A 60,948-nucleotide genomic window follows, 5' to 3' on the forward strand; every position below is an offset into this window, starting at 1 on the left:
CAAACAAAGCAACCCTTCAGCGCTGTCGGCCAAGACACACACATCCCGCATCCCGAGAGATAAGGAGAGTGACGGACTGGCCAAGGAATGTGCTTTCTAAAATGGGGCGTTTCAGCTGTGTTTGTCTCAGCCTGACATTTGTAGAGGATCCACAGAGAGAGACATCAAGCAGGAAAGAGTTTGGACAATCGGGACAGGAGGGGAGATCAATTAATCCCATTTGTCCATCAATGCCCGCTAAAGACACTGTCTGGAATCTACATTACCACGGGTCTCTCACAGGAACACCTGCCTGGACAGCTGCTGCTATCAGAGGGATTAGAGGAGGTAGTGGTGCACTTACAGGTGGGAGTGCTAATAAGGAAAAATAGTGGCAGTAGTAGGTAGCCTACTAATAGCAACAGTAGTGGTGGCAGTTAAAATAGCAGTATGGTAGTAGCAGTCTAAGCAGCCTAAGCTTAATTCAAAGGGAGACCGAGCATTTGCAGCTTTGGTCCCCAAACTATGGAACAGTTTACCATACAATGTCAGAATGGTTGCATCGGTGGATGTTTTTAAATCACATTTAAAAACTCACCTATATAGCATGGCTTTTTCATCTTTTTAACTTGTGTTTTATTGTGTTTTATTGCTTTATTTTATTGTATTTCATTGTGTGTTTTATTGTATGTTATTGTGTTGTTTTGTATTATTTTGTTTGTTTTTGTATTTGTTTGTTTTATTTGTGTTTGATTTTATTTATTTCTGTAAACTCTTGTTTTTGAAAAGTGCATTACCAATAAAGTTTATTATTATATTATTATTATAGTAGTAGTAGCAATAGCTGTAATAGTAGTGGTAGTAGTAACAGCAGCAGCAGCACTAGTAGTTGTAGTGGTAATACCAGTAGGGTAGTAGTAGTAGACTAACCCTAGTATTAGTAGCAGTAGCGGTAATAGTAATAAGAAATAATTGTTGCTCTAATGATAATAGTTGTAGTTAGTAGTAAGCAGCTAAGACACAACACTGAACAATTCTCCAACTTGCTGTTACACCCACAGACATCATTCCTATGACTTAAACTCTAAGTTAAATTGATGTCTTGACTGTGAAATCATACCCTTATAGGATTTTGAATTAAGTCTCTATCTTCTATCTTTCATAGTTATGGCTAAGAAACAATAATCATCTAATGGCGGAAATCCCAGATCCACATCACCACGAAAATGTCACCAAATGTTCCTTGGCCCAAGGCCTATCTTTCCACCAAATTTCATGGAAACCGTTCATACGTGAGACATCCTGCTGACAGACAAACAAACTAACTAACAAATACATGACCTCCCTGCAGTCCAGTGACTAATGTGCCAAATGTACTGGTCAGTCACCGCCTCACTAAAACACAGGTGGAGAATAAGAGACGGCGATAAAGAGAGTTAGGGAGAGGAATAATGTGAGGAAGAGATGCAGAGTGGCCATGGCGGGTTTGATAATCTCTTACCGCCCAGTGTCCATCTTTTGTTCCATCTTTCGAGAAATCTTTTGAGAGATGGATGTGTAGCTCTGAATAATCCCAGCAGGGCCTGTCACAGAGACAGATAAGACAATCCTCTGACACCTCTCCAAGGCTCCGTGTGTATGCGGGTGTGCGTGTCTTTGAGTGTGTATACTTTGGTGTGCGTGTGTTTGAGTGTGTATACTTTGGTGTGCGTGTGTGTGTTTGTGCATGTGTGCTAACATGGGTGTATACGATCGTGCGCTCTTGCGTAATAGCTGTCAAGTGTGTGCATTATTGTGTGCGTTCATGTGGGAGTGTGGGAGTGTGTGTGTGTGTGTGTGTGTGTGTGTATTTATCCCCCTCGGCAGTCTGTGACAGAATCCCTATCTGAATCTCCATGCCGGTCCATGCTGGTGAATAAGCTAATTAAAGTCAGTGGCCCCAGCAGCCCAGTGCATCAAAGACTACCAATTACCATCCACATAACAAAGACTGTACCAATGGAAAGGCAGATGGGATGTGTAGTTCAGCTCCATATCCTTTCAACCAGGGTTTGTTTGACTGGGGAGCCGTGCACTGATGAGCCAAACAGGGCTTTGATTAACTTGACTGGGCTTTAATAATGACAGACAAAGGGTTACAGCACAACTGGTTTCCCCTCATCTTTATGTTAAAGGGCTTTATTGATCGTGTCGGTGATGTTTTGATACAGTAGATCTCGCAATGCTGTCGAAGGCTTGTTTTCATACACAACTTGTAATTAAACAGGTATGCTAAAATATTGTTGTGAAAGACCAGGCTAGTGAGAGACAGTATACCTCAAGGTCTTCTCTCTCTTTCTCTCTCTCTCTCTCTTTCTCTCTCTCGCCTCTCGCTTGCTGCAGAGCTTTCACCAGGTCGCTATGGTAACTTAGGTTTCCTGCCAAGATTACTTCGAATGCACCAGATTTGTCATTCCTCCTTTCTCCATTTCCTCCTTTCCCTCTCCCGTCCTTCACTCTCCCTCCGTATCCTCTTCTCACCTCGATGTGAGTCACCTGACTGTCAAGGAGCAAGAAGCATATCAGTAATTCACTCGTAACTCCAGCTGACATCGGCTGAGTTCCGATAACCCTCAGGCTTCATCTTCCTCAACCCTCCACATATCTCACAAAGTGGGCTAGCTGTCTGCTGTCATGCTGAGCCAAAGAACTGAGTTGTGGAATTTACAGTTTTTTACTGTTACTTTTTAAAGATTAAGAATTTTTTTGATGATGAAAACACAAATGGGATGGAGGATTAGGTCACACAACCAGTTTCAGAATGTATAATTTATGAGCCCCACCTACAGCTTCTACCAATTTTCATGAGCATGCAATTTGTGGATCTGCATGATAACCACAGAGGAGCAGTTTTGGCTCAAGGAGGAAATCATTTTAGGAAACATTAGTGGTTTTCAGGCACATACTTAAACCGTATATTTCTGGTTTGTGTATTCTGAAATTTTGGCATCTTTCAGATGTTTTATTTACTCAATCAATGTCTTTCTCTTGGGGCATTTTCTGAAAACCTTTGTCCATTACTATTGTTTTGCTGGAAAAGAAGTCATTTTTGATGAGTGAGATCATTACCTTTCACTACTTGTTGGCTTTTTGTTGTGGTATGGAGAGACCACAAAATGGTCACTTAATCCCTGGTGTGATCAGATATGTTGTGAAAAATTTTAGATAATTATCAATATGCCCTTATTATCTTGTGTTGTGAATTAGTTGGTAGTCAGTTGGTTATCACCCACCTTCCTCCAAAATATAAATTGTATTTTACTCCATGTTTGTTGTTTGACGTTCAGACATAACCTCGGGGATATTCAGAAGTTCCTACAATTTTCATTTTTTTTATCAGTACATAATATGTCAGTAGAATTTAGATAAAAAATCTTTGAGAGGGCATTTTCTGCTGTGTTAACTTTAGTTCACCCTACAGGTTATAACTCCACATCCTAAAAAAAACAAAAAACAAAAAGAAACAAAACACCTCAACTCCACTGGGTAATATTTCGAAAAATAATTACCTTTATCATGAGAAGAGTTTGGTTTTACACACAGGGGTAAAACACACACAGAGACGTAAAAATGCACATACTTTCTCTCTCGCTCTCTCTCTGTCACACACACATACTGTATACACACACATACACACGGTACACATGAATTGTACATGTTCATGCTCTGCGGCGTTTAATTACCTGTGTTAATGGGTGTAATTGTGTCAGATGTTTGGGGATTAGAGCTCCAGTCAAAGTGTGATTATTGAGATGTTCCTCTGTGGTGGTTTTTCGGAGCGAAGGAGGACACACAGGATCCTCGAGGGTCTCCACTCCAACGGGGGAAATCAAACTCCCGGTGCCTACTCTCCCTTGAAACCAACAGATCGTAATGTCAGTGATTGTGCAGGGACACCGTACAATGATTTCCATTTACTACACCAATTCAGCTCATTGGAACTCACAAACAGAGCACAATACTGAGAAATGTGTTTGGCTCTGTCCAACTGTGTGTGGCCAGTCAATGTGCTTCTCTCGCTCTCCTCCTCTGTCTCTCTCTTTCGCTCGATTGTCTCTCTACTTTGTTGTTGTTGATTCACTCTGGAATTTGCATTGGGAATACTAAGGCCTCCAACCTCTGTGTTTCGTGAAACACATTTGCACAGCATAATGAAATTCGCTGAAAAATGCCCCGAGTGCAGTTGTATAAGGTCAAGATTGTACAATTTCTCACTTTCTGATTTAGCAAAGCAAAAGTTGAAGTTTGCACTGAAAACGCATTCAAAACCTTCCTCTGTAGGTTCCATTACTCCTCCGAGAGAAATCAGGTGTCTAGAAGAAAAAGAAAAAGACATTGTGCACCAAAAATCCCAAAATAAATTGCGGCTGAAATTACCGTGGCTTTGATTTGCACAGGATTAGTAATATCAAGGAACCTCTGCCTTCACCAAAATACGTCAAGTAATTTGTGCTGGAATTTTCACCTTACAAATTACAGACACGGCAGATTTGCATGGGAATAAAACCACTGAAGATCTCTGCAATTATTACAAATCACTTCACGTCCCCAGGTAAAATTAGTCCTGCGCGAATAGGGCTCAAGAAGGCATTTGACAGCAGTAAGTTTTCAGTGGCCTTTGTCTTGCTCTGACCTGACTGCCCAGTGCTGTCACTTAGTGACAAATACTGTACAGGACATTCAGAGGACAGACGCAGACCGAGGGACGCACTTAATAAAAGACACAGCAAGCACTGACCTGTACACACACTGAAAGTTTCCCTCGGAGCATCTGTTCTGGAACACGTCACATTCTGAGGTCAGTAGGAAGACAGACTTAACGAGCAGACACACACACACACACACACACACACACACACACACACACACACACACACACACACACACACACATAAACCACACACACACACAATAGCATCCTATTTAGATACATTCACTCCCAAAGCCCTAACCCTAACAGTAGCCCTCATAATAACCACTCCTTGCGTTTTTCTGTTCGAGTTGGGCCATTGCAACTCCACAAGGATGATCTCTCTCTCTCTCTCTCTCTCTCTCTCTCTCTCTCTCTCTCTCTCTCACACTCACACACACACACACACACACACACACACAGAGGGCATCAGACCAAAGTGTTGGGCTGTGCTGTCTCCTTTTAGCTGAGCTCTCATTACTCCTCCTATCGGCCCGTGTCTTGGCTTTGACTCTGGCCACTGTAGAACTATTGGCTGGAGAGACTCTTTGGTGTTGTTGAGCCATAGAGAGAGAGGAGAGACAGAAGACAAGAGATCTGCTGCCTCTAAAGGGACAGTCTGGACCTCTACCTCTGCCGGGATCTGATAAAGAGAAACCCATCTTGTGACAGAGACAGATAAATCAGGATGGTAGGACCGCAAGACATCCAACACGCATTCATTAGCCCGTGAGATGGGTGTGAGCATCAGCGATTCACACATGCACACTCGCAAGTGCACACAAGCACAAACACACACTATTTCCTACTGTATTTATTTCTGGAATTTTCTGCAGTCCCTCCCTCCTTGAGAAAAAAAAAAAAACCTGACCAGAAGGCCAGAAGAGCAGTAATGAGTTTCTCTGCTTTCTTTGTTTTTGGCCAACAGCTGAATCGTGATCAGAGTGAGCTTGCTACCAAGGCACAGAGCGGAGAGAAGGAACGGCTCCGCAGATGAGAAGTGTTTTTCTAACTGTATGCAGAGGGCAAGACTTCAAAGACAAACCCTCAGAACTCGGCTGCAACACTTGGTTAATTAGGTTAGACCTTTTTTTTTAATACAAAAACAAAACAATAATTCAATCAGGAATTTAATAAGTTTCAGAAAGGGATTGTGATCATCAAATTCACATTATCATAGTCATTATCTCCCATTTGTAATGGCTAAGCATTGTTGATATTGCTGATATTGATAGTGTAACAATCATATTGTTTTATATGCTCCCCCATGGTTTACTGTAATTGCATTTACTTTGTATGTGTGTGTGTGCGCGTGCACATTTGTGAGTGCATGCTGTCTGTCTGTCCTCCTGCTTTCCTGTCCATGTTTCCATGGGTACCTGGCTGTCTATCCTCTCCATCCAATGGGTCTGACTCTGCCTGTTTACAAATGTCTCTGTGTGTCTGTGTAGCAGCCTGGCAGACAATACTCGGTATCCGTTTCTGTGGAGAAAATTGCCGGGAGCAGAAGCTGTGAGATTCAGAGAGAGACCTTGTTCCACATCTCTGCAGTATGTAAATTGCAGCTCCTCAATCAATGTCCGACTGTGCCTTTTTCCATCTCTGAGCCCAACCACAGTGCAGAGGCCAGTGAGTTCTTTTTGCATGTAAACAGCAGGTTATTCCTGCGACTGGGCCCTCCATCAGCTCCATGATGGCTCAAGCTGCCATTCCAGCTCTCAATGATTATAATGGAGCTACTTAATTGAGTTAACCCCTGCTGGGAGCTAAGGGGCTCCTATTAAGAGTCCGATAGCTGTATGAAGGAGAAAGTAAATAATCTATAAAGAGCATTTCTTGAAGTAGTTGAAAAAGCCTGGTTAAACTTCTCTAGAGGTTCAACTACAAATCCACCTACCTAATGCTTTACTGATGGTGACAACTGTTAAGTGTTTGTGGCCGTTCATTAAGAGACTTGAAGCCTTTTTCCTGGAGACAACATGCTTGACTGACAATAAGCAGTCTAATGAAAAACGAATAATAATCAGTTGAAAATGAATAGCAATCTTATTTACATCATGTCGGGCTAGAGCATGATGGGAGTGTGCCACAGCTGAATATAAATCTGTCTTGAAAGAAAGCAGTGGGTAAGCTGGGGAGACACGGGAACATGGTCCCAATCCACACAGCGACCATGTCATCACTTGTGCTTTTACCAGTTTTCAACAAGGCTCATGGGAGGTAAAATGTAAATTAATTTAATACTGCTACACACCCGCCCCACCCCCACCCCCCAACCCACCGCTCCCCTGTCACTCATGCACATACACACAGAAATCTATGCTCCAGTTCCACAGAACAACATGATCCATGCAAGGGTTCGCTGATTGAGAACATTGCGCTCAATTACTGTTTGAGTGTTTACCATGACAACAGCCTAGTCCCTCCAGACTTTTCCAAGAGTTACCCAATCACAGAGGCAACAGCACCCATCTTAACCCAAATTCCCTTGTGGTGAGCTGAATGAAACGAGAGGCTGGGGAGGTATTGCACAAACACTACATTACAAAACGACTCATAGCGGTATTAAACCCCTTGTTCCATCGATCTACATCGCCACAATTATTAGATGGAAGCAAAGTTCTCCACTACCAGCAGCTCATATGTAAAATATTGAATGAGCAGTCTGTGCACAATGCAATCAACAGTAGGACCCATTACAGTTAACACTGACATCCAACACACACAGACCATACCCAAGGTGGCCAGAGAGGGAAGACTAAACATGAAACAGAGAAAAGAGGGAGACAGAAAGAGTGCAACAGGAGAGAAAGAGACGGAGAGAGGGAAAGAGAGAAAGATAGATGAAGGGAATGTGAAAAAGACAATAAAAAGCATGTTGAACATGGAGAGCAGCGAAGGCTTACGTCAAGAGGTCAAGCTAAATCAGTGGCGATGTTTAAAGTTAAATCAACCCTAGAGGATGGAGGGATGGAGGGCAGACAGACCGAGGAAAAAGAGAGAGAAAGAGAGGGGGAGAGAGAGAGAAGGAATGACAGAGTGAAAGTGAGAGAGACAGCGGAGCCAGCGGCAAAGTCAACACTGTCATTACAGTGGCGATTAGATCAGCAGGAGGGGTGAAACAGGGAGCAGAGACACTAAACACCTCAGAATACAGCTGAGAGGCTCTGACAGTGACACGACCTTCGTCACTTAACTAATGCTGCTGGGACACAGTACTGACAGGACCCTGCAAAACTAATACATAATCCCATTACCGTAATGATCTGCATGTCAAATGATTTCAATGGCAAAGCACAGAACCTTAATCTCTGGTCTGTGAGTTACTGTACAGCGCCACAGTTAAGAAGAGGCTATATTGAGTCACTGTTCCCTATTGCCTGTAGGTTGATGTTGTACGTGTGAGGAAAACGAACACAGTCAGACACCATTTGTTTAAAGGAGTTAATAGGAGAGGCTAAATGTCAACTCCAGCCTACACAGACCTGAAATGTAATATATTTTGAGATCAATGTAAAAGTCATCATTCTGGCTAAAATGCAATGTTTGCCCTGGTTTATGCAGGTCTTCCATATGAAAAGGGAATTCCACCCAGTACGTGCTGACACCGTTATGACAACACATCAAGTGCAAATACAAGTGTGAAAAAAAAAAAACGTGTTTGAAGGAGACTCTTGTATGCGCCATCACTTCTCTCATGGCTCCTGTCACACTCACAGAATCAAAACAACATGCTTCAGTCAAAGTGCACATTACACAGTTTGCTTTTCAGACGCAACAACAAAGCAGCACCACCACTTGAACAGTCAAGCATTGAATATTTTCTGTTTTCAACAATCACCTCAGTTGGTTGTTTTTTTTTTACAGCTACAATTGAAATATCCAACCTGAGAGACTCTCAGGGAATTGCAGCATCTAATTTCAGTGCTTATTTAGCCCAAAACAATGTGAAACAGACATAGAGCCAGTGTTAACAAACACACACACAGCGTTTAACCCCATAGAGTGATTCGCCGTAAGTGCACTGACCTCATGCTGAAATGGCCTGATGTGAAGAGGCTTTGGTGTGGCTGCAGTTCCCCACCCGTCGTTTGTGAAATCCTAACAGCAGTGAATGACGTGTAAGAGACAGAGGGCCTGAAAGTGACAGATGAGTTTGGCTCTCGCCCCAAAGTGCTTGCCTCATCCTTGATAGGGGGTTAGAGACAAACAGTCAATCATTCTTTGCGGTGGCTCCCCTATAGGCAGCCCTCAGCCAATGAGGGATGAAGGAGAGGCAGAGCTCCAGAATTCACCCTAAGCTTCATGTCCAGAGAGAAGAACACCGTATCAGACTGAGGCAGAAATTGTTCTTGGTGAGGACTAAATGGTTATTTCTGAACTGAAAAAAAGAGATGAAAAACCTGGAAAGATATTAAAGTCTGTGCTTTTTCACAGCGCTGAAACTCCCCCAGAACGGAGCAGTTTGTCATATTGCTCAAGCATCCATTGGTTGTACCTTTCTTTTTTTTTGATTATGTAATTTCTTTGCAGCTAAGGATGTTAGGGCTGTGTATACCAAACAATGTCACAATGATGTGAATAGGAGCACAATACAAGTCTACAACATGTTTATACACTATTGGATAAGGACGTTAAGATTGTCAGCAATTTTATGAGTAATTTTACTCTCAGGCTGCTGATGACTGTAGTTGTAGTGTGTGTGTGTGTGTGTGTGTGTGTGTGTGTGTGTGTGTGTGTGTGTGTGTGTGTATGTGTGTGTGTCAATACATGGTTGTGTGTGTGCATGCACAGGTATATCTGTGTGTGTATGTGTGTCTGTATCACACGCTGGGGCATGATAATTTCCTTAATCATGGAAGGAGTCTCAGAGGAAGAGATTGTAATATAGCCAATTACTCTGCCTTCCACCATTAGCCATGACAGATATTAGTTTGGGATACAGGAAAAGCAGCGAGGACATGCTCCTTTGTTGAAATACACAACTGCAACTAATAAAGGTATAATACATTATCCTACAAGTCCCTTTTTCAGAGCCGCATTTTCACTTTGATGATATATATTCGAGTAAAGCATTTCTCTCCGGCATGACATCACATTTGTATTTGACTCCCGCAGAAAAAAACAAAGCGGTGCACAAGGCTGCAGGTGCCGAGGGGGAACGCGCTCACACCACCGATGTCCCTATACAACTTTTCCAAATCGTCATCATAGACCCTGTTAATTGCACAGACGCTGTTAATTGCCAGACATTTTCTCAGCGTAGTTGCCGCTAAGCATCCTGAATAACATCTTGTTATTCTGCTGTGAGATTTAACAAGCTGTCTGCAGGCTTGCTAGTGACCAGCGAGATAGAGAGTCATTAGTGCTTCTCTCTCTTTCTCCTCAGCGCTTGAGGGAGAATGTCATTAGCATTTCTCCCTGTGTCTGATAGGGGAGTCAAAGGAGCATCTGCCTCTGTTCACATCCTCTTTCGCTCATCCCTGGAGGCCCTCAGTGGTACCGTACCATTGGTTGACCTGACTGTCATTCATTTGGCCAATCACAGACGTAGAGGTTTTATTTCAGCGGTAGGTCATACGCGTCAAAGAGGGCCCTTTGCTGGTAGGAGGCTGTAAGACTTGCGATATTTGCAAGGCTCACAGATGTACAGATCTAAAGGCTTTTGATCACCTCCGTGGCTACATAGCCAGCAGCTATGGGAGCCTTTTTACTGAGAACAGAGAGATAGATTCCAGCGTGACATGACTCAGTGGCTTGTTCCTGTGTGGGTGCAGGAACACAGATTGGCAGACATCTGGGCCCGTATGTATGAAACCGCTCAGAGTGGAGAATTTGTTTTTTAAGATTAAGAAAATTCTGAAAGTGACGCAAATTAAAAATATAACTAAGACCTATGCATGCATGCCTTTATGCCTAAAGAATACGCAGGACTCCTAAATTATTTAAGAGAGCTTGAGATGCCCCCAAACTTAGCTAGGAGATGGGAGATATCACCTCGAAAGAGCCGGAGAGTCTGCACATTTCAAGGAAGGAATTTTTAATTTACTTACGACGACGCTCATAAAGTAGTACCGTCTTGACTGTGAGAGTATTTTGTTTGACACTGACAGCGAGATGCAATAACATCAAGTATACTGCAGAATTTGGTCCACACTGGAGAGATGAAAGTTGTAATTACTCTGTGTTTCCTGGCGACTGGTAAAATGCAACGGAGGCGTGTTTCTACCAGCCTTCCCTGCAGAGGTGAAATGCCCCATTATCCCAATACATGATTGTGCTCCAGCAGCAGAGGCGACAGCATCCCAAGCCTCATCCTTTTTAAATGTTGTCTTTGTAGAAACAATGCTGAGGGTCATATAGCTCCCTGTACTTTGCTGATTAACTCTATCTTGTCCAGCTTCACTTTCTCCACAGACTCTCATGCAGCAAAGCAGTAACGTGGATTTGTTTAGGATTATTTTTCAGCTAGTGTTGTCACTTGTGATTGGGCAATGTTTGTCTGTCTATCTATCATCATTCAATCTATATGTCGCCTATTTGAGAAAACAACCTATAAAGTCATTAAAAGAAGTTGAGCAATGCTGTTAATTGCCTGTCTGGCACTGTTATCCTCCCATGATAAAAACTACTGATTCATTTTTAAGGTAGGGGGCACCTGACATCCTATTGGCTACTCACCAGCGGCTGGGGTCAATACATTAAATCGTCATTGTAGTACATAATTTTAGCTAATGTACGGCCTTCACAGGTAACTCCCTCTTTCATCTATATGCCAGAATCCTGCTTACTCTTCACTGAAAGTTGATCTGCGCAAAATTATACAAATGTCTTACCAGCAACTTTTAGGTGAGAATTTTTTTTAACTCTTTTTTTTTTTTTAAGTCTTAGTTTAAGATTCAGAGAGGATTTATATAAACAGGCCCAGTCTATCACACACAAGTAAAAGCAGCCTTCTAATATATTCCATCCTATTCATTATCAGACGCAGACTGAAGCAACATGTTTTGCTGGAATTCAACAATTTAAATACTCCAGCTCGCCAGTATTACTGCGAGGGTTTAGCCTTTTCTGCAACAACTTGCCCCCTCATAAACAAACAAAGCCCTGCATACATGGTGTGACATGCCAGGCCTACATAGCAGACATCCTCCCAGTTAACCAAAGTGAATGTTTTCTCTGGGTAAACAACACCCGTGTTGTAACACAATATACAGTACAAGGCACGAGCGGATGCACAGGTTGTAAAGTAAGACAAGGTAGACTCACTCACCTATATTGTGCTAGTGTGTGATGGAGGAGTAATATTCCCCAGTAGCTGTGCGGTGCTGGGACAGCAGAATAGAGCCTGGGGGGGGGGGGGGGGGAGGAAGCACCCTCACTACTTATCCAAGGAGAAAACCAGCACAAGCACATGCTCATATATGCATACGTGACAACACCCTGGGAGGAAGGAAGCACGGTCTGTGTGAGAGGGAGGTGGGTAAGAGTGGAAGAGATAAGAGGGTGGGACAGAGGGGAGAGAGGGCGGATAATGTGTGTGTGTGTATGCGTGTGTGTGTGTGTGTATGTATGCTTGTGTGTGTGTCTCTGGTCATCTCATTGTCTGTCTCTGTCTCTCTCTCTCTCTCTCTCTCTCTTTCTCTCTCTCTCTCTCCATGTGCCCAAATTGTCCCATCATTCCGCAAATACTCTCAGCAGCTTCCTATCCCAATGGCAGCCGCACACTATCACCTTTGCCAGTGAAAACCCTAACAGGCGTGGACTGACTCCTGTTTGTCAGCTGCGTGCTGTAGGTGCACAGTGAGAGCCCCCACCTGCAGCTCCGCGCCGGTGTGACCGACCCCGCCGCTCCGCCCTGCACTCTGGCTAATTGAAACAGATGGAGGGGTTGAGGAGGTTGAGGAGGAGCCCCTGGGGCAGCGGTGATGAAAGGAGAAAAGAGGCACGGAGCATGTACAGGGCATCAGGAGGAGGACGGGGAGAGGACCCACTTACTGTGGACACACTTTCGCAAACAGGTAAACAACCACTGTTTACCAAGAGCGGCTATTTGACTGACTCCGAACTAATGAGACACACAACACAAAGTAACGTTTCAGTAACACTTTATAATAAGGTTGTATTAACTAACATGAGTTAATGCATTAGTTAACAAATGGTCAACTAAGGCATGAATACATTTCTTCATGTTAACGAACAAATGCATTTGTAAATGCAGTAATTAAACTCTGTTCATAGCCTATTTATGACCGATCTGCCTCAGTTTTGGAACTTGCTCTTCTATTAATAAACCATTTAAACTCATGTTAGTTAATACAACCTTGATATAAAGTGTTACCAACGTTTCTTTTCAAAAGCTCCTCAAATTGTACCATCAGATCGACTATATTAATAAAATTTGACTTTATAATTTGTCTCAATTTTCCCCATGTCCCAAGTTTATTAAAGTCGCAGTAATATCAAAGTTAACATGGGAGTTAGCAGTTGCCTGGAGCCGTAATTAAAGATATATGAGCATGTGACCGCAAGAGTCGCAGGTTCCAATCCCCAAACCAGCTGGAGAAATCTGAGGAGGGGAAGTGAAGGAGCAGCACTCTTTCCTCCCTTAATATTCCCTGTACCTTTCTCATCTATTGTACTTCCACTTGATCTTGCTTCTGACTTAAAAAAAACAAAAAAAAAACAAACCTTGGTTCTCATTCAGTTCCTAGCACTATTTCTTTTAGGGCCACTTGATTTATTAGATACACTTGAATATTGCAGTTTCGTGGGGAATGGGTTTTTTTGTGTGCTTTGTTTTTTTTATTTTTATTATTACCTAGTGCTGTTTTATTATTATGCTACTTGCCTTATTGAAGTTACTTGAATATTCCAGACTTGTGGGAATGTTTTCATTTATTCTGCCGTCTTGGCATTGTTGTTTTGGCCCTTTCAGCCTCACATATTTGCTCCTGTCTTATTGGAGCTTATTCAACTGGTACACTTATTGCACGTTTCTGGATAAGAGTGTCTGCTAATTTCCTAAAATGTGCAGTAGATGTATATATAAATTAAAATGTAAATGTAACGTGTCTTGGAGCAACACACTCTGACTTTTAACTACTGCAGTGGAGCTGCTCTGTGGCAAAGAGGTGACTGTAGTCGTACTGACCAGGTGTCCCATGTGTAGCTGGGTGAATGTGAAGCAGAACAGTGCTAGGTCAACCCGCACTTAGTAATTATAAAGGTTTGAAAAAAAGACATGATAGTTAATGACCCTCCTGCAAAGAAACACTCACACTGCTCTACTCAGCCTTTGCTCTGTCCTACCTGAGGAGATGAACCCAAACACCAGGCAGAGAGACGACCGCAGAGTCCCACGAACAAGGCTACTTCTTCAGAAGGAAACACTTTCTTGAGGGAGACAAAAGTCCAGAATTTGAAGTCATGGAAAAGCAATGAATTCCAACCATCCAGAAGAAATCAGCTGCTCTAAACATCTAGACAAAAACTACATTCCATTATAATTTTCCAAGCAGACGCCTAGTAAACATTTGACTGCTGCTGTCAGGCCGCTGACTGAACTACTCTGTCTGTTCCTGTGTGTTGTGTGTGTGTAAGGAGGGTATGGCGGCCTCTCTTTATTGTCCATGGTAAGAGGATCCGGGCCAGTGAAACAATACCTGGTCATTCAAAAGGACATGGGCAGACTGAATTAAGTCACGCTGATCTGATCTGAGCCAGGCCAGGACAGAGCAGACAGACAGGAGGGGACTGAATACCTCCTGTGTGTAAAAAGGAAGGAGGCCCCCTTTCAGCAACCGGGGAGTTATTAGTCATCGATGTGTGTGTGTGTGTGTGCGTGTGTGTGTGTTTGTGTGTTTCATCATGGGAAGGTTCAAAGGTCCTCTTGGAGAGTAACAGGGGATGATAAGGCCGAGGGGGCCGGATGGAGATGAAAGTGGGAGTAGGAAGTGGGGGCAGATAGAGTGAAACGGATCAGTTTTTACCTGTGTGTGTAAACTCTCCCTCTCTGCGGAGGTAATCCACACCTGCATTAATAATTGAGGAATGCGCTGCATTTGTGTGTGTGTGTGTGTGTGTGTGTGTGTGTGTGTGTGTGCCTGAGAGAAATCCAGCCATTGTTTATCCATACTGTGCAGTAATTATCTGCACCTTGTTTTTTTCCCTCTTGAAAGTCAGCAAAAATCTGTTATTCTGTTTGGTAATTTACTGCATGTGTATTTAGTGGGAAAGAATTTACTTTTGATCAATTACCATTACTAAGCTCCGGCATGACATCTTTATCAGTTCAGCTATATTTCATGGTGTTCATTCCATTGCAAAAACCCATCAAATTAACAGTATTTTGTTTTCCTTTTTCTCATACTCTTTCTCTCTCTCACACACACACACACACTCACATGTCCTAATATTCCTCTCACTCTCCCACCTGAGAAGGGCAGTGCCTGTCACTCATGTCAATGAGATTTCTGGGTATTTAACAGTCCACGAGTCAATCCTCTTCAGCCTCAAACTGATCTCATCTCAAATTGAGCCAAAAAAGACAATTTACATATTCATGGTGAAACAGAACAACGCTGACAAAATCTGATGAGGGTCACCTTCGAGGAAAGCCGGAGCTGATGAGAGCTGATCAATGTCAAGTACTGTCCATATGGGTGGAAGAAGGAAAGGAAAAAATGGTTAATGGAGTGTCAATACACCGCCAGCATAGAAGCCTCTCTCTTTACACGCCTGCTGCTGTATTATCTGCTCCACCTCCAGAGGAATATTTTGGAAAATGTAGCACTAATCCAGGATAGATGTGTGGCTTCTCCAGTTCCCACTACTGTGTGCTGTTTCATTCACAGCCAACGCTCCGCTCACCTCAACACTCCCACCGGACCTGTCTGAATGACCGGCCAGAATGTCTGTATATGTTTTTATACTATCGCAAATTTATCCTTACGTTTAACAGTTTTCCTGTTAACAGATTTATTTTGTTTGACAGTTTTATTTTGTCGACAACAGACTCGATGTACATATCCATCTGTTTCACCAGGGACTAAGTGAGTCTTTGTTGTCAGCAAAAGAAGATGCTGCTTTTCCATCAAGAAACACATAGTGGCTGACTGATACCAGTGTGTGTGTGTGTGTGTGTGTGTGTGAAAGAGAGAAATACACAGTATATGTGTGTGTGTGTGTGTGTGTGTGTGTGTGTACTAAGCCACAGTGGTCTCTGGTGAGGACAGCTGTTGATCATTCTTGTTTGAAATTGTCTGACTGTTGAACATCATTATGTTTAAACAGACAAAAATAAAACACTATCTTTTTCCGTGTAGAAATGGGCTGCAAGGGTACGTTCCAATAGAGTTAAATGTGTGTTTACGCACATGCACACACACATGCACACGCACACACACACACACACACACACACACACATACACACACACACACACACATACACACATAGAGAGAGAGCCATAGTCTCAGGGATAAGGGATGATGAGTTGTTGATTAAACATTTATGGGAATGTAGTGCAGTGATGTATCAGGTTTGGTTTGGTCAGGATGATGATGGGGGTGTGAGGAAGAGAGGTTAAGGGGTTGGCTTGTGACTGGAAGGTTGCTGGTTCCAATCCCTGGAAAAGGCTGTGAAAGTGGAGAAAGCGAATGAGGATTGCTCTTCTCTTCCTAAACAACTACCATCAAAGTATCATTGAGCAACATACTTTTTTTTACTAGGAACCCCAAATGTTCCTGTGGAGCTGCTTAGTGGCCAACTGCTGAAGAAACCCTTTCCTGGATAAGTAATGGTTAAAAAAGTGAGAGAAAGCTAACATAGTTAAAGAGTGAGTGAATACAGCAGCCAAGATAAATTTAGAAGGTATATCTTGAATGTTATTGGCACGTTGATCCAGATTGCATTGCCGATGTTCATCAACTGGGTTACTGCTGAGTGGAAGCAGGTGACTTTGGCATGAGAGCGTGATGCCAAGTCAAGTCAAATTGAAACTATGACATTCAGTTGCTCCAGTTGCTCCAGCCGGAGTCAGTTCACAAGACTTGAGACGGGCAGCCCTTGAAAGATCTATGGGACAAAATGAGAAGCGGCTTCAGCGCTGAGAGACAGACAATGTAGACTAGAAAGACAGGGAATAGCTTTTATTGAACGTGACACAGAGAAATGGGATCTGGGTTTGCGGGCATTGGAGTGGTAATTGATTCAAGGATCTAGGTCCGTTGGGAGGCTAACCTCAGGAACATTGTTGAACGGGAGCTGATATGCAGTGTGATAGCTTAAATACCCATTTGACGGAGTGCAAGATCCAGCCATGTGAAGAGTCCGTCCTCAAAATGGGATGGCGGCTAATAGATTGCCTTGCTAATTCAGTGTCAGAACTGTAATGAGACACTTTGTATTGCTATACTTTACTTATTAATTAATTTGTGGTCCTTGCTTACGTCCTCGCCAAATGGATTCCATGTGATTAAGCCAGGCCGCCTCTGGAGATGGTGACAAGGAAGATGAGAGGTACTCCACTATATTTGAAGTCAGCAGAGAGACACTGAGGCTGATTACGCAATTGAGAAATATTGAATCTACAAATTAGACAGCAGTGAGCCTTAATAAACTGAATTATAAATATAGACCGAATGTTTCATGTGAGGCATTGGACGCATTTCTGCATCCTATGTTTCACCAATGCAAAATAAGTAACTGATGAATGAAGTCCCTTAACCTTTCATTTATATGTGCGTTATCTGCCGTTGCCCTTATCAGGTGAGTCCAATATCTAAGACAAGCTGCAGAGGAAGTCACCTCTACCAACCGCTGATCAAGATAAACTCTCAGATGGGAAAATAATCATTAAGTCAGCTCATGTGTTTTGCATTCATTACTGCTTGTGGCTCCAAAGTCATTAGAAGAGATCTGGTCACATAACTGTGCAAGGCACTGAAGCCGGTAATGAAGGGCCTAACAATCTTGTTTACATCTTTAACTCTGAAATAAATTCTGTTTGCATTTATTAGTGTTTGACACCGGTTTTCTCCATGTAATAAATGATAAATATAGCCTGATATGTGAATACATTAAAAAAAGGTTTTCCAGCAAAGTGATATAAATGTGCACCTGAATGTGCTTCACCGTGGCTCATTTATTGTAGAATGACAACTACAGGAAAATGTCTCAACCTGAGAGAATTTGTCATCCAGAGTACAGTAAGTCACAATTAACGCAACCCAAAAGGCGCTCTGTGTTGTTCTGTTTACTCAGTCACAAGAAGTTTGGGGGATGAGTATGGTGCGGCTTAGTGGGCCGGCTATGCCTGTTCCAATTACAATGGATGACAATGCAAAATTCAAATTGGAAAATGAAAGAAATTACCATTTACTTCGACAGCAGCATTTGCATGAATATGGAAATGTTGAAGCGAGGAACTGGTCTTTGTGCTTACACTTGTGGCAGATCATAATAAATTCAGACAGAGTTGTTTACAATCAAAGTAGAGAGGCTTCTGTCCCTGAGGACAAGCCCAGCCGAGGCACATCTCAAGGTGAAAGGAACAGCAGATGAGGGAGAAGCACTGATAAATCTCAACATCCATAAGCCTTTATCCCAATCATCTCATGTAACACCAACCTGATAGGAAATTGTGAGCTATACTGTTAGCATACATCATCTTATCTCATATCCCAACAAATGTAGCAGGCGAACACATAAGGGCATTATAGCAGCATACCAGTTCAATGAAACTTAAGTGACAGTAACATGTTAATGAAAAATTGTGTAATGCCAGCTTGACATGACAGCCAAACCTGTTAATGAAACCAATATAGTGTGCTTACTGAAATTATAGGATGTAAAAAACACCATATGAATTTACACTAAAGTAGCATATTGAATATACTGTATATCTATGGGAGGGATTTCTGGTGAGTTATTAACAATTTAACAGCTGTTACACTGAACCATAGTCCGGCTACAGTGCTGAGAAATATACACTGAGATATATACTTAGTGTACAAAATAGTAGGGACATCTCCCTGATATTGAGTAGTAGCCCTTTTTGCACAACCCACATCTCAAACTTCTCAAAGCTAAAAAATCCTTCTTTAACTCATTTAACTGCTTCTCTTTATCTACATCTCCTCCTCTGTGATTGGTATAGATTTAATAAGGGAAATCAATAAGGGATAATGGCTTTTACCTGGATTCATGTCATCAGTGTACTTCATGAAAAGACTAAGCGTCCCTAACATTTTGTACATTCTGCTAAAAAAGTCCCATATTACATATTCATTAAGACAAACCTGCAAAAAGGACAAGGCTTGTATTTTGCAAATGAACAAAATACAAGCCTTGACTCAATCCTCTGCACACTCTGTTAGTAGATAGTACTTTTTGCTGTTTTTTACACATGCAACCCCTGAGTAGATCCAGCGCATAGATAGATACCTTCTTTACCATCTGAATCTGCGACCTCAATGCCACCAGAGCACAGCTTGCAATGAAAATATAGGATACCATTCATCAAACACATTTTCAAATATATGTCAGCTGAAACTGTCCAGGCCCGTTCCTCGCTCTGCATGTCTCTCCGGCCCGTCTGTCTGCAGGAGGAGAGCTGGGGTGAGGCAGGAGTCAGCCTGTAAAAGAATAAATCACTTGTGGAAGCAGTTTTGCTCTGTGGCAGCAGATGACAGGTGGAGGGTGGTGGGAGGACGGCAGTGGGCCTGAGGGCCACTCAGACCGCTTTACTTTATAAGATTACTGGGCAGTTGTGGATGGAGGGTTGCAAGGGCAGGTCGCGGTTACCGCCAATAGTCCATCACAAGACAGCAGGGGCCATACAGGGACACAGCGACTGGATCTCAGGAGATGCTGCCGGTGCTGTTTATGTCTATCTATGAGTCTGTGTGTGTGTGTGTGTGTGTGTGTGTGTGTGTGTGAGGGGTGGGAGGTGGAGGTAACGTTTAATCTTTTTTTTCTTTTTCTCCATTTTTGCATGCTTCCATCGATGACGTGGAGCTGAAGATAACATCGGCGCAGTGTTTAGTACAATGAGAGCTACAGTGCACGAGTCTACAACAGTGCATGTTCCCCAGCAGGTCCTCAAACATTTATGAGTTCTTCAGCTCATGTTGCTCCAAAGAGGCCTGTTAGATTTCATTGCATAATTCTGTGCTGTGTTCCAGCCTCTATTGTGCCAATGAAGCTCTGTTTATTTGCCAGGATATTTTCCATCACTGCTCCCTTAGCTCACAAGCCAGAATAACAATGACTTTTCATCATCGACAAGACTGCCTGATCCCTACTCAATGTGTATGTACAATGTACTGTACATTGTTGAAAATCCACAGCTGCCTTTAATAGCAAACAACTATACTCCACCTGTCTAGAAGTATAGATGCTATACTCTAGTATCTACAGTGCAATCTCTGATATTATCTCTGTTAAAGCTACACTGACAATATGTCTAATAGCTGTTACTTGTCAGATTGAATTCCAATGTGCCTGTAATGTCTGCAATGAAAACCACAGGGTAAGAAATGCACCTTTATTTACAATTTACAATTTTCTCCCTTTCAGCACTGTATCATCTCTGTGGAACCACTTCAAAGCTGTTGTGATGTGAGCTGCTCAAAACACACTCGCACTACGACCAGATAATAACAGGCACGCTCATTTAGAGACTGTTCTGCTGTCAGGGCAGAGCTAAATGAAAGTGTTAGGAGCTGTCCACGGTGCTGAATTATCCCCTGATTTATCCTTCCCTTCCTCTCTCTCTCTCTCTCTCTCTCTCTCTTTCTCCCCTCTCCCTCTATCTATCTATCTATCTATCTATCTATCTATCTATCCCTCCCATCATAGTCCACTGCAGACTATAGCCCTCTATATAAGCCTTTCTCATGCAATTCAACCTACTATAAAGGGTGAGAGAACATGGGGTGAGATTTTTGTCACCAAGTGTGAGATCTAGGGAGAGAGAGGCAGAGGTGTAGAAGCTGAACCGGGGCACCTTCATGAAAATGTGACTGAAAATATCAGAAAACTGTAATGCATACAACACAAACTGCACATACATATCAAGCCTCAATGGCCCTATTACTTATAATGTATTGCAGAGCATAGCCCGCTCATAGAGATTAAGTATACAGAACGCTTGTCTGTAGAACCGATGGGTAAAATAAAACAAGACTGAATAGAAGCTCCCTTACACAGACCTAGTTAAGTACAGTAGAGTCAAGTAAATCGGAGAAACTTTGATCCAATGGTGCCATCTAGTGATAAAACAGCTCATCTGCAATTTTGGAACTGATTTACCCTACATGACTTTTAGTCCACAAACACTGCAGCATTATTCTTCACAGTTTAACTCACAGGTTTAGCATCGTTAATGTAGTGTGAAGCACCAAACAGAGAGAGGAAGACGAGAGAGAAGCGTGTTTCATTATAGTGCGTCAGGGTTTGTTTACTACAGGCTCACATCCCAGTTAGAACCTGCTGCGCCACTTGTAAAAGCCAAATAGACTAGCAGTGTGTGTAGGAAACTCTGGACACCATATCTTCTTTTTGTCACAACCAGAGGAAGAGGTGGAGGGCGGGAGATGGAGAGATGGGGAGTTTTCCTGCAGGTATGAGGCTCGTTTACCTCGCTCCTTATTTCTGACCTGAGGGAGGAGAGCGGATGGTGGGATTCATTTTCTACCACCAGGTCTGCAGGGTTGTTTTGTACTACACCTCCACCCGCCTGGAGCAATCGCATTATATGCGTGTATAAACACACACACACACACACACACACAAACACACACACATACACCCTTCCCATAGGCTGTGAGAGCAGATGTTGTTGTGTGGCAGAGAACTGCCCTCTCAGAAAAAAAAAAAAATCACACATCTCATACACACAGACACACACACACACTCCCTCTGGTGGGATATTAAATCAGACAAGTTCTTCTGGCAGGACAATCCATCATAGATACAGATGCCAAAATTTCGATCCCAAACAACTGCCGCATCCTCATCCTGAGCAACAGTCAACACCATAACAGAGCATGGCAACACATGCACTCAACAGACATATAGACACAGACACATTAATACACCCACACCCACTCACCCACCCACAGGCACACACACACACAAACACACACACACACACACACACACACACAGGCAGGGGTGAGGACCTTTTGTAGGAAAATGCCTTTGCAGCTTCTAGCTACTTGTTCTGTTCTGTATTTGTCACTGACAACAGTTTTCATTTACTCGCAGTAAAAGGTCAGAGCTGTCATATTTGCCTGAATCACAGTTCAAGCAGGCGCTGCAGGGCACAGAGGCTGTCATTTATCTACAGTGGCTCTCCATATTCCTCTGCATCAGACATGTTGGCCTATTAGACGGACTGTCTGGCAAAAGCCCTCACAAATCATTAGCGATGGCAAAACCTAAATGGGCATAATCCAAGTATTCAATCTTAATGATGACTGCCCTTAGGTATTCCATTACAAGCTATTGGACCGATCATTGATTTGCGGCACTAAGATTTTGCAACACGCGAACACTTAAAGAACACAGCACTGCACAGTTTTTGCTGTTAACTAGGGATGGGATGATGTGACAATCCGTATCATGGAGCAGAAAAATGAATTGCGATATTAGCTCCATTTTATTCTGCTGTAGTAATCACAAATGAGACGGCTTGCCCATCACAATTTCACAAGCTCTCCATCCAAATTATATTATTTGCAGTTTGTAATGACATTTTTAAATTGTTGTTAACATTCTAGCAAACCAATACCATTGCTGGAAAGATTTGTGGCTCAGAAATAAACATAATTCTGCACAGTCAGACTTTGTTGTCATTGAACTTTTATTTATTACATCGTATCGTGGTTGTATCGAATCGTGAACCCCATATAGCGTATCAAATCGTATCATGAGATGAGCACATCGTCCCACCCCTATGTTAACTGGACTTCAGTCAGAGAAAACACACAATGAGCCCTGTGGTCACTGAGCAGTGAGACGGTGCAGCAATAAATGAAATCTATAATGTGATTTTGAACAGTAAACACTGTTAATGACTTTGAAGAGTGCCTTAATGGAAGAGCGTAGCTGGCCCCCCTGCAGGGTGGCGGCACCATCCTGTACCATGCTGTGCCCACAGAGAGGCGCATCCTGGGCGCTGCCTCTCAGAGTTGGATGAAAGGAGCTCCTGCAGTGAAGCGGCTCTTCAAAAGCTTTCAGTGTCCAGGTTCTTTTCTTCTACTTTCCTGCATGAAAACAGCCACCCTTCATCTTTCAAAGAACTATATTTTTTTTTCATTTTCAGTTCTCTTAGTATTACAGGCATTACTTCAAGTGGTGAGATGCCCCTAAAGCCATGCATTTCAATGGTCACTCCATTGCCTGTACACACACGCACAATGACTTGAGTATACGCACACACATGCACAAACACAACACATTCATTTTTACACACACTATTGCTGACCACAGTAAACCACACATGGCTGTGTGAGTGTGATATTCCCTCAGCATGATGACATGCAAGTCAGAACAGAGAAAGGGGAGAGTAAGAGAAAACTGTTAGTAAAATGATACGTCATGAAACATCTACCTTTTCGTTTCCTTTTTCTCTATTCTCTCTCTCTTCCTCTCTCTCTCTCTCTCTCTCTCTCTCTCACACACACACACACACACACACACACACACACACACACACAGTAGTCTGCTGAATGTAGGTCAGTGCTGCAGAGATCTGAAAGCGAATGGTAAATCAAAACTATCTATCAGCCAATGCCAAAGCAACGCTTCCCTGAGGCTGAACAATGGTGCTGGACGGCAGGCAGGCCAACTGACAACCACACACACACACACACACACACACACACACACACACACACACACACACACACACACACACACACACACACACGCACACACACACACACACAATAGGTACAGTGGATCTTGTGCATAATTCATCAGGACCAAACAATGCAGCAGGCGCTATCTGAATTCCACAATAGTCGGCCACAACTCAGTAAAACTGTTTCAGGTTTCAACATTACTGGAATCACCTGAGCGAAGTGTGTTGCTGATTAAAAATAACAGCAGCGGTGCTCTGATTTCTGTGTGATGTGCTTGAAGTTGCTCATTCTCTCTCTCTCTCTCACTCACTCACACACACACACAAACACAAACACACACACATACACACACACACACACACACACACACAAAGCCAGCTCATTTAAATGCGGGTGGTGCCCTCCTTTCCTGTCCTTTCCTTTCCACCCCATCGAAGCGTGGCACTGAGAATAAATAAATAAATAGGCCCAGCACTGGACTAGTCTTTACTTTACAAAATCAGCTGTGACGTCCATTTCTGCTTGAACCGGTGGATCCTCCAGCACTGCACCAGTGATCTATTTCTCCTCCTGTTAACATAATTGACCGGGTGTCAGGTCAAATCACTGGCAGAGACCGTGCAAGGACGCCACAGAGGACAGCAGCTCAGCCACAGGCACACAGACCAGCAGCTTCAGCTGTGGCATAAAGAGGCAGACAAAGAGCAGCATTGAGGCATGTTTTGGGCTGTTTTTGCACCGTGCACCAGGACTTTCTGGATGGCCTCTCTAATGCCACATGGGAGAGGCCTCGGTCTCCCGACGGGACACTGTCTCATAAATATCATACTGACAGAAACTGAGGTGTTAGAGGATGGAGTCCTTATTGTAAATCTGGTCTAAAGTTTTCTCTGTCCAACTGGGCAGCTGTAACTTGAGTTTTGAGTCTCTGCCTTCACTGTTACTCAATAACAGACTTTGTATGTCACTTTGTTAAGCCTGATTTATAAATCACTTAATAAACTCTCTTTTTCTAGCATACCAAAACAAGTGCACGTTATAGGAGAATTGCTTGCTAAAATATAAATTGCTATTATTAACAGTTTTACTGCAAGATGCTTGACTCTCGGTTTAAGCTACAAAATGCAGTGCAACAGCGGTACTACATTGTCCAGCGGTCCGTGGCGTCATCCATAGGCGACAGCTTCCATGAGCGGGCACGTGACTTTCTGTTTTGCTTCCTCCTCTTCAGTCAAGTAGCCTACGCCTGCTCACTCCGTGTCCTAGCTCAAATGAAAGGCAACGCAAAATGGATCATACCCTCCTCGCCTTTGTAAACCTTTTCCTTTTTTGCAGCTGCTTAGCTTCTCCGCCGAATTTCGTCCTCCTCTTCGCGGACGACTTGGGTTTCGGCGACTTGGGGTGTTATGGGCACCCCAGTTCACTCACTCCCAACCTGGACCGCCTGGCGTCCGGAGGACTCCGCTTCACAGACTTCTACTGCACCAGTCCTGTCTGCAGCCCGTCCAGGTAACGTTACACTCGGCAGTTACACTGTCTGGCTGAAAATTACTATTTATAACCGTGTGAGAAGAATCCTGTAATAAATGGGTAACACTTTTCTTTACAACGGCCTTATTCCAGTGTTTGTGCATCAACAGATTGTTACACTGTTGCAAGTACATTATGTATTAGGAAGTAATACTATTGTGCACTATTATTGTGCACTTACAATACCTTTCCATAGGTTAACACACAGGTTAATTCGCTGGAACGACCATTAAAGTGTTGACAATAAATCTTGGAGGAATACTGTACAATGTCCCTGTTAGGCCTATAGTGATACCATTGGAGATAAAAAAAAATACCATAAAGTACGATAAGGTTATTATAAACTCACAGTTGACTACCACAGACACACACTAAGCCCTATAGGGATATTCTAGTGATCTGTGTGTGTTTGTGTGTGTGTGTGTGTGTGTGTGTGTGCTGGAGAAACAGAGAGAGCGAGAAAGTGATAGAGAGAGAAGTAGAGAGCAAAATTTTAATTCTCTACTTTGCACATTTTGCATGCTGTTTTTTGTCCTTAATTAGCAGACCCCCATGGTGGAATTCAAAGAATACTTGTTCAGTAATTTTTGAGTTCATGCAGATTATTGATTTTTCAGCCAAATCCTCCAAACTCTGTTCAGTTTCTCTCAACCATAAAATGAAAACCTAACCCTCTATACACACATGGTATACACACACATGGTGAGGAACGTCTTGCTATCTGTCCCTGTGAACATGACCACTGTTTACTTCACTTAATGAACTGCCGTGTTGTGTTGTTATGGTGGCCTTCCAGGGCGTCTTTGCTGACCGGGCGCTACCAGACCCGCTCGGGGATCTACCCAGGAGTGTTGTACCCCGGCTCTATAGGGGGGCTTCCCCTCAATGAGACCACCATCGCCGAGGTGTTGAAGCCGATGGGCTATGCCACTGCTGCTATGGGGAAGTGGCACCTAGGATTTGGGGCTAATGGGATGTACCTGCCAACCAATCAGGGGTTTGACCAATACCTAGGGATCCCCTACTCCCACGACATGGTCAGTGTAATTTCGTTTTCCACCTACTATGCTGACAATTGAAAAAAAAATAAACAATGATGATACTTGTTAAAGGATGACTGAGCTGAAGACCTTGGTTGAAAATAATGATACTTTTAGTGGATTTTATTCTTTTTAAATTATGATGGCCTTCAGGTAATGTCTTTTTGCAATATGGATAGTGTTTTGAATGCATCAGTTGGTTCTAATTTAGTTTTTGACTTTTGTGTGAAATTATCACCCACATAATAGTTACTCTGAAGTTAATATTTGAATCTGTCTGTCCCTTCCTCCCTCGCAGGGCCCCTGTCGGAACCTGACCTGTTTCCCTCCAGATGTGAAGTGTTTTGGGCTCTGCGACGTTGGCGGTGTAACCGTCCCCCTAATGCACAATGACGTCATCAAGCAGCAACCAGTCAACTTCCTGGATCTGGAGAGGGCTTACAGCGACTTTGCGACCAATTTCATCACCGTGTCAGCCAAGAAAAAACAACCCTTCTTCCTCTACTATCCCTCCCATGTAAGCAACAGAAACAGGCTGAGATGGCACACACTTAGGACATAGGACCTCTTTCTTAATATTGAGTTGCACCCACTTTTTCTGTCTAATCAGTGCGGGATCATAACTCTCTGCTGGTCAGTCTATTTCTTGGAAAGAGCAGACAGTCAAATATTTTGTAGATGGCGGTGTATTTGGCCAATCGTTCAATCCCTCTGTCAACTGATGTTTTAAAGGGGCATTATGTAGCCTATTTGTGGACTTTTATGGAACTTTTATCGATCTATCGGCAACCCAGGCATTCAGCAACATCAACAAGTCTCTGGCACAGCTTACAGCAGCCTGTAATTGACAGAAATATAAATGTCACATTTTCACAGTAGAACAAGTTAGCTAGCTAATGAGAGCAAAGATCCAACAGAAATGTGTAGTGAAGAGGTAATATATCACAATGCAAAATAATACTGCTTTGTCATTTGCGTTTTTGGCTTGAAAACTAAATGTGTTGCAACACTCGTTCCCTCGTAGCACCGTCCTCCATCTTGAGCAGCTGAAAGTGCGAAGGTAGGGCGGTTTGTTTCTAAAACTGAGAGTACAGGCTGGAAAGAGAATATTTGAAAGTGAGAAATCGCAGCACCTGGCGAAGCGAGTCATTGGAATTTATCAAGAACCTTATCAAACCCCTTCAGATATATGGTAATTTTGTGCTATGGGACAGTAAAAATACATACTTAAAGCACATTTAAATCCCTCCAGCACACCCACTACCCCCAGTATGCGGGTCCCGGGGCGGCTGGGCGGTCTCTGAGGGGGCCTTATGGAGACGCTCTGTTGGAGTTCGACACCACTGTGGGAAACCTGCTGGCCACCCTGGAGCAGACAGGAGTGATCAACAACACACTTGTTTTCTTCACCTCTGATAATGGGTCGGTTTTTATATATGATTGAATTTATAGACTGTGCCTTCTTTTCTAGTCAGTTTCATCATTTCATTGATTGGTGTCATGTACAGGTGTATCTGTACATGGCAACTATAGATTGAGATGAGTCAATATTAGTGCGTGAGTGTGTGGTTTTTACAGAAAAGACATATATTCATGTTTACATAATTAACATCTTAATTCTTAAATGTGTTGACATTTTAATCTGCCTCCACATTAGTTGTGATACAGCATCTGTTTTTATCTTCTATTCAAAGGTCAAGCTGTATTTTGTGCTTTGCCCTCTAGTAATATGGGATTTATGGCCCATATTAGTAGAGGGCAATAAATATAATTGCTATATGGCATTTATTGCCCTTTTATCAAATGGCTTGTTATTCCTCCATGCCTAGACCTGAGCTGATGCGTATGTCCCGTGGAGGTAATTCTGGGCCTCTGAAGTGTGGGAAGGGCACCACCTATGAGGGGGGCATGAGAGAGCCGGCCATCGCCTTCTGGCCTGGGACCATTAGGCCAGGTCAGGACAGGACCACCTCATTCATCTACAACGTGCTTAGACTGGATATATCAGTTGACGCTCCCAAACCTAAAATAATGTGTTGTTGTTGCAGTAAATCTGGGCTTTCAACACAGACCACAGTTGGTGTGCATTCAGTGTTTTAAGAAAGACGATCTGAGAGTAGTTTGCCTCTTAACTTTTTACTTCGAATTGTGATGTGACCCCCATCAGAGAACCTAAATCTGAATTCCTTCTTTGTAGCATGATATGAGCCCAGAACTCAGTTAACTACAGTACACCTTATTAGAAACCAAGTTATTTGTTTGTCACTATCAAAAAACAGGTCGTAGTGCATCAATTTATCAACTGGCCATCACTCTTCTGTAATAGGCCCTTTTCACATTGTCATGGTAACAGCTAAACCGATGCATTACAACTTCCTGTGGCAAGTTTCTTTTTGCGACTTACTGACAAACCAATCCAACAAAAACAACAAAATTGTAATGGTTGCTAGCACTAGATACATCATTTAACAAATTAAAAATTTTGGGCAGGTTGTGGAGCAATTTAGTGAAGGCCATAGCTGGCAGCAGGAAGTTGTAATGCACCAGTTTCTCAACGCAGAAGCATTGAGAAACAGAATGTGAAAAGGGCCTATTGTTGCTGCATGCATCTCTTTAGGTGTGACCCATGAGCTGGCCAGCACTCTAGATATCCTGCCCACCATGGCAAGGCTGGCAGGAGCCAAACTGCCCCAGGTGCAGCTGGATGGGGTGGATATGACAGAGATCCTGGTCAACCATGGACAGGTAGAGGCATCATACCTCACACTCAATAAAGATTACAGTTGCATTTATTTATTTTCATGTTCATTTCTTGTTTTGTAGGGTAAGAGGAAGGCGATGATGTTCTACCCCACAGATCCCAGTGAAATGTACGGCCTGTTTGCTCTCAGGCTAGAGAAGTACAAGGCCCACTTCTACACCCGCGGTACGCACACACACTGTTTGTTGAAATGTCAAATGTCAGTCACGCAGCCGTAGAAGTCAAGTGGTTTTGACTCCTCCTTTTTCATATTTGTGCACCAGGTGCTACCCACAGCGGGACTACCCCGGACAAAGACTGTGATATATTCTCAGTCCTCAAGCCGCACGACCCCCCGCTTATTTTCGACCTGGAGGCCGATCCCTCTGAGAAATACCCTCTCTCGCTGGTGATCCGGCCCGACCTCCAGGACCTGCTGGACAGGATCCTGAAAGTGAAGGACCAGTTTGAAGCCTCCATGGTGTTCGGAGAGAGCCAGATAGGAAAAGGGTCGGACCGTGACCTGGAGCCTTGCTGCACCCCTCAGTGCAGCCCCAAGCCCAGCTGCTGCCAGTGCTGATGAGGCAGATTCTCACAACTGCTGGTGGTAATGATGTGGGAAAGGCAAGAGGCACCGCACTGATTTTGCGCAAAGATTACAGAATGAAAGGACAAAATGTGGTGACAAATATTGTTGCTGTTTTTGAAAGTGTTTGATGATGCATGGCTATGTCTTAGATCAAATTGTGTGTGGGCAGTTGTGCATTAATTGATATTCATACTGAAAATTAATCTATGTTGCAAATTAACTGTTTCCTCAGTGAGGAGGATATGTGATTTGAAATGTCTTTTTCTAAATGTTAATATTGAGAACAAATGTTGTTATAAGTGTTTTTAGAACCCATTTCAACACACAAACAATAAAGAGCAGATCTAAACAATAAAGACAGAAATACAGTTTTTGGACATCAAGCATATATTTTATTCATAAGACCAAACCCATGACAAGGCAGAGTGATTTTTTTGTCATTTTTTCTTAGTTTTTCCTTTGAATTTTACAAGTCCTTGTTTTTAAAGATACAAGATAGGATATGTTTGTTCTGTCACATACTGATTTGTTCTAGGTATACAGTGAAGAATCTTGTTTATGTAATAAAGTCAAAAGTTTGGTTTAACTGTTAATGTATGTCTCAGCGGCTATACAGGACTAGATCATCCTCAGAGGTTGGCTTGTGTAGCTATGTGGAAAGAAGGGTTTTAACTAGGCTGTAACAAGATAGAAAAACATAATCAGAAGCAAATAGATACAGATCAGAGATGGGTCACACTGTTGGAGCTCGAAGGCGATAACTATAATTGGCAAGATGCAAGAATAGTTTCCGTATGGCAGCCGACTCAGTCACTATTCAGCTCTAACAGCAGATTGGTCAGTACTCTGGTGGGTGTGTCACACACTAATGATGTCACATCTCACAAATGTGCCCTAAATGTGCTGCTGAAGCCTGTCTGTGGAGTGTTATGGAGTTGGCAAGAACTCAAAATGCCACCTGTGTGACAGATGCTGAGATAACAGCTTGTGTGGAAATGTAAGACACTCAAATAAAATTATTGCAGATCACAAAAATTTACACATTTTTTTCTTTTCTTTCAGGGGTTTTGTCGGGTTGTGATCTTTTTTTAAAATTGTCTTTTTAATTAATGTACATATTCATTTCAATAACATACTCAACATAAAGGACACAGCACTATCTTTTAGATTCGCTATTGTATATACATGATCTAACTGACAGCGATACACATGTAGATAACACCCTACCTCCCTCCCGCCAGATCAACTGTTAATTAACCTTCACCATTGAAATCCTGCAGAATCTGAGGTGTTCGTTCTGGGACTGGTGATTGAAAGCGGCAGAGCAAGATGTGAAACTGGGTCTTAAAAGAACGACGGGGTGGTGGTGGGGAGGGAAGCCCAAGCCTGCCATTTCAGGCATCAACTGGCTGTATTGACTGCATCGTTATTCAATCTACCCCTCCCCCCATGTTAGCTGTTATACTATAGGCAATAGTATGCTAAAACAACCCCGGAAGAGGTTATTGTATAATGTAAGCAAATGACCAGGCCGAAAGCAATAAATTCATGTGGGAACATGTAGCCATCCCTCCTATCCTGTTGAGGCATCATCCTTGAAAAATAAGATCAAAGTCTAACCAAGCCTTTTACACAACTACAAAACCACCTCCCCTTTATGGGTTTGATTCCTTTTTGATACCAAAGTATTATTAGTAGGACACTATCATTGTACAGTAGGCACACTGCCCTAAGACATTACTGACACATGGCTGCTGCTTTTTGTCATGTTAATCCAGTCATCCCTTTTTCCCTCATTGAAATTGCCAAGTCAAAAGAAAATGGAGACTAGGACGTCAGTGAAAACTAGAGGAGTCGAACAGTCAGAGATGTGATAATATGGCTTTTCAGAGGACCTTTGCTTTCTTTGACCTGAAAGTCACACTGATCATAGCAAAGCATACAGTGATCTATGATTTGCAATCCTTAACAGTTGATTGATTTCTCATCAAAGCTCCCTGTGGTGAAGCTCAGCAGCCACTGCGACTTTGAGGACCTGACAAAAGGGAAACGGTGCAGTCATATGGTCCAGAGGTGCTGACAGGTCCACAGCTCAGCATGAGGAGCCATACTTGGACGGGCTGAATAGAATATCTCTGGGGCTGATGAGATTCAAAAACTTTTCCACTTCCACTCTCAACCAATGCAAAACTTTGTCTTATTGTCGTTGATGTGAGATGACGGACCGTACCAGTGGTGACCATTATTTTTACATTCCACCACGACTTTTCTAAAATCTCCCATACCTTCAGCTACTCCTGTCGCAGACATTTATACCCACATTAAAACTGAGAACAAGATCTCCTCCATCATCCTCGTCTCTTGTTATTAGCTGTGAGTGTTTCTTACATAGTTTGTATGAGGCGCCTGTATGTCTCTACTTTCTATACATGTATTTACAACACACTACGTCTCGTACGCGACACGGGTCAGACCAAGGACAGTTCACTGTATCTCTCTACTTTGCTCCAATGTCACTATCAGTAGAAATCAAATTAGCAGTTTGTCAATATTGAACAAATACATATTTACAGTTCCCTAACCGCCAACTTATCAATTCTACACCATTCCCTTATAGATTGTTGAGCTGCTTGCCATTCACTTGGATGTGTGTATTTCTTGGTGTGTCTGTGTGCATTAACCCTACTAGCCATGCATTGAAAAGTGAAACAGCAGTAGTAGGTATATTGTTGTTTCTGTTTCAAAAGAGGAACCCTTAAATTAACAGGAGTTCAGCCTCTTAGTTTTATATCATAGAAAAAGATAAAAGAAACAGGCAATCAATCCATCGAGATGATGGAAATAAACAAACATAAATAGATGAATGAAATCAGTCAAATGCCTAGCATACTGTTGAAATGAAATGAAGATCCCAGTTTTAGAGGGATACACAAGGGTTTTGTACAATGGAGAGAAGACCCCCACCGCCAGCGCCCTCTGGTGGCAAAGTTGATGAACATACACAAGCTGTGGAGGAGGGTGAAGAGAGAGAAGGTGGTTGTCATGGCAACACTTCTTACTCCAGGTAGATGTCCTCGGTGGGGCAGGCGTACTCCAGATGCTCCTGGTAGTACTCCTGGAAGGCTCGTCTGCAGACAGACAGACACACAAGGTTATGACCAAACAACTCCTATTACAATAGAGACAGCAAAAAAAAAAACAAATAAGACACAAGAAAACAGCCGTCCACATCTAATCTTCTGGTAATGACAGATTTAGCAGAGTCATGCTCTGTCTCTCAGGGGAAGTCTGGGCAGTGCAAACGGACAGAGCGTATAGTAAACATAAAGCTAGTTCAAATGCAGAACCACAGCCACTGAATGGTTTTTCTTTGTTGAATCTAATGAGGATAATTGCTTTTCAAAGCTTCTGTCTTTGTCATGTGGATTATGTCTATTCCGCAGACAGAAGGGCATGAGCAGCTGATGAATGGAACTGTTGTGCCCATCTCAAGCTCCGCTCCCCCTCGCTCCGTCCAGAGACAGTGAACTATCAGCATCTTTAATTATTCAAACCCAATATGCCTGATTCAGACAAAGATTAACAAGACTGAGTCTGCAATCATTATTTAACCTCTGAGACACACACGCGCACGCACGCACGCACGCACGCACGCACGCACGCACGCACACACACAGACACAAATGAGATTCAGGAACAAAACACTGTCTCAGCAGGAACCTGGTTCAATACTTTATAACACCATCCTGTCTGTTTTCTCACTGCTCTCTTCTCCAGCTATACAGCACTTGAAAGTGCTTGGTAGAGAAGATGCACTTAGGTCAGGTCTTTCAGATCAGCAGACTAGGATAGGAAGTCATAGAGATTTTGAGACTACAGCTAATTAGCTGGTGTTGTTTCTGATATGTTTTTTTTTAATTATTGCTGTAACGCATAGCATTATACAGTTTGTTGACAGTGTAAGTTAGGTATGTAAAAGTTGACTTGGCTACCAGTATGACAGACTAACAAAAACACAAAATAGGTGTTTAAACGTGCTTCATCAACGATCTAAAATTATTGCTCTGCCTCTCTGTGTATATCTATACAGGGTAATTTATATACTGTACTGTTGACTCACCCAACACACTCTGCTACACGCCGCATTGACTCCTGGGATACAAACACATGGCAGGCAAATCTGTTCAGCATGGGGTGCTTAGTGATGAAGCCAAAGTAGCTGCAGAGAGAAGAAAACAATATGATGCAACCCGTCGGATGCTACACACTCCACACAGGAGAGCAGCAACAAGGAAAACCTGTGTGTTTGTTTACCAGTTGTTCCTCGGATGGCATCCACAGAACGAGATGTTCTTCATCTGGAAGAAGTGACTACACCTGTCAAACTAGAGATGCAGAGACAGAAAAGGAGAGAGAGAGAGATGAAGAGTTGTAATGGAGTCTGCCTTCACATTCTGAAGCTGACTGTATTCATGGCCAGATCCGCCTTCTTTATGTTAAACCCCATTCCTTACATCTAATTATCCTTTTCATCCACCCTGCAAGCATAGGACTGTTTGACAAAGGAGTCCACTGCTGTATTCATGCCTTCCCTGTTGTGTTGTGCTATATGGTCTTATTGTGCTGACTGTACACTTTTGAACAATGCCTGTATGATGCAAATTTTCTGAAAGGCAGCAAGGAGGGAGTTTACATCCAGAAAGCTGTCTTGTATACATGGTAGGACAATGAAAAAGAAGATACCCACACACTATATAATGCTTCAATTTTTCAACCAGCTGAAATAAACCATAAGCAGAGCATTAATCCAATATGTGGGTATTCTAAAGGGATAATTGACTGATTGATCCATTGATTGATTCATTCATTCATGCATTCATTTGCCCTCACCTCGTCGAGAGTGTCATATTCATCCTCCAGGCTCATGATCAGTTTAACTCCTTGCAAGCTAATCTCCAACTCACACAGAGAAGGGGGTCGCACATGCACCGTCCGTTTCCTCGATATCGCAATCTAACAGACAGAAAAAATATTTATGATAATGATGATGCATCGGTGCGATGCATCTGTGTGTACGTGTGTGTGTTTGTGTGTGTGACTATGTGTGTGATTTGATCTTTTCCACTTAGCTTACCTTCTGCATGGCAGCACAGAGAATGCCGTTGCCTTGGTGATAAGGTACCTCTACAGAACCCAAGAACTGAACGCTGAAAGTCTCGATCCATGCTGGGTTCCTCTTCACTCCTACAGGATGTAGTATACACACACACACACACACACACACACACACCCAAACAACGTGAAATTCTTCCTTCATTTATAATGAGACAAACTACTTCAAAGTTGCAAGAGAAAAGCCAGAAAAGTGTCTCTCAACTCACCCATCAACTCCTTCGACTGGCCTATGACCTCGTGGGCGTAGAAGGCAGGGAAAATGCCCCTCTCCCCTGTCCGCATGTTGTAGCCTCTGTACCAGTAGTCATCCTCCTCCTCCTCCACGTACAACGGATCATCCACATCCAGCTCCAGCTCATCTGCATGTCTGGGAATGAACCTGCAGAGGGCAGCAGAGAGAGAGAGAGAGAGGGAGAGAGAGAGAGAGAAAAATCGATGAAAACCATCTCCGTTACAGTTGATATCGCGTCCTTACATGATATCCTAACAGCTGACCCAGTGCAGTGATTTGTGCACTGGGTCAAACTGGACGAGTACTCTTGGTGGCTGGGTAACGTAAGAACCCTGCAGACAGTCATCCAGAGAAAGATGGTGGGATGGGGGGAGGGAGAGAGCGGAGACAGGGGACTATAAATGATGTCATGGGGGATATGGTTACTGAAAGAGGGCTGCGGTAGAGAGAATACACTCTCATACATGACACACACACACACACACACACACACACACACACACACACACACACACAATGCGACAGACACAGGTGGTGGCTGATGTGATTATTACTGGCCACCCTGCAGCAGCTCTAGGAGCACAGCTGTAGCTAGGACACCTGCCCTCCTCCCTAACATCATTAGTGATTCACCATGGCTGCATGACCCTTACAGCACACTGAAAACCATGATCGCTTAAAGGAGTATTGTTGTGTTTATCTACACATAGACTATTCCAAAAAAATCACCAAATCATTACTACAAAAGTGTTGATCTATTACTTTTTGCAGTTGTTATATTTTATTACTCTGTCTTTTTCTGGCTTTTTTATGGGAGCCACTACACAGCTCTTTTGCTGTATTATAATAATAATAATGCAGTACATTATTGATAACGACAACACGTAGGGTGTCTTACCTGTAGACTGCCCGATGTGTCTGGTCCCTTTCCTCTCCGTTGATGGTACAGGAGAAAAGTCCAAAGGACTCTGTGCCTGCACAGGTAAGAGACATGGACTGTGAGGTGAGTGACACCAACAAGACTGTTTCAGTGCCCTTAAAAGTTCCTTTTTCAAATCAAATCAAAAGTTAAACATCCCACATAATAAGTCACTGAATGAATTTCCAGATGTTGCTTTGTTTCTTTATCTTTCCTTAACCTCTTATTTGTTAGGGAATATTTCTCGAGTAAACTTTCCCTGAGACAGCCTAAATGAAAGCTAATTGGATTTGTCAAAAGAGAAATGGCAATGAAAGCCTTTGTAATAAGCCTTTCATTATGCAAATCAGCATTAGTTAGGGATGTGAATCTCTAAGCGAGAGCACTGATTGATGATAGATGTCCTGGGAAGCAGAGCCCTCCCATAGGTCTTGTGTGGGCTCCCTGCCATATTTAGCTCACGTGTTCATGCATCATGCTGACAGTGCTGAGCTAAATCCTAATATATTCATCCTAAGGACCCTGAATTGATAACATTAGGGATGATGCTGCCTTCTGGCTCATGACCTATAGAGCCATCCCACATTATGCAAGCTGATGTAAGCTCTTTTTTTCTTTTCCAGCAAGGTGCAGTTTCTAAGTGGTCCTTGCGTCTGACTTACTGGAGGAACGGGAGGTGCTGTTGACGAACACATTGAGGAACTTCTTGGAAAAGGGCAAGTCAGCCTCGGGGGAGGAGTCCTCAGAGGAGCTCAGCAGTTCTGGTCTCACCTCCTCATCACCACGGCTGTAGCCCACCTCTCCCGTCCCCAAAGGCTCCTCGTCACATAGCGTGGACAGCTCGCTGTCGTCACTCAGAACGGAGGTGCACCTGAGAGGACAATTGTCCAGACATGTCAGTTACACATCTGAACTTGAGGTTAGGGGAGACTGTTTGACTTACTAAGTGAAAGTGGATTTCTAATTAACAAAGATTTACAGCTATTTAAAAAGGTTGCTTTTGGTTATCTTATACAGGTAGGAATGATAGTGCAAATAACAATATACCATTATTTCTGCTCACTTTAAAGACAAATACAAAGAACTATTTTCTGTTTGGGATCATAATACTATTATCCTACAATGTGGCCATGACATTATTTCTGTTACTATCCTGTATTTATGTTTTATACACTTATTACAGTAGTTATACTGTCCGTCCATCCTTGCCAGGGCATACCTTCTGAGGCTGACCAGCTCCAGTGTGGTATTCTCATCCACCACCAGCGTGTACTTCATGGAGTCGTAGGCCAGTCCTTCATCATCATTCTGCTGCCTCAGAGCCAGGTCTTTTTCACACAGTGGGAGGTCCTGGTCAGACAAGGGAAGGTTATGCACGCTCTCATCAATGGGCGGTGAGCTGTCCAGATACAGGTCACTACCCCTGTAGGACGACTGCTTCCTCAAGTTGTCCAGGAATGGAGAAGAGTCCTCCTCTTCCTCCTCTTCGTCATTGTCCGTGGAGTAAGTGAGGCTGAAGCAGCGGTTGGTCTGGGCGGTGGGGATGTCCAGTGTCAGGCTGTGTTTGACCTCGGTGATGCGCTCAAGAGAGGCTGAGGAGCGACTCGCTGGCCTGGGCTCTGTCTCTCGTCCTTCGTCCTTGTCGCTGACCACGCTCTCGCTAAGGCTGGGCGAGTCCAGCTCCTTCCTCCTCTCCAGCATCATCAAGTCATTATTGGGCTCTGTGGCATCCTCCTCTTCATCTTCCTCCTGTCTTCTGGTGTTTTTGGATGGTTTGTTTGTGAAGTTCTTCTCAGAGTCTTTAGCAGTATAGGAGTAGTTGAAATCTGTGGTTCCCCTTCCATTGTTTACACAGCGCTCCACAATCACTGGGGCTATGTTGTCACCAGTGGGATTGCTCAAATACAGACAGGGACCAAACCTGTCGTTGCTTTTCACAACTTCTTCTTTTGGAGGCTCCGCTCTCTTCCCCCTCTCCCCTGCCTCCATCCCATCCCTTCTTAAGCCGTTACCTTCCTTATCTTCTTCCTCTGATCCCTCCATCCCTGATTTCATCCCTTGATCCTCATCATTGAAACCATCTGCCTCAATGTCTGAGGATGGCGAGATGGTATCAGACACAGAGAGCTTCCTCTTAAAGCACTCCTCAGGACAGCTGATTGGGTAAGAGCCCTCTGAGATCATCTTGTTGACTAGGTTGCTAAGCAACCAGGGTGAGTCTGAGTTCTCGCTCAGCTCGTCTTCACTCTCTGACTCTGAGTCTCCCTCACTGGTTCCATCATAGTCGTCGGAACTGGGCATTAGCCTGGGTCCCACTGGCAGGTAGAAGGAGCGTTTGAAGCTCTCCAGGCTGTGGTCTGGTTCTATCTGCAGTACCATCTGTCTGGACAGGCTGTCCTCACAGCGTTGGGCTGGAGGCAGAGTCTCATCTGGGTCAGCCTGGTGCTCATAGGACAGCTCATCATCCACACTCTGTAGCCCCATCAGAGCCTGACCATCATCATAGGGCTCTGGGGGCAGGATGGGTGAGTCAACAGGGGATGGGGTAGCTAGGGTGGGGGAAGGTAAAGGCGATGGAGATGGCAGAGGAGACCGTTCTAGGAGCAGAGAAGCTTTCAGTCCCACGATGCCACTGTCCTGCTCTAACTCTGTGTCTGGGTCCAGTTCCTGGTCTGATGTAGGCGAGCTGGCCTCCTCAATGGAGTTGGTGAGGTGAGAAGAGCGTCCACTGCTACTGTCGTCACTGGTCAGGTCTAGCTCTGTCTCTGAGATGGAGGAGATCATGTTGGAGACCAGAGGACCTTCGCAAGCAAACGCTGCCTCCAGTTCCCCCTCAATGTCAGAGTCGGACCCTGGAGAGCTCAGGTCCTGGTCCTGGTCTGAAGTCACATAACCCCGCTTGGTGTTCATATCCGCTATCCCCGGGTCTGAGGATGGAGAGGTGGAGTCATTTGCCGCTGCCTCAATGGCTGCGGCTGCCGTGGTGTCTGAACTGTTGGAGTGGTCGAGAGCATCGGAGCGACTGGAGGACATGTAGCTAGAGAAGGAGGCGGGCTCAGAGGGCTCAATGGAGGGGAACTCCACGTATGATGAGCCATGATTCTCCTTACACACCATATCATAGGTCTCCTTACACATGAACTCCACCTCAAAGTCCTTGTCCAGCTCCTCGTCAGACAAGGGTGTGTCGGCGCCGTCGTTGGCCCCGATGGGCGCAGTGGACGACAAGCAGTGACTGGTTCCATCTGGGTCTAGGTCATTCTCCGGATCCATTCCCGACTCACTGGTGACTGTGTAGGTGTCGTTGGCACGCCGGTTTGAGTGTTTGTGGTTGTGGTCGCTGTTGAGGTCATGGTCCACCTCTGTGTCCGAACACTGGGAGTGCTCGTCTACAGAAGGTACTCTGGACGGTTGAATGGGAGGATCGGTTTTGGGCTCAGTGACATCACCAGAGCATGGGTGGGACTTATGTTGACCAAATGAACCTGCGAGAAACAAAGGTGTGGAGAAACAGGGAGGGGATGAAAGAATGAGAAAAGGGGATGAGTAAGTAGAGGATGCAGCAAATGCATGAGGAGAAAGGAGACAAGTCGTGAGGGAAAGACAGTGTTGAGGGAGCCAGACCAGGTAGGGTAATGAGAAAGGATACAAAGTAATGAGAGAGTAATGAATAATGAGAGAGGGTGTAGGAAGGGAGAGAAGAGATTAAGTAAATAAAAAATAAGTTTATAGTTCTTAGTCAGTGGAGAAAGGATGGAGGATGAACAAGAAACATATTGTAGATATAGAGAGCTCAGCAAACTATCCTGCATTAGAAATACACTAATTTTGCTGAACTTTTATATCATTAAACTAGTCTAATCCACATCACATCACTGCATTTCACATCACGACACTACACGACACTCATGTTAATGGGATGAACTCTGAACTTGGAGGGTCGGCCATTTTGTTACCGTATTCGGGCCTCTCCCGCCTGTTGCCCTCCATGTCGCAGAGGAGGGGCCTGTGAGGGGACTGGGTGCGCCCGCCCTCCCCTGCCTGTTTTGGGGCAGTACCTTTGCTCTGGGACCCTGGAGCCTGGGAGACTGGAGGGGCTGGGCATTGGCCTGTCACATGGCTGCCATCCTCCAGACACGAGTGGGTTGGAGACAGACGGCCTGGAAGCAGAGCAGAAACGTATTTTATAATTCACCATGCGTAATAACTCATAGTAGCTGAGCTTCTTTCTAAAAAAAAAAAAGCAGCAGTAAACATATTGTTCCCCATAAACTTTACAGTCCCCTTCTGGGTCAAGCAGTAAATAAATTAAAACGCCTTATGGGGAAACTGTTTTTCAATAAACTTAAAATGCTGAAAAATCCAATATTATGTACTTTGATGGCCTTGGAGGTAAATTTGTAGAGCTGATATGTGCACCAAATTTCATGTCATTCAAACCTGCAGTGTGGGAGATATAACTGGTTATTTTGACCTGTGGGATTGCAGTGTCCCACTTGAGCCAAGCAGTGTCATTTTCTCTGAATTTTCATCAAAATTGGATTAATATTACTAGTGACACATGGATCAATAATATAAATACTGTAGTGCCTTCCCTTGGGTAAGATATTGCACATGACATATGGATGAAAAACAAATAATGTTGTAGCGCCCCACTTGGGCTAATCAGTGTAACTTTGAAAATACTGGAACGCAGCGATGTGATGAACCATATCCTCACGTTTCGTCAAAAACTGATCAGTTGTGTCTGAGGTATCGTGTGACAGATGGACAAATTAATGAATGAACAAACAAACAAACCAACAACCAACAGAACAGAAACCGAACTACAGTCCCCACCCAATTTCACTATGGGCAACAATAACTAATCCTGTCCTCACCTTGCGAGGCAGGGTTGCGCAAGGAGTCCTGCCAGCTTCCTTTCTTTGGGGATAGACTGCTGTTGTTGTTCAGTGAGTCCTGGTGAGAAGAGAGAGGGAGGCATTTAACAAGCTTGTATGGGACAATTACAGAGTGCAGGGATTGCCTATTTATCTGTGTTTACTGAGTGTTTACAGGATGTTACAGGCTACTTACTTGTGACACAGCAGTAGTGAGGTTCAGTGTAGTGGGTCTGCTCTTTAGAGTACCAAGGGTAGGGGAGAGAGGAGGCGAGGCCGAGGGGGAGGGAGGCGCATCAGGATCGACCTCCTCTTCATCTTCCTCCTCCTCCTCATCCTCCTCGTCCTCATCGTCAATCATCTCAAACTCCTGGAAGTCATCCTGGAAGGAGCAGACTGGGTGGTGCATCTCATTCTTCTCCAGAATGAGAGAGTCCTGAAGGAGAGAGAGAGGGAGAGAGGGAGAGAGCGAGAGAGTTAGGAATGGTGGATGCAGGATGTGTGAATCAATACAGGGCAGAGATGAAAAAAAAGGATGTTCTCTGCTTTTATACTCTGTCAGCAGATTTCAAAGCATGGCCACACTACTGAAGCATCTTTGGCTCTGACAGCAGAGGAGAAGCTACTGGTAGTGAGCCAACTCAAAGGTAAAAACACCCGTCGTATACCTCTGTTTTCATTTAAAAGCTTAGCTGTGAACAGGCCTTTCTAAGAGAAGAACAGAACTGGAGAACTAGGAGAGCTCAGATGGACAGCATGCAACACATGTTCTTTGATTACACAGCGGGGAATCTAAAACATAGAACACACACACACACACACACACACACACACACACACACACACACACACACATCAAAGTACTGCAGTAGGCTATGGCTCAGGTGAATTACCCACTCTGCAACAGAGTGCATATAAACAGTCAGAGTAGATTCTGCTGATCTCTTACTTTCTGCAGCCTCCGGTTGTTTATGTGTGTGTGTGTGTGTGTGTGTGTAGTGTACAGATGACAGTAAAGCTAAGTGTAGCCTTCAGCAGTGTTTTGAATACCTCAGTGTGTGAGGATAAAGGTGAAAGTAGGAAACAGTAAAGGTACTTAATACCAACTAACCCAGCAAGAAACCCTGCAGAGGGTAGAAAAATGGAGCAGCCCTGAAAGTGGACTGGTCAGAAGAGAAAGAAGAAGGAGCGAGAAGGAGTGTGTGTATGAAAGACAAATGAAAGAAAAAGGTAGGAGGGGTGGTGAAATGAAAGTGGATCAATAAAACCTCTCGGGTTTCAGCTGGTTTACAGGAAAGTGGTGCACTAAATGATTTTGTCTTATAGACCACATGCATCAGTGTGAGTGCGTGCACAGAAACGGGCATTTATGCATCTGTGTAGGTGTGTGTGTGAATATGTGTGAAGCCTTTATGCCTGTCAGACAGATACAAGATATATTGATGGAGTGGTTGTCTTGAGGCCTAAAAGAGCTTTGTATTCTGCAACAGTATACTTCTCAACACAAGCACTACCAGCTAAACATCAGTAATTACAAGAAATCAGAAATAAATTTGCCTACTGAACTGATTACTGACTACTATAAGGCACAGTCACTCATATAACTGTGACGACAAGTTGTATTAACTGCAATTTATGATTAACTGTAATTCCAGTACCAGGTGTTGGCTAAAGAGTGGTCGAATGGTAAAATAACAGAAATCTCCCTGAGGTTCTCTCTTCTTTATTCATCTCTATGGAAGCTATAGTACAAGCAAACAGCAACAGTTACAGCACACCAATACCGCCTCATCCCCACTCTGAATTTGACAGTGAGAGCACAGGGATTGAATTCTCTGCTTTGCATTTTGAACAGCACAGCAGTTTCTCCGTTTCTCCAGCTCAGTCTTTTAATGGCGGCATCAAAGCTTGCCCTCTCGCCCTCTCACCCATCCACCTGACACAATACTGCTGATGCCTGGTAAAGCCTCTTAATGCCATAGCAACAAAAATCAACACTCAATCTATAGACATGTGCACATCAACCAGAATCCACGTGAACATGCAGCAGCACCTACTTCCCTGTGCTTTTACTGTTGATGTGTGATCAGGTATTTTGCCATTTATCATAATGAGTCGTGCGTTGGTGAGTGAAGAGATGCTTTGTAATCTATCATTATCTGTCACTAGATAAGCATTCTCAGTTCAAAATCTACTGCCGCAGCATTCTCAACGCTCTATTCTCAAACTGACCCATTATAATACATCATTTGGGACATGTGGGACCTATAATTCCTTGACAGTGTAAACATCGATGAGGTCGTGAAAAAGCCACATCTGTCTGAGAGAAGAATCTGCACTGTGATGAGACAGACAGGCAGGCAGGCATGGAGAAAAAGAGAGAGCGCCTATAAATAAGAGTGTTGTCGCCGGGTGAGAATCGATCCCCACGGTCTCCAGTTCCCAAGGACACCCCATCCAGCCCCGTGACTGTCCCTCCTCTTTCACCCGGCGGACTTACGCAAGCACTCTCTTCTGCTGACAGGGGAGGTGTTGTGAATGAGTTTAGCCCTCGCACACGCTCGCAAGGATAGGAGAGCATAACTGCGCTCCATGGAAATGAAATTAGTCTGAAGTCAAACTGGTATTCCTTGCATCATACGCAGACACACTCATACACATGCAGACATGTGTACTGGCACACACACACACACACACACACGCTCATGCATTATTCACGTTCTCTCAATAGCTCTCGTTACAAGTATTAACATATGCATCAGTTTCTGCTGTACAACACTAGCTCACTAGTTCAGTGACCCTGAACACTGACCAGTTTGTCAGGAGACACTGGGAGAGGTGAGCAGAGCAGCCTTTTGATCTCTAATTAGCGGACCGAAGGCTTGTTCAGCGTGGCTAATGCTACAGCTATTAACTCTGCTGCCTAAGATCAGAAGATAGTGAGACAGCAAGCTCGTCAATGATTGCACAGCACCGCCCTCAGCAGCGGGGAGAGAAGAAGCTTTGGTAGCACTGGGGCCGTCCGGCTGACGGAGGAAAGCACTGGACGGATGAGATGAGGATATAGTCCTCAAGTCAACACTGGCTGCAGGGCTTTGCATGGCTGAAGACTGCTGAGAGTGAAGAGGATGCAGGGAGGCTGGGAATTAAGTTTTACTTCAAGATCTAACAGGGAGCTGGTCAACAGAGAGCAGAGTCTAGCGCAGCTGTTACGAACATAAGGAGAGCTGCCCAGCATCCTCACAGAGACACTGAAACATACAGCTGTTGAATGAGCATGAATGTAATGCTGCCCTTACACTGTAGAAGTGAGCGTTACCTGTTCCCCTACGCTGTGGATTTAGACTGAGGTCACGTGGCAGTCAGTTGTTTGGCTGGCTGCTATGTTTTGGCGTGGCTCACTATCAACAGCTAGATTCCTGGATACACATGCTAGCTGGTGTCAGGCTCCATTTACTGCTGCAAAGCCTTTACTTGTAGTGCTTTTGTAGAACACTCAAGTTGAACTGTGATGATAATAATAACAGGACAAAGAGGGACAGGATTTGTCTATATTCTTTTACATCTGTTTTTTTGCATTTAGCTCCTACCCACATCGGCTTTCACTACCTGCATAAAGGAAAAGAAGCAATTATGTCCATATGCCCATATCATCACCATCATCACAAATGTGGCATTTGTTTTGTTTTTGTGAAGACATTGTAAAAATGTCTGTGTGCATGTACTGTATATGCGTGTGTGTGTGTGTGCATGCTAAGGTCTAAAGCCCATTCACCAAATGCAGCACATGAGATTTACGCTGGGATATATGAGAAATGTTGATTAGCTTAGTATTGATCGAGACCACCTAGTGAGAGATGGCCCGAGTAAATAGCCTCCATCTATCAATGACGTAATTTTGTTTCTGTAAATCTCCCCGTTTTAAACCCACAGTAGAGCCACAGCTGAGGCGCAGGCACCATCGCTCTGTCACATCCTGAATAATGCATGTGCGCATGGTGTTCAATCAGGGCTCAGGGGGAGCCAGAGATGGATATTAGGGAGAGACGGGAAGTGGAGAATCAGGGGCGATAAGGGGGAGGCAGAAGGCAGCAGGGTGTGTGTGTGTGTGTGTGTGTATGCCAGACTGTCAAAGGAAAAATACAGAAACAAAGAAGGGAGGGGCTCTTGCAGTCTTTTCTGTGCATGTTATGTTGATATGCTGGCTTAAAAAATATTAAAGGTCAAGGAAAAAAAACAAAAAACACATCACACGCTTGAAAACACATTGTCAAACTTAACCTCCAATGACATGACAGAGCGTATGAAAGGACAGCTGGAGCCAATATTGCCATAGCAGTTTGACATTTAGCCAGCAATTAGATCTCCTCAGAGATGGAAGAAACAGACATTGATAACAACTCCATGTGAACGATCTCTAATTGCCTGTCTTTGGCTCTGGGAAATAAACTGATTAAAATTCTAACAAATGACATAATAAACCAGTTTAAGGCTCTGTGTGTGTATGTGGTGGTGGTGGTTACTGTGTGCACACACGTTGTTGTGTGTGTGTGTGTGTGTGTGTGTGTGTATTTGTTAGTGCGCTGTTCATATGAATCTTTGTGGGCATGTCACAAGGGTTAAGTACTGATCTAAAAGGGTTATGCAGATTAAGACCCGAACCCCATAACGAATGGGAATTAATCAGAGCTGGGGATTGGGGCCGGAGGATAATCTCACTGTTTAGATTGGCTGTTCTTCCTAAACTTCAAAGACATGCTGTCCGATGTGACCGAATCGTACTGACATAAAAACCCAAAGCCACTCTCATCATCTCTGTGTTATCGCGCAGAAAGAGACTGCAGCGCACGGCGTGAGGGAGGGATAACTGCTGATGATGAGCTGACAAAGTGTCACCCACCCTACTGACACATGCATGATCAAATGAATACACACATGCACACTCAGACAAACACACACACACATACAGAGGGCACCCTTGGCCTGTGCCCATGCTCTATAATCCAGTGTGTTTGTGTGTGTGTGTCCCTCCAATGTCAACAGGATTACTACCTCTGGGCAGTGATGTAACCTAACAAGGACCGACACTGTCTCTGCTCTGTGCTTCCTTGTCTGTGAAGTGAGCAGTCAGGGATTCTGTGGGTGTATGTGTGTGGATGTGTGTGTGTGTGTGTGTGTGTGGTGGTGGTGGAGGGAGGGGGGTCTGAAGTTTTAGAAAAGGTTCCATTCTCACATGCTACACAAACCAGCTTTGTTAGAAGAGCTTTGCTAGCGTCCATTGTATAAATATAGCTTGGGTCCTTTCTCTTTTGTTGGTGGATTAATGGTGGAGGAAGCAAAAAAAATAATATCAAGCACAGATTTATGTCATGAGCTTAACCCTCGGAACCAACCCTCTATCAACTAAATCCCCATTTCCTAGTCACCTCGGGCAGAGGAGTGAGAGTGAGAGAGAGAGAGAGAGAGAGAGAGAGAGAGAGAGAGTCAGGGAGGGGAAGCTGGAAGAGGGGGGATGGGGAGGAAAGAGGTGGCAGAGAACGAAGGAGGAGGGAATCTGAGCTCTGTCTCCGAGCAACATTCTGCATAGCAGGGAGGGAAGGGAAGACACAGAGAGGGAGGGAGGGAGGGAGAGAGGGAGGGAAAGACAGAGGGAGGGAAGCAGGTTGTCTCTGCATAGCAGCAAACTGCACTGGGTCACCCACCCTCTGCTGCAGCCGTGGCTCCAAGCCACAAGCATAAAACATTTACATCCCACAGGATCGAGAGAGAGAGAGAGAGAGAGAGAGAGAGAGAGAGAGAGAGAGAGAGAGGGGGAGAGAGAGAGAGAAGGGAGAGAGAGAGAGAGAGAAGGGAGAGAAAGAGAGAGAGAGAGAGAGAGAGAGAGAGAGAGAGAGAGAGAGAGAGATAATAGTTTTCAGAAATAGTGTAATTTAGGTTTAAGCTGGTGGGATGTGGGATAATACAGCTAATGACTCAAGTATTTGCATATAACACTTTAATAAGATGTTTAGGGGAAGTGCTGGAAAGGTTTTATATCACATGCTGCCAGGGAAATGAGGTATTTAGTGAGCCTGTTTCCACAGATATGTGTGATCCTGGGTAAAGGGGACGATCAGAAGGAGTGAGTGCTCCACCTGAGTGCTCCACTCTGCTTCAACAAAGCCACATTTCTCATTTTGTCCCTGCGTTCAAGTCCTGTTAATTATAATATGGACGTCTGGGGCTCTAAGCTGATGGTCATTAATGTAATGACTGCAATACTGGTAAGCTTGGTACAAATAAAAGCCAGAGGCTACAGAGATAGATAGCCATATGCAAATGGACGCTCTCATCTCTACGGGCTACAAAGGAGGTCAATCTGTATCTTTCTTTCTGTCTCTCTCTCTAGCTCACACTTTGCTTCTCATTTTCACTCTAGCTTGCTTCCATGTTTCTTTCTTCATTGTCTGCCATTTCTCTGCCTGTCTCACACACCTGCAAGTTACTATTAACCCACCGTGATGAGCTAGTCACCCATAGCAACTGGAGAGGAGCGACAACAGACAGACAAGCTGTGCGTCTGAATATAAATGTCAGCAATGTCAACCATTCAAATGAATGGTTAGAAGTTATACATACAGTATAAATTTGCAAACATTGAAGTGTGTGTGAGTGTGTGTGTGTGTATGTGTGTGTGTGTGTGTGTGTGTGTGTGTGTGTATGCATATGTTTGTGTGTTCACATAGAGTATACAAGACAAGACAGGGTGCAAGAAAAAGTAGGAAAAAAGAAATAACAAAACAGAAGACAGCCTCACCTTCTCATACGGATCAGAGTCATAGTTGAGTCCAATCCCACAGTCATCTGTGATTTCAGAGAGATCTTCATCATCAAACTCCTCCAGGCTGATATCGTGGGCTGGCCTGGAAATACACAAGAGACATTATATTCACTGCATAGTGTACACATGAACATCCACTGATATCTACGCCTGTTTCATCAATGGACCTTCCAGAGGGGAATTTCTTCTGATTTATGCTCACACAGTGAGCTGTGGCCCTGGGGAAGCCTGCTCTAACTTATGGCCTGTCACTGTCTAGCTGGGTCTTAGCCTCATGTACTAGACACAAGCAGCCACACAAACACCAACACCCTCTAGCTTCTGTTGCCTAAGAACGATTCCTAGTGAAGTGCTGACGTATACGTTCCCTTTGATTACCATATGACTTCAATAGTGCTGAATAATAGCAGCTAGACAGAAAATATATAATCAAGAAAAACATTTCTAACCCAATTTTAGCTTTCATACATAAGCTATTGGCATCATACACAAAGTTGGAAGTGAATTATTTATAGCAGTAGTAGCATCTTGCTCCAGAGTTTCTGAACTACAGCGGGGAAGTATATGACTCTGAAATGAGCCGTGGTGTTCCAAGTTTTCTTGATTAGGCTCTATCTCATCTTTGCCCCATTAGTTTCAGCAGGCTCTTGGCTCTACAGCAGTCGGTTTGCAATGTGCGGGACGCAGAAGGAAATGCTGCATTGCAGCTTTCTTACTGAGAAAAGGACACTCCACACATTACCTATGGATGTTTACAGTGGACCATGCCATACAGGGACATATCTACACAATGTCATTGGTCACATGGAGCAAATCAGGACATGCTGATGCAGCTAAAAGCAGTGATAAGTGGGTCCTGGAAAAAGTCATAGCAATCAGTGTGAAATTCTCAAACACTAAAAGCCCTCCTCCCACCCCCTGCCAAGCTACTGGTCTGCTTTAATGTACAATAAGGAGCTACTCACAGACAGACAATACTGGGAAAAGGAAACCTGATGATCATACAGGAGATATTAGGGGGAGAAAGGATGTAACTGATCCTACATTATGTGGTTTGAAGTGTATGTCATCTAGTACAACAAGCCTTGGGCCTATCACTCCAGTCGCAGTTAAAGCACAGAGAATAAAATCAATTAATGGAGAGAATCAATATTTAATTCCAACTGCATGTCCTTAAACTGTATAGTTTATATAATAGCATGAGTTTCCAAACACATGGACTCAAAACATCCAATGCGAACAGAGTAAAAATAACATATTAAATATAGCCATCTAATATAAACACTATTAAAAGTTATGATTGCTGCGCAGTACAAAACTTTTTGATAAAACTGTGTGCTCAAGGCGCCACTGATATTGAAACAAAGATACAACACACCCATTTTCCATTTGTGGAAAATTACAGTAGCAAACATATTGTTAGCTTGACCTTGGTGTTGATATGTATATCTAACTGGATAAAGTGGTGTTAAAGCTGCATCATAGAGGATTTCCAATAGCATGCAGACAGAGTTTATGGAAAAACATCAGAAATCTCTTATTATGGTTTGTCTCAACTGGGACACACTTCCTGATTTGACTAAAGCTGCTTTGAACCTATGGACCTATGGACCAACTTTTTTTTTTTTTTCCAGCCAGATTCAATGTTTTTTTTAAAGCACCGCACTTTTTTCCCTGCTACTGCTTGAAAAATAGGCTTGTATGAAAATATAATAGACTTATCCATGCATGAAATCAAATGATTACAAAAAAAGAAGTCAAATTCAAAACTCATATTCCTTACGCTATACACAACATTGATTTTTTTTTTTAAATATTCACCATAAATAATGTTGAGAGGAGACAGGTTTACCTTATTTCTTCAGTTTTATTAAGACTTTTTTTTTGTCAATTGAACCATATGTATTTTTAATGATTTTTTAAACAGTGACACAAGGTTTATGGCTGTAGAGATATTTATCTCTGTAGCAGGTCTTTGATCATGGTAATTAAAGAAGCGCTAAGTAAGTACTTTACTTACAGTGCTAAATCTAGATACACATATAAATTATTCAGTATTCCCAATAGATTTTTCCATACAAGGATACAACCAAAGTTTCCCTTCCCTGTATAACATCTTATCACATTATAATTCTATAATGTGTTTTATTAAGAGGTTTGGGGTGTGTTTGCTGAGTGTCACTATCACAAGAGAGGTGGGTGGATAGGAACGGAAAAGGCGTTGAGGGTCACCCCGTCTCAACTGATAGGAGTGAATTTTCGATAAGGGTCTGGCTGATACGGGGCTAACTACTGGTATATAAGACCCGCTCTGCTCCGAGCTGAGGTGTATCCATCCAGGAGTGCAGTGTGTACAGGAGGGATCATGAAGTGTCTTGTTGTTGTGCTCGTCTGTGCGGTGCTCGCTGAGGGACTCGTCAAGTAAGAAAAAACTCTTTCTATACCTCCCTGCTCTACTTCTGTTTTGCCTCAGATGCACTCTTTCTTTATGAGAGCAAAAATTGACCTCTGACTTTGCGAGGTCCCCTAACTGCTAAGGCCAATGGAAAGTAACAATTCTTTGTGTGTTTGTGTCCTCCACACCCAGGATCCCTCTGGTGAAGCACAAGTCTATGCGTGAGGCCCTGTTAGAGAAAGGAATCCACCTGTCTTACCAGGATCCAGCTCTCAAGTACCAGCCTGATGAGTTCGCCGGCTCCGCCAACATGTACATCAATAACTACGCTGATGTAAGAAATCCACTACACCACATAACTTTCATATGCACACAGATTTTTGATCTAGGCAATAATAATAATAAACTTATGGGTTTGGCTATATCTATAACGTATCATGTCCAATAGGAGTTTCGGTGCTACACTATGCAAGCATTTAGAAATAGGACATAGCTGTGTGAGATGTCAGGGCGAATTGCAGTTAACTAACCCTGTATAAAAAGGAGTGGTCCTTTTTCCCTGCTCCTCACTGTCTGTGCCTCCACCCAATGTGTTGCCCAGACCACCTACTATGGACCCATCAGCATTGGAAGCCCCCCCCAGTCCTTCCAGGTGCTGTTTGACACCGGCTCTTCCAACCTGTGGGTGGACTCCATCTACTGCAACACTCAGGCCTGCAGTGAGTACACACCGATGTCTATATGGCAGTGGCAGGAACCAACAGGCTTCAACATGCTATAAATTGCATCATCTGTCACTTTCTTCAGAGCATATCCGCATGTGAAGCACTTTCAGATGACTTAAAGCTGCTATAGGCTGAGCTTGCAGAGCTTGCAGAGCTTGCAGAGCTTGCGGTTTGTCATCATGTTTCCAAGATTACATATTGTACATACATGGGAATTAGATATGTAATGTAATTAGAGGCATGTCACTAAGCCTTTTGGTCTTTGGGCGACATGTAGAGCTGAGTACTTGAATGCTGATAATCAAATGAATTATCAGAATGTCGAAAAGGCTCTGCAGGCATAAGGACATGTTCATATGGTACTGGCTCCAGAAATAATCCTGATCTATGCCATTTCCAGACACGCACAAAAAGTTCAACCCCCAGCAGTCCTCCACCTACTCTGCCAACGGCAGGTCTTTCTACCTGCCCTACGGAGCCGGAAGCCTCTATGGAATCTTTGCATATGACACTGTCAACGTGAGTCTAACCTCCAACTAACCAATTCAGTTCAATATTAAATGCACCTCATCAGCATTAGGGTTATAGCGTTATTATCATACAACACCGTACCATATTAGGATAATAACACCAAGTAATATCCCAGTCTTAGGTACCGAAACAGGCTAATGGCACAAAGTGGAAAGCTTACAAGGTCTTTAACTGGCTTTGAAAAATGTAAGGTCCATGTATTTCTTTAAATAAAGGAGACTTTCAATACTACGATACTGCAGAATCTTAGTTAACCTATTTTAATGGTTTTGTATTAGTTAGAGTTAGAGATACTTTATAAATCTTAAATATGTCTACAAATATCCAATTAGTAGAATCTAGTATATCTATAGTATACCAGTACGACACAGTATCATATGATTTGCTCCTCACTCATCCTATTGCTTTGTGATATGGCCCCTGTAGGTTGGCGGCATTGTGATCAACAACCAGGAGATCGGTCTGAGCACAAACGAGCCAGGCCAGAACTTTGTGGTGGCCCAGTTCGACGGCATCCTCGGCCTGGCCTACCCAAGCATCTCAGCTGGAGGAGAGACCCCCGTCATGGACAACATGATGTCTCAGAACCTGTTGCAGGCCGACATCTTCTCTTTCTACCTTTCCAGGTATTCCAAGACTACTATCAAGCAAAGCATGTACCACATATAGGACATATGTTTTAAAGCTATAACTCCAAGACGGTGAGCTGGGAGCTAAGTTGTGGTGTGTTGTCTTGGCTAGGGGAGGACAGCAGGGCAGTGAGCTGTCCTTCGGAGAAACGGACCCCAGCAAGTACCAGGGCCAGATCTACTGGACCCCCGTCACCTCTGAGACCTACTGGCAGATCGGCGTTGAAGGGTCTGAGCCTTTTATATCTCACCTACTTGGATATTTCTATTCTGTTGTTTCTCTAAGCCTATCATTCTGTGTCCTAATGTGAAATCAAGAGAAAAAACAAACTGCGTATAACTGATATGATAACTGATGTAGCATGTGCGGTGCCCCTGCAGATTCCAGATCAATGGCCAGGAGTCAGGCTGGTGCTCCCGGGGCTGCCAGGCCATCGTGGACACTGGAACCTCCATGCTGACGGCCCCACAGCAGGGCCTGGGAGACATCATGCAAGCCATTGGGGCCCAGCAGAGCCAGTATGGAATGGTAAGGCACAGACACACACACACACAGTTGCATTGGAAACAGGTGAATTTATCTAACCCCATTGGCAGATTCCTTTTACTTATTTTAAGAAAATTATGATTTTAGGATTTTTTGCAGTGCACAAGGAGACATTCTTTGGAACCTCTGAATTTCATAGCAGATATTATTCCTGTATATTCCAGGCTCGAAAGCAATTTAAAATGGCTTCCGCCCTCAGGTAGTTAAGGAAAAAAGTTAGGCACAAAAACACATGCAGTGGAAGCAATAAAAAAGAAAGCTACACCAGTATTATTATGAACAAGGATCCAACTGTGTCCTTAGATTGCACCAGTAAAAGCCATTAGGTGCAGTAGAGGTCAAGGAAACAGAGTTCACTTCTACACTAAAACTGGAGAAGACTGATGGCTAGTAACAGGTCAATGAACAAACCGGTCATCACATACAAAATAGCATTTCTGTCCCTCTCATATCTCTTTGTTGTGTTGTTCTCTAGTACATGGTGAACTGCAACCAGATGGACAACCTGCCAACTCTCACCTTTGTCATCAGTGGCGTTTCCTTCCCCCTGCCTCCCTCTGCTTACATCATCCAGGTAAGTTACGTGTATGTGTAGTGTATGCATGTGTTTCTGTGTCACTGTTTGTGTGTGTACGCCCCCTTTGTGTGCATGCCATGATGTGTGTGTGTGTGTGTGTGTGTGTGTGTGTGTGTGTGTGCGCACAATGGTTTGCACGTCTCACACCTTCTGTCTCCGCCTGCAGCACTACCAGAACGGATACCAGTTCTGCTCGGTGGGCATCACCCCCACCTACCTGCCCTCTCGGAACGGCCAGCCCCTGTGGATCTTCGGAGACGTGTTCCTCAGGGAGTACTACTCCGTCTACGACCGCACCAACAACCGCGTCGGCTTCGCCACAGCTGTCTAAGCATTACGGGTGTAACCTGACCACGACCCTAAACCTGCTCAGATAATGATGATTAAGCTTCTGTCACCCCAAACACTGTCAAACCAACATACCAGATAAATAGCTAGTCTTCAACTATTTTCCATTGCAAGATTGTATAGCAATCACTGAGGCTTACTGTAGGTATATGTGAGATGAGATATAAACAGTTCCAATTTGGCTTTAGTTTGTTAGTTGTTAATGAGACTTAAATTAATCACATGTTAATGTTGAGTGTCTTGTAAATCTTCAGATTGGAATATGCATGTAACACGGTTTTACTCCAGTCAGATCAGGATCTACAAAGAAAATCTTCACAGTTGGCTTTGTATATAGCCTATATAGAGTATAAATTAGGCTACAATATGTCCATTAAATGTCATGATTCTTGAGCACAATAAAGCTGAAAGTGTCAACAATTAATGTTTTAACGTTTCATACTTACAAATGAGCCCTTGTTATCGTAACAGCACAGGTCCTGGGCTGAGGGACATCAAAGGGATTTCTCCCTTTATAATTAAAGGTGTGTGTGTGTGTGTGTGTGTCTAATTACTTCCCTCAACTAGTGGAAAGTGGAAACCATTTTAAATTGCTTACTATCCTGGGACATACAGGCATAATAACTGTTCATAAATCCAGAGAATCCAATAAATGTGTCCTTGCATGCTGTGTGTGTTAGTGGTAAGTGTGTGTCTGCGTGTAACTGTGTGCATGAGACTGTTTGTCTGATTAGGGCAAAAGCTCATTAATGAAATGTTTGGGATTCAGCAGTGACCAGTGACTTATTTTCACCACAACATGAAATTAGTGTAAGCTCCTGATTGTGGTCTGTGGGTGTGACTGAAGCACCAAGACCTTTTCACATGGATGCACACAAAGACCACAACAGCACTTTCATTTCTGTCCAAATTATTAAAGAGTGTCTGAATATATTGTCTAAGCCAAACATGGAGAAATGAGGTCACAAATGAGCTCCTCACCGACCTCAGTCTTCAGGGAAATTGTGTGTTTGTTTGTGTGTGTGCGTGTGTGTGTGTGTGTGTGTGTGTGTGTGTGTGTGTGTGTGTGTGTTTCACTGTGGAAAAACACCACATCGGTGCAGCTGTCTCCATGGCAGCTGTCAACACACACATGGAATGAAGTCCCATGATTGGCTTGTTGGATCAAGGGATGGAGCGAGATTGAGAAATTGAGAGAGAGAGATAGAGAGGTAATAAAAAGGGTTCAGACGGACAAGGAGAGAGGTAGAAAGATGAGAAGCCCACAGCTATCCATGGGCAAAGGAAGATGTTGCCTCAATAAGTACAAGTGCTTTTGGAGAGATAAAAATCTATGTATTGTATGTATATCACCAAATATTCATCAAATGGCAATTGTCAATCAAGGGAATCACTTTAGATTGCATTATATTAAGCTTTGCTCTGACATGCTCAGATAAGGAAAATAGTGCCGATATCAACCATGTTGTGGTGCTACTAATGTACCTTGCTATCCATTTTAAAGGTGTTGCGTGCAACATTTTATGTTTCTCAAGATTAAGACTGCATTTTCTGTTTCTGTTCATGTGTTTGTTTGAAGAGCAAGAATCAGCGCCGATAACAGCCCTTGATAACAGTGAATATGCCATCCAATGAAGTGAGCTAATATCAAGTTGAAACTATGCAGTTAGAGTAGTGTAACTGGAATAAAGTTGCGTATTTCTTAGAAAGTAAAACTGGTTCCTGTTCTGTGCCTTAAAGCAGTCTCCCTTTGTGCTACAAAGCACACATTGTAAAATGCAGTGCAGAGGCTAGTAGAGGCTGCCAATCTTCTCAGCGACGGTCTTGTTTGTTTACGGTAGTTATACTAAAGTTACGTAATTACTGTGGTAACGATTTGTTGATGTTAGAATGATACACATAGCACCTTTAATATCCTCCACTCTTTGCACTCCCTTTTCATTGAGTTTGGCCTCCCCTACTGTTCCCTTTTACTGCTGTGTTTACAGACTCCATTTTGTTTGCCTGCTCATCTGCTAAGTGTTAGAGCTCTCCTGTAGCCCTGCAATGCGTGTCACAACAGAATGTGTCCCCATTTCCCCTAAACTACGAGGCCTGAGAAATGTGTGTCAGTGAAAAGTTGCACAGTCTGAATAATGTCCAGCCCGAAGGCTTTTTTCCCTGCCCTTAAACAGTGAAAATACTGACTGACCCCATATCAGGTTGTGTCCAGCCAAAAGGCCCACCACTCCTCTTTCTCTCAAACGCACATACATGCACAAACACACACACACGCTACACATGCATGCACATACACCGCTTCATTTCCCGCTTTGGTTCCCTATCCTCTTCCTTTCCCCTTCCCTCTTAAACATTTTGTCTTGTTTTGACTTGAGAACAGATGGAATCCATATTAGACTACTGAGATGCAGCCACCACTGCAGTGTTGACATCACATGTCCATCTTCCCGCTTGGTGTTTAGCCAGAGTCAAAGTGAGCGGGCAATGCCTGTCACACCGTATTGTGTACCACTCCCTGCTTATCCAGCACCGCAGTGACATGGCCCTCGCCTCACAGTCCACCTCTGCATGTCATCTTTCATAAATTATGACTTGAAGCTGGGAAATTATAGTTGGAGAGAGAACCGTCACTGTAACCGTCTCCTTGGTCCTGCAGACAAAATGCCTCCATCAAATCAGTCTCCATCTATCCATCTATGTTGCATTGTGACACATTTAACAAAATGAGAGCCCTACCTGAAGAAAGTCTGCATTAAATTACCACTCACTGGTCATATTGCTGCAATGGTGCATCCAGATTCACTGTCACTCTTAAGGTCGTGTTACCATCACCAAAACACAGCCCGCCCTCCCTCCTTACCTCTCTCTGTCTCTGTCTCTCTCTCAGACTCTAACAGATCTCTCCGCCCCTCATTTGTTCTGCCAGTTATTTTCTGTTATCTCTGATCCTGTCAGGTCCAGATCAGAGCTCGTCATGCCCGCATTTTGTCATCTGTGCTTGTCTCCTCCTCTCACACAATCTGTACACCCTGCATGCACGCGCACACAGGCAGGCACACACACACACTCACAATCACCGAGTATCCTTCCTGGTCTGAAGCTTGCGGAACTGCTCATCCTATTAAGTTAACAGGCTGCCTTTCAACCATCAGCACCTGTTTCATGATGACATCATCTTTAATGGCCAAGGGCATTTGTTGTGGTTGATACTGACTCATTCACAAGATCAATGTCCGAGGCCTTTCACCCATCATCAGTCTCCAGTAATGTAGACACACACATACACACAAAATACACACACCCAAGCACACACGTATGAGTCATGCATTTAACCTAATTAAGCACTCTCTGTTGTCTGTGTCAGATCCAAACTTGAACATGAAGCCATTGTTTTTTCAACAAAGGTAGGGATGATGCATCTGTTTGCTCATAGCGTATGATATGATGTGGATTTGGCTTCATGAAATCATCAGATGCAAAGAGAATGGTGCTGATAAACGGGAAGGATTACCATCATGCTGATGGAGAACGAATCTCGCGGATTGCATAAATATGGCCCATTTAATTCATGCTAAATGTCAAAAACATAGCTATTGAGAGAGAGGGAGAGAGAGGGAGAGAGAGAGCGCGAGAAAGAGAGAGAGGGAGGGAGAGAGAGAGAGGAAAACAGACACACAAAGAGATGGAGAGAAAAAAGAGAAAGGGAAGACAGCAGGGGGGAGGAAGAGATGGAACGCTTAAGCTAAAATGAATCTGCGTATTTGATTTAAGCCTCTTACCCCATGCTAGCCATACCCACCACCAGCACCCCCCACCTCCCTCCCTCTGCTTGACACCAACTGGCTTCAAAGAGTCGGACGGCAAAAGTGGACCATGAACTGCTAATCGAATGAGAAGCTAGCAAATAGGGAGTGGGATAGAGGGAGGAAATTCAGCAGGATGTATTCTGGAAATGTGCTGCTGCTCTGGCTGAAAATATTGACGTACTACTATTACTTAAGCCAAAATAATGTCTCAGACCAGATTGCATTAAGGCCACTGCTGCAGAAAATCTACCACACACAGCAAAAACGAGTCCTTTCATAAAATGTAATTATTGAATTCTACAGTATGGGTAGTCACTAGTATGACTCACTAAATTTTGATATTTCAGAATGTTTGATTTAGGCTTCAGTATAATGGCATACAGTGATGCATTTAATTTCTATGTACTGCTGTATGATGAAGCCTTGACAGAATAGCATCCAATTTAAATGTAGCACCATGAGCCACAGTTCATACTAATTAACTTCATCATACTCACATGTATGGTAACATGTTGTCAGTTGGTTTGTGTTGGAAGGAATATAATCCCATATTTTTCTCTTGGCAACAGAAAGTTATCATAAATTAAGGATTATCTTGATGTCAGTGTTTTCTCTTCGCAGAGTGACAAGTCTCGTTGAAGTTTGCTGAAGTTTGTATGCAGTTCCATCCTCCCTCAGTGCAGGAAAATTGTAGTCTGTGATACATTTCTATCACTCATGAGAGAAATACAGGCTCTCTGATGGCTTATGTTGTCCATTGGAAACAGGTTTGAGGTTATGTAAGGCAGATTACTGTACAAACACAGCAACACCAGTGGCTTCATCCATGAATCAGTCACACACAAGGAGACACACACACAAACGCACACACACGCACACACACAGAAAGAGAGAGAGAGAGACACACACACACACACACACACACACACACACACACACACAGAAACACAGACCTACATATACATGTTTCCAATCTCCTAAAATTCATCTTTCATATGATTTATTGGTATTTCATGCCCTCAAATTGCTGATCAATAGCTGAGGTAAACAAAAACAACTCATGACTGTGCCCATACATGCACACACACGCACGCACACACAGAAGTTTCTAAAGCATGGCTCTGCAGTCCCTCACGATGGTAGATACAACGGGTATGCGAGTTTAGATCTTACAAAACTGTGCTCATGCCTTCATCTGCCACCAGCCTCCAGCCAACGGCTGCCGTGACACACACACACACACACACACACACACACACACACACAGATATCTGTACAGTATGTTGGACACTTGACACTGACTACATGGTTTCTTTAGATATCAGTTGTTGTTGAAAACAAAAGGAGAAAGTATTGCAAGAAGATTATTATCGCATCAATGCATTTCTGCTCCTGCATTAAGATTTCTCTTGCTGGCCTTATTCTAAAAGCTGAATTGAAAAAAACAAAACAACAACTTGAGCTGGCTTTGGGGTCAGTGACATGGCATAACATAAGCAGGTCAAAAGGGTACAGAAAGAAAAGAACAATACCCTATTTCTCTGTTACAATAAAGATTATAGCATTAGCCTGGGCAGGACACTATTTACCGAAAAGGAACGACACGATGGCCACAGCTGATATGGAGTGTTTCAGGCACACAATGTGCTCTGCACTGAGGTCAGTCACTGGTAGTCATGCAAGAACATTTTGTTTATTGATCTGATATGATCTGTCCATGAGATGAAGCTATGTAACTAAATCCCAGATGAGTGCTTTGGAACTGGATTTATGAAATGCATGTCGCGCATATAAAATCCGCCTGGGCCTGGCTCACTAATATGATTGCATTCTAGAGGGTTTGCTGCTGGGACATGCGACATACAGGAGCAGATACAGAGAAACAGGGATGATGTTATGGCCTTATGCATTAGAGCAGAGAGCCTCCACTGTCCTGCATCTGAGCTTCCTGGTTCTCTAACATGAAATAACACACAAAGGTTCGTCTTCTCTGTCTTCTTTTCTTTCTTTCTTTCTTTCTTTCTTTCTTTCTTTCTTTCTTTCTTCTAAAAACAAATCACTACACAAACACAGAAAAAAACAGCTATGTGTGGATGCTTTACAGCCAGAAGTGCATGTTGTAGTATGGGGAAATCTCTAGTAAAGGAATTGTCATTATTATTATTATTATTGTTATTATTATTATTATTATTATTAATGATAATAATAAGTAGTAGTCGTATTTAGTAATAAGTAAGTAGGCCTAGCAGCAGCAGTAGCAGTAGTAGTTATTGTAGCATATAGTTAGCATGAGATTAATTCATGACGTGGAAATGATAACTAAGCCAAATACAGTGAAATCCAACATATTCCATCCGCCATAAAGAAGCTAAAATGCCTCCGGGCGAATACAGATCTGAACATTGCGGTAGCCTCCACAGAGTTTACCCTTCATTCAAGTCACACCTATTGTTGCAACATAAGACAGCTCACCAGGCCTAATGCACACGTTTAATCGATTAGACTGAAGAAATCCATGTCCTGTCTTACAGCAATAACCTTGAAGGGAATTATGTATATCACTGGTGCTGCACTGATGCCTTCTAAGGAAAAACAACTATTTATTGATGTCTGGTGACTGTTAGTAGAAACCCAGCACTCACGATCGTGCTTAGGCAAACCATGAACACTACCATAATTGTCATATAGTGTGTCGCAGAGGTCACAGGCGCTTTAAACAACACACATAGTTGTTGGGAGTGCTGTGGAGCATCATGGTTGAGCAACATGCCTGTGCTGGGGCTGGTCTCAACAGGGCGTGGGCCTCACTCACAGAGAATGCGCAAGGCGGGTGACTGACGTGACAGCTAAAAATCAATCATTTGCTCTCCCTTTTACCATTTACCCTCCATCACACTTCTCATCAAAGAGTGTATTGAGAAGATGCTTTTGTTAAACGAGCGCACCATCTCTGTGAGACAAAAACAAAACACAAACAACCAAGCCTCCTCAGCTTTGGCACCTATAGGCGGCTGTGCACTGCGCGTAGGGAGGCAGTAGCAGGCCTAGCAGGTTGTTCAAAATATCTATTACTTCCCATGGTTGGGAATTTGCGTTTTACTGCAGTCATCAAAAGACTGGTGTAGGCTAAGTCTCCATCGCCTCTCCCAGTGTCCTTCTCTCCACTGTTTCAGTGGTGCGCATCGTCCCCCATCTTTGCCCTGTCGGGTTGCATCTCTTACCTGCAGCCGGGAGGAGAGAGGGAATGGAAGGTGGAGAGGGAAAACATCTCAGCCCTGTCCGCCATCTTCTTCCACAAATGACTCAGAGCGACTGCAGAAAATCACGGAGGGAGCGCAGTCCATTCACAATCGGAGGGCAGAGGACGGACGCAATCGCGGACAGCGGTTTCTCTCTCTGCGGCCGCACAGATGCCCCCTGGCCGCAACCCTTAGCCGAATCAGACGAGCCTGCTCAGCACCATCAAATCTGCAGTCAACTATCCACACAAGGGGAGGAGGAGGGGTTTCAAGGCAGAAATTATTTCAGAGAGAGCGCACGACACCGCGGAAATTAAAACAAAAAGACTGTGTTCCCCCGATACGTCCTAACGCCTAAGCGTAAGCATATGCAGCCGCAGTCCGTGTTTTTCCTCGGCAAATGTCTGCTGCTGTGATGCTGCCTATGACACACAACGGATACGGGCCAGCAGTGCGGAGACGGGGAGAGGGAGGAGGGGGTGTGGAGCAGAGGAGATATAACGTCAGTGCCGCTGCCGTATAAGCAGTCTGCCTGAGTGGATGTAGGCAGAGCTGTAGGCTCTACAGGCTAGAAAATGGTAGTATACAAAAACAATGTGCCTAAACAGTTGAGAATGATATGACACGGAAAAGCCGCGGGAAA

General features: G+C 43.7%; 3 protein-coding genes across 3 annotated transcripts; 2 read left to right on the plus strand and 1 right to left on the minus strand.

Annotated features, from left to right (window-relative positions):
- Nucleotides 1-24,826: 24,826 nt before the first annotated feature.
- On the plus strand, nt 24,827-31,076 carry arsa (arylsulfatase A). The gene is made up of 8 exons (XM_071911489.2): nt 24,827-25,092; nt 25,910-26,150; nt 26,452-26,670; nt 27,406-27,575; nt 27,983-28,107; nt 28,771-28,898; nt 28,977-29,079; nt 29,178-31,076. Exons 1-8 carry the CDS (start codon nt 24,872-24,874, stop codon nt 29,471-29,473), a joined length of 1,503 nt encoding a protein of 500 aa, XP_071767590.1. The 5' UTR covers nt 24,827-24,871; the 3' UTR covers nt 29,474-31,076.
- Nucleotides 31,077-32,484: 1,408 nt separating this feature from the next.
- mapk8ip2 (mitogen-activated protein kinase 8 interacting protein 2) lies at nt 32,485-60,352 on the minus strand. Its single transcript, XM_071911500.2, has 14 exons — nt 60,288-60,352; nt 47,485-47,590; nt 40,885-41,124; nt 40,689-40,767; nt 39,765-39,968; nt 37,028-39,293; nt 36,471-36,679; nt 35,788-35,863; nt 34,864-35,036; nt 34,617-34,726; nt 34,373-34,495; nt 33,797-33,867; nt 33,603-33,701; nt 32,485-32,610 (listed from the first exon to the last, which is right to left on the minus strand). The coding sequence occupies exons 1-14, from the start codon at nt 60,350-60,352 to the stop codon at nt 32,538-32,540; spliced, it is 3,894 nt and encodes a 1,297-aa protein (XP_071767601.1). The 3' UTR covers nt 32,485-32,537.
- LOC139921279 (gastricsin-like) lies at nt 49,874-53,243 on the plus strand. Its single transcript, XM_071911486.1, has 9 exons — nt 49,874-49,929; nt 50,096-50,237; nt 50,505-50,622; nt 51,029-51,147; nt 51,586-51,785; nt 51,901-52,017; nt 52,170-52,317; nt 52,811-52,909; nt 53,079-53,243. The coding sequence occupies exons 1-9, from the start codon at nt 49,874-49,876 to the stop codon at nt 53,241-53,243; spliced, it is 1,164 nt and encodes a 387-aa protein (XP_071767587.1).
- Nucleotides 60,353-60,948: the final 596 nt, after the last annotated feature.

Source organism: Centroberyx gerrardi, chromosome 4, assembly GCF_048128805.1.
Source record: "Centroberyx gerrardi isolate f3 chromosome 4, fCenGer3.hap1.cur.20231027, whole genome shotgun sequence".
In the NCBI taxonomy this organism is placed as follows: domain Eukaryota; kingdom Metazoa; phylum Chordata; class Actinopteri; order Beryciformes; family Berycidae; genus Centroberyx; species Centroberyx gerrardi.

Coding starts and splice junctions, on each gene's coding strand:
- mapk8ip2 (XM_071911500.2), bottom strand. CDS start 60,352: ATGGCGGACAGGGCTGAGATGTTTTCCCTCTCCACCTTCCATTCCCTC. Junction 41,125..47,484: donor ACTCTGATCCGTATGAGAAG/GTGAGGCTGTCT, acceptor TCTCTCCTTCAG/GACTCTCTCATTCTGGAGAA. Junction 36,680..37,027: donor GAGCTGGTCAGCCTCAGAAG/GTATGCCCTGGC, acceptor TTGTCCTCTCAG/GTGCACCTCCGTTCTGAGTG.
- arsa (XM_071911489.2), top strand. CDS start 24,872: ATGGATCATACCCTCCTCGCCTTTGTAAACCTTTTCCTTTTTTGCAGC. Junction 25,093..25,909: donor CCTGTCTGCAGCCCGTCCAG/GTAACGTTACAC, acceptor GTGGCCTTCCAG/GGCGTCTTTGCTGACCGGGC. Junction 27,576..27,982: donor TTCTTCACCTCTGATAATGG/GTCGGTTTTTAT, acceptor CTCCATGCCTAG/ACCTGAGCTGATGCGTATGT.
- LOC139921279 (XM_071911486.1), top strand. CDS start 49,874: ATGAAGTGTCTTGTTGTTGTGCTCGTCTGTGCGGTGCTCGCTGAGGGA. Junction 49,930..50,095: donor CTCGCTGAGGGACTCGTCAA/GTAAGAAAAAAC, acceptor CTCCACACCCAG/GATCCCTCTGGTGAAGCACA. Junction 52,318..52,810: donor AGCAGAGCCAGTATGGAATG/GTAAGGCACAGA, acceptor GTTGTTCTCTAG/TACATGGTGAACTGCAACCA.